The sequence below is a fragment of the Lynx rufus genome, unplaced genomic scaffold (genome assembly GCF_022079265.1).
Source record: "Lynx rufus isolate CCGP_SWC_20201006 ecotype Redwood Valley unplaced genomic scaffold, mLynRuf1.p SCAF_9, whole genome shotgun sequence".
Lineage (NCBI taxonomy): Eukaryota > Metazoa > Chordata > Mammalia > Carnivora > Felidae > Lynx > Lynx rufus.
This window is the reverse complement of record NW_025814897.1, coordinates 79,253,797-79,325,885: the sequence shown is the minus strand read 5'-3', so window position 1 is coordinate 79,325,885 and position 72,089 is coordinate 79,253,797. Positions and strand designations below refer to the sequence as shown.

General features: G+C 35.0%; 1 pseudogene; it reads right to left on the bottom strand.

Annotated features, from left to right (window-relative positions):
• Positions 1-16,680: 16,680 nt before the first annotated feature.
• On the bottom strand, positions 16,681-62,112 carry LOC124505999 (40S ribosomal protein SA-like; annotated as a pseudogene).
• Between the last annotated feature and the right edge of the window lie 9,977 nt (positions 62,113-72,089).

Genomic DNA, 72,089 nt, shown 5'->3' with positions numbered 1-72,089 from the left:
AAGTTCTTAGGCTGGTGTTTCCATCATTTAACACCAATACATTTGTAGTTCTACAATTGTTTTGATCGAATAGACTAGCCTTTCCCAAGAAAGTCATGTTTTGCCAGCAGGGATGTAAAAGCTATAATTTAATGTGAGAGATTCCACATAATCTGCTACTTTCTTTTTGTGCCCCAAATTGGGGTCTGATATTCCAATTTTGAGAACTTTAATAGTGGGATGTAAGCCTTGAAAGCAAATCTAATATTATACCAGTAAATAATATTAGACAATACTTATATTTTGCAACTTAATGAAGTAGGCACTCTTTGTGCAAAAAAAAAAAAAAAACCCAAAAAACTTTAAATGTAAAATTAGAGGGGTTAGGGGACTTTGTTTTTAGATGAAAATACTTATTTTCTTTTTAGATTTGATGGGCATGCCAAATATGGCAGATTTACTAGCCAAATGGAGCCACAGTAACACCTCCCATCTTGTCACTCCCCATTAAGAGGTGGTTACTTACTTTTTCTCCCTTTGAATCTGGCAATTTTGTGATTTGTTTGTAACCAACAGAGTATAGTAGAAGTCATGATGTGTGATTTCTGAGCTAGCTAGGAAAAAAACTAAGACCACTTCTAACTCATTTACCACAATAGTTATTCTAGAAGCCCTCAGCCTTAAGTATGCATTTCAGATGCCTTGAGACTCCCAGGGTCTGAGAAGATCTAGTCCTGTCCGTGTGAAGAGGCTAGAAGGAGAAGCCCTAGAAATATATGAGGCCACATCCCCTGGCCTGACTCATGCTACCACGTGAGGGACCCCAAAGGCAGAATAACCCAGCCAGCCATTCCTGTTCCTGAATTCCTGATTTAGAAAAATCAGCGGAGTTGAAATAATTGTTGTTGCTTTACGTTACTAAGTGGTGGTGTAAATATTTATGCAACACAGATGACTGGGATGAAATTTGGTACTGGGAGTGGGTAACAGAACTCGGGACACATGTCTCATTGACTTTGGGATGGAACAGTAGATAGAAGCAGGAAGGATGTTGAAAAGACTATCCCTAAAACATGATAGGCCTGGAGATGACTGACAATCAAGTTTAATGAAGAGTCTGAAAAATGTTGCTGGAAGCTGGAGGGAAGGAAACACTTGTGACATAGTGGCAAAAGTTCAATGAAAGTACCACTTGTGGTAACCCTGAAAATAGAAAATGTATCTAAGAAACTATGACCTCAATTAAAGATTGACATTTTTTTTCTTTTCTGTAAAGGATGAGATAGTAAATATTTAAGGTTTTGAGTGCCGTATCTTCTCTGCCACGTCTACTTAAATATTGTATTATAAAATAAATCATAGACAATATAAAAATAAATAGACATGGCCAAATCTGGCTAACAGTGGACGGGATTCAGCCTAAAAATCATAACTTGATGCCACTTGACTTATATAAGATTTCCATGCAAATGTGTAGGTATTGCCTGGCTACCTCTTACACAATGATAGAGGAGGGAGATAAACAAAATAATAAAATACCTGGTTTTTTAATGGGCCTGAAGAATATGTACAAGGCACACCATCTTTTCAGCTAGAAAAGCACTTTTGAAATAAGAAAGTATCTGAGATTTAAGAACCAGTCCAGGGTTGGACTATAGTATCCTTTATTAAGAATTCAGAATATCTAAGGCAATGACACATAAAACATTTCAGAGAGGCAAGTGGCCTTCTAAGAATATTAAAGTTGTGCCTTATAGATCTTGTCTGTTAAACAGTAAGGATTCTAATATATTTAAGGAAACCATCCCACAACAACTTTATTAGGACCCTAGGGTAATGGATTTCTCTCAAATACATTTGTAGGCACAGCTTTTGTCTAATGGAATAAATTATACCTGACACAAAAAATAGTTGGAAAGAAATCATAACAGCTTGAACTGAATGAGACAGAGGGTCAAATGAAATGGGCCCTTTGAACTCCAAATATTTTATGAGTGGAAGTTGGCAGAAGTTTTTCCAGAGAAGCTGCTTCTTTTTATTTTTTACAAATTATATTTGTTTATTTTTTGAAGCCACTTCTTTTTTTTTAATTTTTTTAAATTTATTTATTTTGAGAGAGAGAGAGAGAGCAGGGGAAGGACAGAGAGAGAGGGAGAGAGAGAATCCCAAGCAGGCTCTGTGCTGTCTGCACAGAGCTCAGTGCAAGGCTCCATCTCACAAACTGTGAGATCTTGACCTGAGCTGAAATCAGAGTTGGATTCTTAACAGACCCACCCACCCATGGGCCCCAAATTCACTCCTTAAATGAAGGATGGCCTGTAGGGAAACCAACTAGAGTCTACAAGGTGAGGCCAAGAGCTATAGAAAACAATTCATTGGGAGTTGGAATGGTCTATAATTGGAACTGGCAATATATGTAGATTTGGGATATAGAAATGGTATGCATCAGTTTATGATATGCCTTCTTATTTTTCTCTTCTTTGGAATTACCTATTGAAATCTTCTTATGTCTGTCCCACTGCCATGTGCTTTGCGAGGTGATGAGTATATTTTGCATATGGAATGGACAAAATTTGTTGAGGCCAGAGGATGTGCTGTGATAGCTTACAAGTTCCAACAATATCATCTGCCTCATGTGGTTTTATAGAACTTTGCTACTAAGTTGAGAACTGAGATCTCTGCTATGCATCTGGGTGACTTTATGGCTTGTTTGAATCCAATAGATATGACCTTCTGTGACTTCTGAGGCTAGGTCAGAAAAAGAGAGTCAGATGTGTATACTGGTGCCCAGCCTAAGCATATTATTAAATTAAGGTAATTTCCCAAGAATATCTGCCTTCCAGAATCAGAAATAAATCATCTCTAAAGGAAGAGCGTCATCGAAAGTTCCATTTTATCTTTCCTTATCATATAAATGATATGTTACCCAATATAAATAGCAAATACACAAATAGGTAAGGGAAGACAACAACCTGAAAAAAAAAAAAAAAGAAATACAGACAATAAAACCATAAATACAAAAGATCTAGGTAATGCAATTTATTAGACATCAAAATATATCTGATAGATGACTAATATTTAGGATATATATAGGGAACCCTGGCTCAAAAATTAACAAAAGGCCAATAACCAGTTAAAAACATGTACAGAGTACATGAATAATCATTTTACTAGATAAAATAATGCCCATGGCCAAAAAGTGCATAAAAATTTACTTAAGTTAATCAATAAAATGCAAATTTTATTTGTATCACAATAGAAATCACAATAGAATATCATTTCACATGCTCTAGAATAGTTAAATTTTGAAAGATAAAGAACAACAAATTTTGGCATACATAAAAAGCAACTGAAGGCTCTCATAATGTGTTGCTGGATATGTAAAATGAAATAGTTACATGGAAAACCACTTGAAAGTCTCTTATAAAGTTAAATATACACCTATCTTCTACCCATGCTTGGATATTTACTGAAATTAAAAGTTAATATATCTAGGGGCGCCTGGGTGGCTCAGTTGTTTGAGCATCTGTCTTGGGCTCAGGTCATGACCTCGCAGTTCATGAGTTCAAGCCCTACGTCGAGCTCTGTGCTGACAGCTTAGAGCCTGGAGCCTGCTTCAGAATCTGTGATTCTCAGTCTCTCTCTCTCTGTCCCCTCCCCCGCTCATGTTCTGTCTCTGTCTCTCAAAAAATAAACATTAAAAAAAAATTAGAATAAAGGACCAAAAATGCAAAGCTTTAAATACGTTATGTGCCTGATTCCTTTGAATGGAGAAATAGAAATTACATGACAGGCACAAAATTGGAGTTTTTCAAGTCCCAAGATAACTCTAAAACTTTATTTGGGGTTTATAACCAGACTGTGTGTTGTCTGTGCAATATCACATAACAAATTCTGGCATTAAAAATGTATATCCTTGGGGTGCTTGGGTGGCTCAGTGGGTTAAGTGTCCCACTTCGGCTCAGGTCATGATCTTGGAGTTCATGGGTTCGAGCCCAATGTCCAGCTCTGTGCTGACAGTTCAGAGCCTGGAGCCTGCTTCTGATTCTGTCTCCTTCTTTCCCTGCCCCTCACACACCATATATATATATATATATATATATATATATATATATATATATGTATCCTTTTTACAGTAAAAAGTCTTTTGATATATTCACGTAAATAAGGGTGAAATTATTAAAACTATGTTGTGCCATCTTATTCAATAAAATGGTTAGCTAGAAGTTTAGCAGGTTTTTTACTTATATAACCTTACTTAATGCTCACAAGAGCCTCAGATAGGTATTAGGTGGAGAAACTAAAGCTCATAGACACTAGGTAATATTACCAAGATCATATGGATAGGACTAAGATTTAAATCCAGAATAATCTATCTGCAAATCTCTGCTATTTACTATCAGTTTCTTTGGGCAGTATTTTTGGGAAATGTACATATAAACAACAGATCATCTCTTCTAGATTAGAAACACATTTTAAGAAATTAGAAGCACATTTCAAGAAATTAAAAGTTTAGAAATAAAAAATGACTAGCAGGGCGCCTGGGTGGCTCAGTCAGTTGAGCCTCCGACTTCGGCTCAGGTCATGATCTCAAGGTTTGTGAGTTTGAGCGCCCCCCCCCCCCCATCAGGCTCTGTGCTGACAGCTCAGAGCCTGGAGCCTGCTTCGGATTCTGCATCTCCCTCTCTCTCTGCCCCTTCCCCACTCTCTCTCTCTCTCTCTCTCTCTCTCTCTCTCTCTCTCTCTTTCTCCCTCCCTCTCTCTCTCTCTTTCTCTCTCTCTCCTCTGTCTCAGAAATAAACATTAAAAGAAATTTTAAAAATGACTGGCAATAAACCAGTAGTCTGTCTCACAGAAGGACCAAGTGTTTCTGTTTTTCATTTTTGTTTTTCATTTGTTTTAGTAAAAGAATGCTGTGGTTGTAATTTATCATGGTTACAACTGTGCTTTTTCCAACCACCAATAACATGAGGAGACTCACTTTGGCTGACATGTAATTCTGGAAGCAATTTCAAAAAGGAGTCTTACATAGGAAACAGACATTCTCTTGGGTTATCTTTACACTGAGAGTGTTAAACTTTTCAGATCTCAGATTCCCTGGTCACTTCAGTTTTCTTACGTTTTATCAAAACCTTAATATTGACATTTTAGTCATGTATTTCTGCTACCATTATTAAAGCTCAATTTTGAGATGATAAAAAATCTGGGTACATCAGTTAAGTTGATTGGAGAAATGTCTAGAGCTCCAAAATTAGGGAATGAACCAACCATTGATATGGATTTATATTATAATATTTTTTTATAAAATAGTAAAAAGGATCTCTGCAAGATATGCCTTTCAGGAAGCATTTAAAGATAAAAAAATTTATATCAAAATACAATGTAAAATTTTATTATCTTCAGCACATTTGAATACATGTAAGGAATACATTCCTTACTGAAGGAAACTAGCTTAGTTGTTCAAATCCCATTATTAGGGAGTTAACTAAATATTTTGTAATAAGTGTCATGATCAATATATGAATGTTAACAAAAGAAGATATCCTTATCCTCAAGGATCTCAGATACTCAGTGAGGAAATGAGGTTGAATGACATGAACAATATTGAATGCAAAATAGCCAAATAGCATCTGTGAAAGAACTAAGCACTCAGACATGGACACTAGGAATGTAGGCTAGAGAGCTCTTAGGTTTGCTTCTCTAGAGAAGCAAATCTTGAGCTGGTGTGTGAGTTTCCTTTTAAAAGTTCACTGGAGGGGCGCCTGGGTGGCGCAGTCGGTTAAGCGTCCGACTTCAGCCAGGTCACGATCTCGCGGTCCGTGAGTTCGAGCCCCGCGACGGGCTCTGGGCTGATGGCTCGGAGCCTGGAGCCTGTTTCCGATTCTGTGTCTCCCTCTCTCTCTGCCCCTCCCCCGTTCATGCTCTGTCTCTGTCTGTCCCAAAAATAAATAAATGTTGAAAAAAAAAAAATTAAAAAAAAAAAAAGTTCACTGGAGTTGTAATGAAATACTTATTGACACAATTTCATGACTTAATCCAGGCTTCAAGTTGAGATAATATTTTCTGTTACTGTGGTTCCTACTCTCCAGCCAATCTGACTTTCTTCAGTGTTATTCGTCCAGTCTGGTTATTCCTACCTGTGTGCCTTAATGCATGTTTTTTTTTTTTTTTTACTCTCCAGAATGTCTTTCCCTCTATTTCAATGTCTTTCTTCAAAGACTCACCAGTTTTTTTCGAACATCACTGAATCCTTCTATGATCCCAACCCTAGTGGAAGTGACCTTCCTTTTGTGATATTATCATTACCATTTTAATATTTAGAGTTTTAATATTTTTAATATTACCACTTGGTTTTTTAATATTTTTTAATATTATCGTTTTAATATTTTGATGTTTATTTCCATTTTTGCACTTTTTTGTCAGCTATTAACTCTGTGAAGTTAGGCTGTACAATTCTTATTTCTAGCATCTAAATAACATAGTTCTTGGCACCTAGTAATGTTGAATAATCAAACAAAATCTTTGGAGAGTTGATTTAATTTATAAATTATTCTTCAGATTGTCAAAGGCACGTGTGCTGCCTATTTTCTCTGATGTATTCTCAACCTTTGCAATCTTCCAGGAAGTCTTGTCTTTACCCCTAGTCCCAGCTGCTTAACTAGGCTATGTTAAAACACCAAGAAGCCATAACACAGAAGGATTATTCTATGTTTTTCCATCTGTGTTAAAAAACTCCTTGATTTCAAAATGAAAGAAGGAAAAGTGCCAGGTGATATTTGAAAAATAAAATAAAATAAATTGCAAACTTAGTCTTGACCAGCTGAGGCTGAAATAGGACAATGCTGCATAAGAAAGCCAAGTGAGGCCTGGTTATGCCAGAATGTTCCACAATCCTCTAACTTCCAGGTAAAAAGTCTTACAGCCCAGCCAAAATCAGCTTCAACATGCATAGAAAATTGAGTCTAAGTCCCTGTATTTCTCCCAGCAATTATCCTATACTGTGTGAGCAAGTTTTCTCATTAAGTTATGTATTAAAACTAATAGTTGTAAACTCACAAACTGGGCCATCATATTCCCCCATATACAGTACTTTATTGCTATATTCTGTGCTCGTGGGATTTTCTGTAGACTTCTAAGGAAATTTCTAACCTCCCTGAGAAATAGAAATTCTTATTCCTTGATGCTTCAAAGGATTTAGCAATAGAATATGTGAATCAAGAAAATGAGATTCTACTGAGTTCCTATGGAAATTTTTCTTCGTGCATTTGATTGCATTTCTATGTATTTTAGTTTGCCTGTTTATTATTCTCCTTCTGTGTCTCTCTTTCTTAACCCTGATGTTTTTCTTAACTTTATCTGCACTTCTTTCAGTTCCTGTGAGAATGTTCTATAACAAAATTTTAGAGAGTGAATGTATCTTTCTGATAAAAACAAATATGTAAAAAAAAAAAAACCACCAAAAAACAAAAAAAAACCCAAAACTTTTAAAGATAAGAAACTTGGGGTTTGTTTCAAACTATGTTTTATTTCCATCATCATGTTTATTTTTATGAAATGTGCTTTGTGTAATTATGCAGAAATTTTAAGAAATGCTTCTCATATTACTCCATATCCCCCTTGTTCAGAGATAAATCAGGACTGTTTAATCTCCCATTCAAGATTTTCTATACCCCAAGCACTATATACATGTTAGTCTCTGCTTCTATTATTTTCTTTTATTTATTGAGGTTACAGTCAAGCATATCTTTAAACTCTTACCAGGATGTACATTTGGCTTGTTTTAAGTCGCAGAATGGAATTCTAGTAACTCACTGTTGGAGTGAGTTAATCCAGTACCAGATTTCCTATTTCAACTCCCTGTTCTTTTCATTTTTAAAAATGTTTTCTTATATTTGAGAGAGCACAAGCAGGGAAGGGGCAGAAAGAGGGGGAGACAGATGATCCAAAGCGGGCTCTGTGCTGACAGCAGTGAGCCTGATGCAGGTCTTGAACTCATGAACCATGAGATCATGACCTGAGCCGAAGTCAGATGCTCAACCAACTGAGCCACCCAGGTGCCCCTATTCTTTCCATTATCAAAAAATTCTGACCACTAGAAAACCTTTTTTATTAACTTTATGCTAATTATTTGTTTTGTTTTTAAGATTTTACTTCCTAATCATTTCATTATATCAGAAAGTCAACACATAAGGAGGCTGAGTCATTTTCCAAAGTTTGCATATGTTATTTGGTCTTCCTGAGTTTTGTCTTCTCTGATTAAAACACACCCCCCCACACACACACATACACACACCTTGTTCTTACACACACACACACACACACACACACACACACACATATATATATGAACCATCCAAGGATGGTTCAATCAGTAAAGAACTGAAGTTAATTATAGACCAGGGATTATCAAATAGGGGAGAATAAATCCTTTTTCTGGTATCCTATCAAAATGACTGTTGGCATTTTATTTTTAAAATTGTACAATATCCATCTTAGCACCATATCTGTCCTAAGACCTCTAAACAGAGTTGAAAAATCATCATTTGAGTGGACTACTTTTATTGATAGATAGAAGTGTGTTTATAATTATAAACAGAAATTAGAGTCATTAACTTAGTTCACGTGCCTGGGTAGCTAACGTTGGTTAAACATCTAACTTCAGCTCAGGTCATGATTTCGCTGTTCATGAGTTCGAGCCCTGCATCGGGCTCTGTGCTGACAACTCAGAGCCTGGAGCATGTTTCAAGATTCTGTGTCTCCCTCTCTCTCTGTCCCTCCCCTGCTTGTGCTCTGTCTCTTTCTCAAAAATAATAATTAAACATTTAAATTAAAAAAAAAAAGAATCATTAACTTAGATAATATCCTTCTATCAAACCCCACACAAAGAACAAAACAAAATTAAACTTTATGCAAATCTACATTAGTTAAAGCAACTTATGAGTTTTGTCATTGATTATATGACCTGAAAACAGAACCTTTAGTTAAATACTTTTTAAAATTAAAATAGAATTTTTGAGAAGGGTGGTAGCATAAGAATGAGCTTACAAACTCTTCTCAGAAAGAAATAGAAATGACCAAAACAGCACATTTTAAATCAGGGAATTGTCTTAGTTTCCTAGGGATGTCAGGCAACTTATCACAAGCTTGTTGACTGAAAACAACAGGCATTTATGCTCTCATAGCTCTGAGGTCAGAAGTCCAAAATCAAGGCATCAGTAGAGTCACACTCCCTCAGAAGACTGTAAGAGAGAATCCTTCCTTGCCTCTTTAAGCTTCTGATAGTTCAAGGTGTTTCTTGCCTTAGACTCCAATCTTTGCCTAAGTCTTCATAGAGATGTTCACATTGCTTTCTCCCCTATTTCTCTGTGCGTCCTTTTCTATATCTTATCAAGACATGCTCACTGGGTTTAAAGTCCATCCTAATTCAGTATAATCTCACATAGACCTTTATCTTAATTACATCTACAAAGACACTATTTCCAAAGAAGGTCACATTCTGAGGTTCTAGATAGATGTTATTTTTGGGAAGTGATGGGACACTGTTTAACCTACTGGTAGTCATGGTGACGATTATATCACATAAGCTCCAAGTGATACCTGAGGGATATAGTCCAGTTGGGGAGCACCAAAAATTTACTTACATATTTTCTTTTATTTAGAATAATGGTTAGCAGGTGGGAAGACATTTTGAAAATCCTAGTATTCTATTTTTGGGAAACAAAGGCTAGAGACGTTGGCACTTCATGTGGTTGATGTGGATCACTATATGTAGAACACTTTTCTCTCTTTCAAATAAAGAAGCCTTGACTTCCTGGGTAAGAAAGAAAATTACATTATAATTCAATATCATTTTTAAATCCCACTTTACAATTGTTATGACGTCATTCTTATATAGAAGTACTTTCCCTAATTGGGACTAGTAAATTTTGGAGGGTAGGGAAGCTAGTACACAAGTTGAGAGCTCAATTCCTGATCTTATTCAAAACATCATGAAAAACTTGAAAGAAATTGCATTTGGCTTGACAAATTAAAAAAACAAAAAACAAAAAACAAAAACCTTTTATGTGGTCTATGGGTCTTTAACTTAATTTATTTCCATTAGGTATGTCTTATTATTAATCTGTTAAGCAGTTTAGAATGGGTAAACCCCAATTAGCTCAGTTCACTCTTTGAATTCCGCAGAGCTAGATGGACTTCAGATTACTGTTATAAGACAGTTAAACAAAGAGGACAAGAGAGACAAAACAAACATATTAGAAGCCAAGTTTTCTGACTACAAATGCTAAGAACCCCAACAATCCCACTTATATCTCATAAGACTGCCACTGTTTAAAAAAAAGAAAAAAGAAAAGGATGGATATCCATTTATCAATCACTGTCTCAATTTAAATTCCAACAAGGGAATTTTGCGTGCATGAATAGGTAAAATGCTCATGTAATTTTTTTCACACCCACAAAGCCTTGGGTAGATATACCACCTATAAGATTGTGAAATCATGAAGACAAATATTAAGAAAACAAATTCAGAAACAAAAATAATGTAAATATTAAAAACAAAGCTTTGTATGTGAAAATTTTATATATGTGTCCTCCTAAGGGAACATAAGTTGTTTTGATATTCTCAAATTATTTAAGTGTTTGACCATGTGCATTATGAAACAAAAGATGATTGATAAAATTATAATCTGAGGGCAAAGGAAATTGAAAGATATATGGTAGAAAAAAATTGTATCATCACAGAGCTTAAAATGACATTAGAAGCCAAAAAGTACAGTAAAAACTAAAGAAAATGAAACTAATGATGTTGACAGCAGGTTAGAGAAATCATCCAAAATTCAAAAAGAGTCCAAATATAATATTTTTAGAGAAGGACATATATTGATATATATGGTTAGAAATAGAGAACCAAAACATAGACAAAAAAGAGACAAAAGCAATACTCTTAGATATACCAGAAGAAAATTGTACTGATATATGTATTAGTCTACAGGTTGACAGAGCTAATCCAATGATAAGTGAAACAAAGATAAACATTGTGAAAGTATCAAATTAAAATTTAAAAAAATACAATAAACATTGATAGAAGTGGGCAAGCCACTATTTCTCCTTCAAAGGAGAAAATACATTTATATATATAATATATATAATATATATAATATATATTTATATAATAATATATACTTATATAATGTATAAATATATATAAATATATAAATATAATATATATTTATATAATATATATTTGTCTTCATGTTTTCACAATCTTATAGGTGGTATATCTACCCAAAGCTTTTGTGGGTGTGAAAAAAATTACATGAGCATTTTACCATTCATATATATATATATATATATATATATATATATATATGTATATATATCACTCATATATATAAAATGTTGAGGGGGGGGAAAGAGTTTGTGACACTAGAGTTCTAAATATAACTTCCAAGATATTATCTACATTTAAAGCCACAAAAATTTTTTTAATTGTGGTATAATTCATATAACACAAATTTTAGAATCTTAATCATTTTGAAGCGTACAGTTCTGTAATGTTACATATATTCATAGTTATGCAACAAATACAAAAATAATTTTTTAATATCCAAAGTCTCATGAATTTCACTATCCAACTAATTTTTCCTGAAAAATATTATTTTAATAAAAGATAAATTAGAATAAAATATTAAGTGTGAGGAAACATTATTAAAAAGAAAACTTAGTTGGGGCACCTGGGTGGCTCAGTTGGGTAAACATTAGACTTCAGCTCAGGTCATGATCTCACGTTTCATGGGTTCGAACCCCACATTGGACTCTGTGTTGACAGCTCAGAGCCTGGAGCCTGCTTCGGATTCTGTGTCTCCCCCTTTCTCTGTCCCTCTCCTGTTTGCATTCTGTCTCTCTATCTCTCTCAAAAATAAATAATAAGCATTAAAAAAAGTAAAAAAAAAAAAAAGAAAACCTAGTCAATTCTATTTAAATAATCAAGTAATCTAAATAAAAAATTATACGTAAGTAAAAGATAAAAATTTAACTTTAACCCACTAGAATTAAAAATTTTATTGCATATCAGTTAAAACTGAAGTGGAGGTGGGTAATGAGGTGGAGAAAATGAAAAATATTATTTATTTTCCATCTTGAATAAGAAAAGATATATTATTTCTGAATGTTCTGAATTAAAGTCAGAGGTTATACTTATTTAAATATATACCATTACATGCACTTAAAATAGTTTAAGGTATTGATCATATAGATCAAAGAACTAAAGAAAATTATACATGTATAATAGCGTATATATACATATAAACATACATAGAAAATGCAGTAGTAAAAACTATAAAATGTAGAATAAAACAACATCAACCAATCTGTTATGACATGAAGTAAAATGGGATAAATCTACAATTTAAAAATATGCACTTTATGAGAGATATGCCAGATCTAACAGCACTGAAATAAAAAGATTGAGAGGCTTCTACTTTAGGATAAAAGGCTTAACCTCACGCATAAGAACATTGGAAATGACGATAAAGGGAAATGACTACCAAGGGGAATAGATTGATGAATGATTGAGAAAGTGTTCAATGATTCTTAAAGATAGAACCAATTGTATTCATCCTCATGGATAAATAAGGGCTGAGTGATCTAGAGCTTAGGCTACCCCCAAGAAGAGAAGGCAGAAGACAGAGGGGCAATATTGTCACAACTGGTTACCAATGAAATGGAGGGTACAATATACAAGAGTGATAAACTCTTATAATATATTTTACTGAAAATAATTTTAAGGCTGGAAAAAATATACAAGATAAGTGTAAATTCAAACCAAAAGAAAGCAAATGTAAATATTAATGCCTGACAAAGAAGATTTCAAATAAATTTAATTAAATGAAAGAATTGTGTGACTTTTATTGATTAAGTTTTCTATCTGGTCCTTACAGGATTAGCCCCAAATCATTAAATAATAAATAGTAATCATTTTGTAGATGTGTGTGTGTATGTATAAGTAAAGAGGATAGATAGATAGATAGAAAGAGGATACATGATAGATAGATAGATAGATAGATGATAGATAATAGAAATAATTGAAAGAATATATTAATGATTTCCCTTATGAGTGTTTGCAACATATCTAATATATATTTACATAGTCATTTATCTATCTTGCATAGGGTTTTTAGAAAATGTTTTCTAGATGCTATGTTTATAAGAAAAATACAGAAAGAAGCCATATTCCTCTGTTCACAGTTAAGGTATAGCATTAATGCAGCTGAAGTTATGCACAGCAGTGAGTTCCAGTGCAAATATAAGTCTAATTTAAACTCAAACTTTTCTTGCTGAGTAAGTGGCTCATTAATGGTAAGTGGCTCATTTAAAAAATTGTCCTGGAAAAAAAAAACATAAAATTACCCTCCATTTCATTAGTGCTAGATGTTTCCTTTTGCATATTTCCCTGAGCTGATAGTGCCTGGTGTTAATCACTATGTCACGTTCAGATTGTACCTGCAATACTAGATGGAAAGCCAGTCGAGTATTCACTCTCATTCCACATCACCCCCTTGACGGTCTCACTCTTTCCTTGATAGTCAATTATTTTGGGAAATTATTTCTGCTCTGAGTTTTTTCTTTCCACTAGGATTAATTTAATCATGGACTTGTTTTCCCTACTCATGATAAATCATGGAAATTGGAGCATCTCTCACTGGAGTGTTGTAAGGCTTCTGGCTCCACCTTTAAAGACATTTCCTCAGGATGGAAAACATGACATTTGGAAACTCAAAGACAAAATTAAATTTGTGTTTCCCCTATCTTTGTGTGTACACTCAATAGATTTTTATATAAAATATCTGGAAATTATTTGTTTTGTTTTTAAATATAGGTGCAGAAAGAGGTTAAAGAAATCTTCCAAGCTCCTTTACAATACTTGGCTTTCCATTTCAACAGCAGCTCTATGAGACAGGTAGTAACATTCTGACTTTTCAAATGAAAAAACACAGGATCTATGATATCAAATTATAGCAAATTATATAATTTGTGTAAACCTGAATCTAGTGACCAGCAAACTTGAATTTTAAACCCAAACTTCCTTGAAACCTATTTTCTTTCTTTTTTTTTAAGTTTTATTTACTTATTTTGAGAGAGCTTGCATGCAAGCAGGGTGAGGGGCAGAGAGAGAGGGAAAGAGAGAGAGAGAATCCCAAGCAGGCTCCACGATATCAGCATGGAGCCCCATGTGGGGCTCAATATCATGAACCCTGAGATCATGACTTGAGCTGAAATTGAGTTGGATGCTTAGCCAACTGGTGAAGCTACCCAGGTGCCTGGAAAACTATTTTATTTCTAACTACATCATATTAGGTTTTCATCTTAAATACACATTGCAACAAGAATGAAAATTAAAGAGCAGTTCCTCTTCCAAACTCTGTAGTTCATGGCAGATTGTGCTGAGGAAAACTTTCATAAATGCTAATCTTTACCATCAGAAGTGGATACTACCTGTCAGGAAAATGCAAGAGCTCTGAGTAAGCCAGGGTATTTTTTGTTTTGTTTTTGTTTTTTAATTTTATTCTTATGGACTAAAAAACTTTGCAGTTAGAACATTTAGCCACCAACCATCATGACTCTCTGGATTTGATGAAGTAATATTGCTTGCTTCTCTCTCCATGCCCAGAGAAGGGACTTAATTTTTCCCCTTATTTTTTCCCGTTTAGGAAGCAGTGACTTACCTACCCCCTGATTGGTGAATTCGCAGTTCGAAAGTCTTCTTTTCTCTTCCTCCTGCTGAGTTCTACCTGACTGCAGGTAAAATGCATTTTATTTGGCTCTTTGCCATGCGGTAACAGAGGCCTGCACCAACTATGGGCTGGTTAGTACGAATTTAGCACTAAGGTGAAGTTATCAAGCCCTTTTTGCTACAAGGCTTAGTATTTCTACTAATCTACCATTTACTAGTGCAAATATCCCCCATCTGTATGACTCCTGTGTCCACTGCTGCTTTTATTTTTCCTTTTAATTGGCTAGGGAAATTATTCACTGAATCCTTTCATACCATCCTGATCCATGCTACCTCCTAGATCTACTTTTTTACGCATCTTACCTCCATCACTGGTCCTGCCGTTCCTGTTTCCTGTTCTTCCCAGAAGAAAATCTCTTCCTCAGAATTTGATACTTGATACCCCCTTGGTCTCCTTCCTTTACATGGTTATCCAGCTTAACTCAGATCCCTCCTCAAATGTCACTGACACATTCCAGGTCTGATTTTTTAAATATAAAACTAGAAAATCTGCTGTAATTATTACTATGCTTTATTATCTTTCATGCTTGGCACAATTGAAATTGCATTATATATTTATTTGTTTACTTGTTTCTCTCCCCCACTAGAGTATAAATTTAATGAGGCAAAAACTTGGCCTTTTTTTCTTCTTTGCTAGATCTATCTATCTATCTATCTATCATCTATCTATCCTAGGATATATACACAGTATAGCTGAAACATCTCTTTCTCTCTTGTTTCAGTCCAGTTCAGACCTGATTCATTCAATTTTAGGTATTCTTTTGCTATTTATTTTGCCAGTAATTAACTTTATTTTGCATCCTTTGACAATAGGTGCCATTTTGTCGACATCCGTAAATTCCTAACATGCTAAAGAATGCTAGGCCTACATAAAACAGATACCCTGTTACTTTAGATGAGTATATCATGATTAACTTAAATATTTCTCCAATACTAGTTGGGGGTACATATGTATATATGTATGTATTTTTCAGTTTAAAATATGCTGCAGTAAGTATCCATATGAATTTATATTTGCCAGTATATCTATTTTTTTTTTTGAGGAATTGCTGAATAAAAAACAGCAACATCTGACAGTTCTTTAACTGTCAACTTGATTTCTTTGGGATTGTAGCAATTTATATATCTACTGACAGGAATATGCCTCGGTGTGCACATCTTACAATTTTATATTGCCATTCATTTAGTCTGTTATCTCCATAGATGAAAAAATAATATCTCAATATAATGTAATTACTGAACAGGTTAAAGTGTGTGTGTGTGTGTGTGTGTGTGTGTGTGCGCGCGCGTGCATTGGTCACTTCCATTTGTTCCTTGGAAAATTGCCTGTCCATGTCCATTTAAAAACAATCAATATACCAGACAGGTAAGTGAGTAGGTATGTGTGATTATGGATAAAAGCTCTTCCAGTTACTGAAATATTTAACTCTTTTGTGCCTCAGGCACTATGACTGCTTTTGAAAACAGCTCTACATTTAGATTTTTATAAATAGAGTTCAGACTCATGCCTCCCTAGCAAAAAATTCTTCCTGCCAATCATTCTCTTCCTGATGATATTTTATTCATTTGTATTCTTTGGAATATGAGATAAAAGTCTACACTTTTCTTTGTTCTGTTGCAATATACTCTTGAATGTATTTTCACAGTCTGTTCAAGTCCTTAGAGAATACTGTGTCCTCCTTATAATCTCTCTATATCAGTGACCCATCTAAATTTATATGCCTAAAAATAAAAGCAAAAACCAAAATAATTAAAAACATAACTATATCTTATTCTAAATTGTTAAAACTAGTTATGCTCATTGATATTTCTTCATTTATGAAAAGAATATAAGGTGATTAAAGTTATATTCTTGGAAAATTAGGATTTCTTTCATCATGTGATCTTATGTTTTTGTTTTATTTTTATGGTCAATTTTTTTTGGTAAGATACCATTTGTTTCCCATCAAACTTATTTCCATTTTGTTTGCCTTTGTGGAAGAGGAGCTTAAGGTTGTTTCTACCCATTCAGTGACCTGAGCAGTGGGAACCGTGGACCAGTCTTCAGTGACAGGCTGAGCACTTCAGTCTTTAGTAGGGAACTCCTGAATAGGCACAGAGGGCACCCGCATGCGTTCAGACCAGTCTGAGACTTCAGGTTGAGTAGCAGTGAACTCAGGAGCTGGAGCAGTCCATTCACTCTGAAGTTCCTCCCTGGTCACAGCCTTTCACCTGCCCTTCCTTTTTGGTCTCTTCAGGATCTCTATAGAAGTACAGATCAGTCATGACCTCCCATGGGTGTTCACGGGAAATGGTGCCATGCTGCTCAGAAATTCTGGGCCAGCAATCACCACATCAGATACACTGTGTGAGCTCCCTTGTTGTTGCAAGGTTTAGCAATGTCCATATAATGCAGAGGAGAGTTTGTGTTACACAGAATGATGGTAGGCAGGTTAACATAAGATACCTCTGTGAGAGGCTGGTAGTCAGCCTTGGGATCAGTAACCACCAGAAGTCTTGGCTCCTGGAAGGCTGCCTGAATCTGATTAGTGAAGGTTCCAGGAATCAAACAGCCAACAATAGGAGTGGCTCCAATAGCAACAGCAAACTTCATCACAGCTCGCTGGTCAGTACTCCTGGATGATATGATGCTGATATCATCTGGGTTTTATATGGCAACAATAGCATGAGCTGCCAAAAGATTCTCCCAGGTTCTCTTCAGATTTATGATGTAATACCAGCACTTATCCTTTTGTAGATATACTGTTCCATTTGAAAGTCAGGTTGGTGCAACGTGAGTGAGTTCCTGCTGTAAGGAATTTGAGCACATCTTCCTCCTTCATTTGCAAGATATCAAGGGCTTTGGACACTGTGAAAGTTTCCCTTCAGTTTATGATGAGAATACAGAAGAATGCCCTATGGACTCTCCCCGGGTAGCTCAGAAAATCTTTACTCTCAACTTTAAATCAGGCTTGTGGCTACTCCAGTCTTGACCTTCTTATTCCAGGTCTCAGACTGAGGTTTCCTTTTTATCACCTTGTGTCTGAGATACATCTTATCAAACATGGTCTAGTACTTGGTTTTCTGGAACTAGTAATGTTTTCCAGTCCTGCCAATACCACGTCCCTTATATTTTCCCCTGAGATTTTATTTCTGTCTCATATTTCCAGATTACTGTCTTCTTATGTACTGACTGCTGACAATTATCTATGATTTCACTCTCTGTTCTTTTTTCAGGATTAAGCTGGTTTCGGTCTGCCTTATGTCTAGTCTTTTATCTCCCATGCTGTCAAAAGTTTCTTTCAGTACTCCAACTGGGTGTGGTCCTCTAGGGCCTGCTCCACCCTACAGTGGGGTTCCAGTACAAATTATGGCCTTGCAATTCATCCCCATTCTACCATAGCTATGTAATATTTTTTAATGCATTTATTTAAATTCCATTTAGTTAACATACAGTGTAGTATTGGTTCCAGAGTGTACACACACACACACACACACACACACACACACACACTCTTTATGCATTTATCAGTTGATGGACATTTGGGCTCTATCCATAATTTGGCAATGTTGATAGTGCCGCTATAAACATTGGGGATCATGTGCCTCTTTGAATCAGCATTTTTGTATCTTTTGGATAAATACCTAGTTGTGCAATTGCTGGGTAGTAGGGTAGTTCTATTTTTAATTTTTTGAGGAACCTCCATACTGTTCTCCAGAGTGGCTGCACCAGTTTGCAGTCTCACCAATAGTGGGACTCTATTTCTCCTCATCCCCATCAACATCTGTTGTTTCTTGAGTTGTTAAATTTTGCCATTCTGACAGGTGTGAGATGTTATCTATTGTGGTTTTGATTTGCATCTCTCTTATGATGAGTAACGCTGAGCATCTTTCCATGTGTCTGTTAGCCATCTGGATGTCTTCTTTGGAAAAGTGTCTATTCATGTCTTATGTAACATTTTTGAGGAGTAAAGAAGCATGCTGACACCGCCAGCGCTAAATTGTTTTTATCAGCTATATACTTATTTCTCTTTTAAGTGACTTTTGTTATATGTGTTACATTTTTAAAGTCACCTCTCTCTTGTCATTGACAAATCAAAGATTATCAAAAACTGTTCATCCTTTACTAATTGATAAATACACTTTGATGCCAAAATTGCATGGTCATTGAAATGAAATGCATGGCAACCCTGCAGAGTCGACGGCCCACTAAGTAGTGATAATTATTTGTCCATAAGACTCAGCTTGATCCAAAGTCATTTGGAATACCTTTTTCTTCTGTGTTCTGTGGTTTAGAAATAAGAAATAAGAAATAAGAAAATAAGATTCTCTTATAAAGTCAGTCACAAATAACCTGGAAATTCAGGCTTATTTCGCTACCATTAATGTAAGGAAATTATGCTTGATTTAGAAGGAAATTAGTTATGCACATGACTCGAAAAATCCCCTCTTGTTTTGTGAAGGCACAGAGTGCCAATTAATTATATCTATAGCAACCACGAAAGTTTCCAGAAAATTACTAGGTTAAAGAGGACTTTTGACAACTGATTTTAATTTATTTTTATGTCCTATATAAGTATTATATATTTCTTGTACTTACTGGATTGTTTTAAAAATGCATAGAGCACTACAAAATTCTATTTCTAACTCTTTAAGAGTTCTGTTGCACAGGGATGATGACTGAGTTTGATGTGAATCGAGGAGAATTTTAAGTGGATTATGACATTTCAATTTGAGGACTAACATGCATCAATAACATCAGAGATCTGTTGAAATGTGTGAAGGCTGAGATTAGGGGTGAGGAAAAAGAAGGTTAATGAGAAGGGTCAGAACTCCTCCTTGTGGGGTAAATTTTGAAGTGATTTCTTTCTCATGAATAATGGAGCTAGGCTTCAAAATAAATTTCATTATATATATATACTATATATATATATATATATATATATATATATATATATATATATATATATATATATTAAAATCCACCATGCTCAGAATGCAGTGTTTTTCTTTTCAAGTAAATCAATTTCTTTTTGGTTTTATGTCTTTTAATTTTTTTTTCCTATTTGGGTCAAAGAAATCGTATAGTCATTTTCACAGGCCCCTAGAAGTCCCATTAATCAAATGAATTATAAATTTATTTCATTACCCTAAAATGTAACAATTCTATAAATTAATAATTATAAATATCTGACATTATCTGTGAATAAAAGTTTAGTATGTTGCTTTATTGATTAAAAATATAATTTCATGTTATGTTAAGTCGAGCAGCACCTATTTTTTCCCATAGGTTATTCTGAATAATTGAAGAGAATTATAAATGTGTTCTCTTTTATTTGCAGAGAATAGGTTAACAGCATAGCTATACTAAGGGGAATTTTAGAAGTTTATTAAGGAAACAAAAGAGATTAAAAGAAGGAATGGGGAAAAAGAAAAAACTAAATATGTAGAGTAGGCCAAAAATACATGGTGACTATACTTATAACATCTTGTGTGGTTAAAAGTAGAAATAGAATTAAAATACATGATAATTAATTTGGAAGCAGCACCATAATTTGTTGTGGACCAATCCATTCACTGAGATCAACTAGCCAAGCTGGGGTAAAAAAAAGACAAAAATTATATTTGAGAGCATACCACAGCAAAGACTTATTAAATTATAATTCTGAGAGAGAAAATAAACTAAGCAAAATGAACCAGACATTTGGAGACACTTTTCCTTTTGAAGTAGTTTTCCAATTTGCCAGGGGGAGGAGTAGGGGGATTGTTGGAGGTGGGGATGGGTATTGAGCTGAGAAGTTAAGCAGAAATCTGAGGCTGAACATGAGAGTCTAAACTGTACCCTCATCATATCAGGAGATTGGTAGAATAAAAATTAGAGTTGAGCTCCTGTCATATTAGAGGCTCTGTAAACACCCAGAATTTTCCACTAGAATCCAAAAGACTCTATCTAAGGAGATAAACTAGACTGGAGATAAACCAGTTGTCACTGAAAATAAATTTGAAGCACCTAATTTCTGAGAAGATTAAGGTAATCTACTCCTAACCAGGCTGCCTGCCGGAAGAAAATTAAACCCTATCTAGAAGTTATGTACACAGATACCAAATAAACTATGTAGTTTTTATCTACAATTTGCTCAAACAACTCCACAGAAACATTTCCAGGTAAGATGCAGCAGTTTGCAGCAGAGTAATGCTCCTGTCACATCTAGCCAAATAAATAACAAAACCATACTTTTAAAGGCATTGGGGGACTTTGAGGCAATAAGGCCTGCATGAGCTAAAATTCACAGAAAAAAAACTGTGTTGGGGGGTGCCTGGGTGGCTCAGTTGGTTAAGTGACCCACTCTTGCTTTTGGCTCAGGTCATGATCTCACAATTTGTGAGATCGAGCCCTCTGTCCAGCTCTGTGCTGACAACATGGACCCTGCTTGGGATTCCCTCTTTCTCCCAATCTTTCTTCTTCTCTGCTCATGCAAAATAAATAAGTAAACATTAAAAAAAAAAGAATTGTGATGAGTTGAGGATGACCAGCTACTTTTGCTCTACTTGTGACATTGTCTGCTTCTGCCTGTCAGTTGAAATCAAGCTTGTTCCAGACAAGATACTTTCCAAAGACAGAAAGATAATCCAGTAATGCATTTTGCAGAAACTCAGGGCTAGAGTAACACATGAACCTTTCAGTGGTCTCAAATTTGAAGCTAATTCTTAGCTCTGGGATTGGACACAGGGCTGGAAAACTAAGCCAAAAACATATATATATAAGAGTTCACTATCTTCAATGTTTAGGGGGAAAAAGATATTCATGGGGTGAGGTCCTGCTTTAAGATAAATATAGTCTCTCCTAAAGATATTTATAAAATTTAAAATTGCATGGGCTGGGAAGCTGAAGAGCTAACTTGGGAACCCAAGAATAGCTGAGATTTGGGAACCCAAGAATATACGACTGAGAGACAAGAAACCTTAGCCTTGAAAGAATCATCAGGTAAAATAGGGATAAACTGGCTGCTGACTGAATCTTTCTAAACATTAATAGATAATTTTTATGATTTAGATAAATCATATGATTGAGATAATAAAATATGACTAACTGTAAAAGGGAAATAAAGCAATAAAGACAAACCTACCAATGAGCTGGATATAGAAATACAGATATAAACACTCAACTTGGAACATAAAAAGAAAATTACAAAATTTTAAAAGTATGAGAGACATATGCAACACAGTCAAATGTGTTAGCATACAGGCAATTCAAGTTCCATGGAGAAAAGAGAGAGAAAATGGAAGAAAAGCAGTACATGAAAATACAACGAGCGGTTTTCAAAAATGAGTGTAAGACGTGAATACGCAGACTCAAAGGGGCAGCAAACCAGAGCAGTATAACTTTACACACAGACAGGCACAGACACACACACATAACCAACTCTCTTCTATACATAATAGTAAAACTGCTAAAAAGTGACACAAAGTGAAAATCTTGAAAATATACAGGGAAGAAAAAAAATACATTACTATCAAAGAAAGAAATATTTGTTGACCTCTTAATAGAAACAATGGAAACTAGTGGCAATGGTATGGCATTAGTGTACTAAGAACAAATAGCAACCAACCTAGTAATATATACTCAGAAAGAAAATCCTTAAAAATAAAGACAAGAAATAGAAGATGGAAATTGGAGGCAAGCAGGCTGACATGTAAAGAAAGGAATATTGCAGATTATAGTCAAGAGATAGCAATGGAAACATGGATGTGTAGGAGAAAATGAAGCAGACTAAAAAGAGCAAATAAGTGGGCAAATATAAATAAGTGTTGATTAAAAATGAATAACTTAAGGACACCTGGGTGGCTCAGTTGGTTAAGCATTTCACTTTGGCTCAGGTCATAATCTCATTGTTCGTAGATTCAAGACCCACCTTGGGCTCTGTGCTGAGCTCTGAGCCTGGAGCCTGCTTTGGATTCTGTGTCTCCCTCTATCTCTGCCCCTCCCCTGCTTGCGCTCGCTCTCTCTCTCCCTCTCAAAAATAAATAAACATTACAAAAAATGAATAACTTAAATAAATAAAAATGAACAATATTTATACTGGTCTAATGAGGTTAACCCTATGTAGAACTGAAATCATGGAAATAAAAGATACATATTGTGGATATAATTTAATAGATTTAGGGCTCTAGTAGAATTGGGAAAAATGTAAATATTGTTTTTATTGGACTGTAATAAGATAATGGTTGATGTTACAACCCTCTGAGTAATAATTTAAAGAAGAATTAAACAATGTGTAAATGATAATTTAATAGAGTTTACAAAGATATAAATGCATGATTAATTCAAAAGAGAAGGGGAAAAATGGAACATAAAACTGAATCACACATACGGGAATGAATAACAGGAAGGTAAAAGAAAACAGAAGCATATCAATGATGATAATGAATGTAAATATATATTATACTCCAAGTAAATGACTCAATTTGGGGACTGAATAAAAGTACAAATTCCTCTTATATACTGCCTAAACGAGTTACACTTTAAATCCGAGGATGAGAACTTTAAAAAAAAAATGCTGTATAGAAAATCAAAAGCAATTTGGTACAACTCATTAATATCACATAAAGTAGATTTTAATGCAGAAAACGTCCTTAGAGATAAAAGGGATTTCATAATTATTAAGGAATTTAATTTAAGAAAAAGATGTCATAATTCTAAGTCTATACTCTAAATAACACATATAAAGAAAAAATTAAGTGCAGAAAAAGGAAAATAGGCTCATAATAATGTTGACATATTTTTAGCAAACATCTAATAAACTAGGAGAAAAAACAAACAAAATTTCTATAAGGTTAAAAAGCTTAAAAAATCTAACAGATTTAACCTAATTATCATATGAAAATAGTGTAAACAGTAAATGACAAATAACCATAGTATGAAGTTTATATTGAATATTCACCAAATTGGCCAGACACATACCATAAAGAAAAGTTCAATAAATTTTAACACTTGGGAATATTCTTGGTAAATCTCTAACTACAATGGATCTAAGCTAAATAAAAATCAATAAAAATAATAAATAGAAAAATATCAACTAAACGGGAATTAAGCTACATATTTATAAATAACATGTGTCAAAGAAGATATTAGCAAATATTTTAAATGAATGTAATTAAGTACAGATAAAGATGTGTGACTCAGGTAATGTATAGACTTAATTCATAGACTTAGGGATACAGTATAAAGGGAAAAAGAGTGTATGTAAGTGACAAAGCACTAAATTCTACACTTGAAACTAATATTACACTGTATGTTGACTAACTGGAATATAAATAAAAACTTAAAAAAAGAAAAGAAATTACTTAAATCTTTATATCCAAGGCTAGGAAAATCAGCAAGTAAAAATGAAATAAATTAGAAGGAACAACAAAAAAAATCAATAAGATGTTAAAGAAACAGAAAATCAGCAAAAATTAATGGGTTCTTTGAAAAAAATATAAAAATCAAGTACTTGAAAGAGCAATTAACAGTAATAAAAGAAAAAAATATCAGTAGCAAAAATTAAAATTATAGAATCATTAAAAAATATGTAAATGGTCCTTGACTTACAGTGGCTCAACTTATAATATTTCAACTTGATGATAGTTTAAAAGTGATACTCATTTGGTATAAATCATATTTTGAATTTTGAATTTTGATCTTTTCCCAAGCTGAAGATATGATAAGATCCTCTGTCTTGATTCTGGGCAGAGGCAGTGACCACAGCTCCCAGTCAGCCCCACCATCACAAGGATAACAACTGATATAACTGTTCCATACTCATACAAACATTCTCTTGATATATTCAACACTTTATTACAAAATAGATTTTGTGTTAGATGGTTTTGCCCAGGTGTAAGATAATGTAAGTGTTCTGAGAATGTTAAAGTTAGGCTAGGCTAAACTTAAGATATTCAGTAGGTTAGATGTGTTAAATGCATTTCTGACTTAATTATATTTTCAACTTACATCAATTTATTGGGATGTAACTCCATCATAAGTGGAAGAAAATATGTATAGAAGTAAAGTTAAATAGGTACTATGAACATTTTATTTCATCATGCATTATTTGACAATTTGGAGAAAGCAAATTGATTTCTTGATAAATGCTTTACAAAGATGACAGCAGAAAAAAAATCTGAAGTATCTGGTGTTAATTCAGTAAATTAAATCATCATTGAAAAACTTTCCCATAAAGACAGATCAGATGGTTTTACCAGTTATTTTTTCCAAATATTTTAACAGAGGAATGCAACTCTTTAATAAACCATTCTAGAACATGCAAAAGAGGCAGAAATTCCTAACTCTTTTTTATAAGACCAATAAAAACTTGCTTCTAAAGCTTTGAAAAGATATAACAAGTAAAGAAAATCTGAGACAAAATAAAATTTTCTCTTGAATGTAGATGAAAAATTCCTTAATAAAACAATAGCAAATCTAATATAATGATAGAAATGAACATTATTAACAAACAAGATTTATTTTAGGTAAGCAAGGACAATTTATAATTAAAAAATAAAACAATATAATTCACCACAATTGAAAAAAAATTGTATGATTATTGCAATAAATATGGACCAAGCATGCGAAAAAAATTCTTATGATAAAATTCAGCAAAATTGGAATTAAGGCAAACATCTTTCTTTTACACACACACACAAATTCACACACAAAACTAAATAAAAACTCAGTGAAATAAATGGAAGTATTCAATATACTCTCTAAAACTGGAAGCAAAACACAAATGCCCTCTAGCTCCTGCTCTGTTAAGTCAGTGTTAAAACAGGGAGAAAAAAATACAAAGAATAAGAACTGGAATAAGAATAATAAAAGAAATTCCCATATAATAAAGTTACAAATGTTGGAGATTATTCTGAAAAGAAATATTTAAATGAATAAGTTTACTTATCAAGCTCATTTGTTACAAGTTCTCTTTTTTTTTCTTAATTTTTTTTAACGTTTATTTATTATTGAGAGACAGAGAGACACAGAGGGTGAACAGGGGAGAGGGCAGAGAGAGGCAGAGACACAGAATCCAAAGCAGGCTCCAGGCTCTGAGCTGTCAGCACAGAGCCCCATGCGGGGCTCGAACTCATGGGCAGCAAGATCATGACCTGAGCCAAAGTCAGCCACTCAACCAACTGAGCCACCCAGGTGCCCCTCAAGTTCTCTTTTTTTTTTTTTTTTAATTTTTTTTTTTTAACGTTTATTTATTTTTGGGACAGAGAGAGACAGAGCATGAACGGGGGAGGGGCAGAGAGAGAGGGAGACACAGAATCGGAAACAGGCTCCAGGCTCTGAGCCATCAGCCCAGAGCCCGACGCGGGGCTCGAACCCACGGACCACGAGATCGTGACCTGGCTGAAGTCGGACGCCCAACCGACTGCGCCACCCAGGCGCCCCGTCAAGTTCTCTTTTTAATAACTAATTTTATTTTTACGTGAGGAAAAAGAATAGGCCGAAAAAAATGTAAAAATTATCATATGGTAACAGTAACTTCAGCAATTAACCGAAAACTAATTTAACAAAAAATGAACAAGGCATTAATACTGAAAAGTCCAAAAAATGAGAAAAATTAAAGGAAGATTTAATAGATGAAGCAATATACCACTGTGAGTTGAAAGACTTAATTTTTAAAATGATAGCAATACCCTTTAAGTTGATCTAGAGATTGCAAGCAATCTCAATTAAAATCCCAACAGATTTGTTTGTTAGTTTTTGTGGCAATTAACAAATTGACTTCAGGAATTTATATGTAAATGCAAAGGGCAATGTTCAGACAACATTCTGAGTTAAACAAAATTTGTTAGCTCTACACTCCAGATATAAGACGCATTATAAATATGCAATAATAAAGATGGTGTAGAATAGGTATCTGGTGGAAGCATTTAGAATCACTGAAGACGTTTCCATTCACATATGCTCACCTGTTTGATGTCTAGGTGATAGTGCAGTGAGGAAAGGATGATTTTTGCATAAATGGAAGGATTGGACATTCACAGAGGAAAAAAATATATGTGCACTACTATTTTACACAATTCACAAAACTACTCCCAGAATTGTTTATCAAAACGTAATACAGCAAAGTTTAGAAAATTGCCTAATAGAATATCCTTGGAGTGGATATTTTTTTTTGAAAGAAGCTTCTAATAGAACTAACCATGAATGAAAAAAAAATAACTTGTACAGTTTTAAGATAAAAAACTTCAGAACATCAAATGGCATCATTAAGTGAGTTATAATCAAGTTGCATAATAGCATAAAATATTTCCAATGCACATACTGAACAAGGGATTTATATTCAAATCCATTAAAAATTCCTACAAAAAAAAAAAGAAAATAGCAAAAACTAAAAGGAAAAGGTACAAGAAACATGAATTAGCATTTCACAAAATAGGGTATATGAAAGTGTAATAAAAATAGAAAATGCTGCTCAAGCACATTAGCCTTTGGAATATGCAATTTAAAGTTACAATTGAATATCACTATACACTTACTAAAATGGTAACATCGAAAAATTTAAAAATGCTACCAAATTTCGATAAGGATATAGAATAACTGGAACTCTCCTAAATTAATTGTAGAACTATAAATTGGTACAGATATTTGGAAAAGTTGTTTCTTAGTATCTATGAACTCTGAATGTATGATCCACTTCTACATATATTCACTAAATGTATGTCTACATATGGTCTTAAATGTGCACACACACACACAGATGCTCTCAGAAGAATTGTTTGTAATAGTCCAAACTGGAAATACTCAAATGCTTATCTAGAAAAGAATGAATGAAAAACTGTGGCATATTCATGCAATGATATACTACACATCAGCAAGAATGAATGAACTTCAAATACATAGAACAAAATGGAGGACTCACAACTATAATATTAAGCAAAAGTAGGCAGACATGAACAAGTCATGCTGTATTACTCTATTTGTAAAAAAATTTCATTAGGCAAAACTAATACAAGTACTTAAAAATTATGACAGCATTGCCCTTGGGGTGAGCAAATGTTACTAAAAGAAGCACAGAGACTTCTGGTGTCCTATTTATAATGTTTCCTCCTATTGGTGCTGTCTACATGGATGTGTTCACTATGATAAAGATATTTGACCCTAACATGATGATTTCTGAACTTTTTTGGTATATAAGCTTAAGTAAAATGTACAAAACAAAGCAAACAAACAATTATATAATGCAGCTGTCACCATCCTTTACTAAAATTCATATGGCTATAAATGCCTCCTTTATAAAAGAAGACTAAAAATCAATGATCTAAGTAGCCATCTAAAAAGCGAGAAAAGGCAACAGCAAACTCAACATATAAGAATGAAAGAAATAATGAAAATAAGAACAGAAAATAATTACATAAACATCGAACAGAGAAGATGTGCAATGTAATTTGTTTTAGAATTTTGCCTTGGGGCGCCTGGATGGCGCAGTCGGTTAAGCGTCCGACTTCAGCCAGGTCACGATCTCGCGGTCTGTGAGTTCGAGCCCCGCGTCAGGCTCTGGGCTGATGGCTCGGAGCCTGGAGCCTGCTTCCGATTCTGTGTCTCCTTCTCTCTCTGCCCCTCCCCCGTTCATGCTCTGTCTCTCTCTGTCCCAAAAATAAATAAACGTTGAAAAAAAAAAATTTAAAAAAAAAAAAGAATTTTGCCTTAAAAATGTATGTTTCATAGAAAATAACATGGGCTTATTTTGTAATAATTTCAGATCCACCCTTAATCTAATTAATTTAATAGATAAAGACCTCTTCTACCTGAATTCTCTCAATTCCACTCCAAGAAGTGACTGTTAAATGCTCCTGTGTTTCCTTGTAGATAAGAGTATATACAGGTGAATATGTGATATGATATTATGGCATATTATTTTCAAGAATGTATTATTTTATATTTATCACCCAACTTACTTTCTATTTATTATAGATAATATGCATTCCTTGTCAGCATAAATTACCTATTTACATGTCTATACCTATATAAAAATGTACTGATACCTAAAATGACATATTACCTTTAAAATTTATTTTTTAATTTCTTTTTATTTTACTTATTTTTTTAAATGTTTATTTATTTTTGTTTGAGGTAGAGACAGAGTGCAAGCGGGGGAAGGGCAAAGAGAGAGGGAGACACAGAATCTGAATGAGGCTCTGGGTTCCCAGTGTTAGCACAGAACTCGACACAGGGCTCGATACCACAAACTGTGAGATCATGACCTGAACCGAAGTCGGACATTCAACTGACTGAGCTACCCAGGTGCCTCTAAAAATTTTATACCCTGGGTACACAAAAATTTACCTATCATAAATGTACAGATCAATGTTATCACAAAATAACTGAACCTTTGGAATTAACTCCAGTTCAAAAACCTAAAACAGAAGTCATGACAAGCACATATAAAATGTCTTTGTTGTTGTCATCTTGTAAAGAGAAGAACAAGCTTTCAGGGAAATATAATAATGTAATAAAAAATAATATATTTACTCCTATCTTTAAGTTTCCTTAAGCATTTTCTCAGGGATCCAATATTGTCGTGCCTCTTTTCACCATATTGTAAGCATTCTGACAGAGAACTCCAGTTCAGTTCTACATGAGGAGATCTGAACTGTTATTTATATTGGAAGTATTAGAATTGAAATTCCTACGAAGTATAGGTTCAAATCTTGTCACCTTGGCTACCTGAATTGTTTATTAATTCAAGAGAAATTGAAAGCACCTTGCAGTTGGTGAAAAGGTCACTGATTTCAGAGTAAATTTTAAATGATTCAAAGTCTTAGTATCTCATTTTCTGGAGCAAGGGGAGTAGTCTGGGAAGGAGCCACATGTGTCACACATTGAGTCAGCACAGGTTGAGTCAGCTAGAGCTGAGGATTGGCCTCATCTTTTGGGGCAGAGTCAGGATAGTCTTCTGATTACAAAGACCCTGAGGATTCAAAACTAGAAGAGAGAAGTATTTGGCCTTGGGGACTTTGTCAGTTCATCTTTGTTGGGAGATCCAGCCCTCTCATCCCTCCAATGGAATTTGTCAGTCCCTTTTTACTTTCCCTGGTCTCTGTTGCCATGGTAACTGTTCAGAGCCCCTACTGTTTAGTTCATCACTGAAACGGCAACATTTCAACATTTTCTGACACAAATTGGCAAGATATGTAGCTGCTGGCAGTACTATCTCAGCAGGACTCCTGGTAATGTAGTAGGAAATGTGTGGTAAGGCAATTAGAAAACACCAGTAGATAACTGAACATTCCATGTATAAGAAAATGCCTTTGGGAGATTTGCTACAGTACTTCCAGTGTTTGGAATGCACTGCATTTAGTAGCAATCTTCAATTCAATGAACACATTTTGTGTGCATACAGACCTTACACTGACTGCAAATCACATACAAACAAATGGATGTGATCTCTCACCTCAAGCAACTTGCACTCTATTGGTACAAATAACATATATTCAATCACAGTTAAACCAAGTCTCATTGTGTGTGGGATCTGAGTGAACAATTCTAGGAAGGCTTCAAATAGGAAATGAAATTCTAGGCGACCTCTTTTGTGCCTCTTATGGTAAGGTTATGGGGGAGGGCACTAGACACAGAGAAAACTACAAGAGTGAAATAAACCATGGGCGTGCTTTAGCCAGATTTGCTAAAGAAAGACAGAAAGTCTCCTATGAATTCAGAGTAGGTGTGAACAGAGTGGCAGGAGATACAACTGGAAAGGTAGATAAATATTCACTTTCGCGTATTTTACACCAGTGTTTCAAATCATTCTATACGAAAGTTAAGCTAATTTTTTCCTAATAAATAATCACAGGGTGCACAAAGAGAAATAGATTTTCCTTTATTCAAGATGAAGTAAAAATAGCAAATACTATTAATAATAGTAGCTTGATGCTATAATAAGGTGTTATATTAGTTTAAACCATTTAAAATGACCAGTTTGGGAAGTATAAAACAGTTCAATGTCAAAGTTTTACATCAACTTCATAGGTAAATTTCCATTCCATATGCTTAGACATTGATTAATTCACTAATTTATAATGTTGCAGAGATTTTTAACATTCAAAAATACTTACAAAATTGCTTTTTCCTCTAAATTAAGTGGGTCCTAGAACTACATACATGTGCATTTACATATACATTTTATATGTGACAGCTGCACTAATTGTGTATGAGGAAGTAACTCTCAAATAACACTGGGATATTTAATGTGCATAGTTCCTGTATATGAAGGGATCTATCTTTGGAGAGTACGAATATCAGTTCATGCTCATCCAGGTGCCACAACACGTTCAAATGATGGAAATAATGGACTTGAAGACCTCATGAGTCTGATGGTTTCTAACTCAATAAAATGAAAAGTTCTAGTATAAGGCATTGTTTTTGGAAACATTTCCAAGGACATGTTTCTTGCCATATTACTAGGACTTTAAATTAACCTGAAGAGTGCTGTTGGTTTTGTTTTGTTTTGTTTTGTTTTGTTTGTTTTCTGAAAATATGTGCAGCTGATTGTTTTCTACTTTGAAGCCCAAGAGCAACTCATATTACTGATTGGTGCCTGGGATGAAACTAGAAAATAACATTTAATTCATGAAAAGGGACCTCTCTCTCTCTCTCTCTCTCTCTCACTTGGCCCTTATTTAGAAAACAGATTATTTCCCTTAGACTAATTTCCTTATAGAATTTTAGAAATGTTGAGTTATTTAAAATACCAGAATTTTGTCATGGTTGGAGTTAAGTATGTGTATTTTTTTTTCTTTTTCACCCTTCAAGTTGCATCCTGTTTTGCAACAAAAATTGACCTTTACAGAGAAGAGGTGTATGTATGTTCAAGGGATCTTTGGAATTTTCATGTTAACGTACAGTGATTACAGTTACTTTTCTTCTATTCTGTTTGTGCTTTTTTTCATTTGTTTTTATGGCTGAAAAGAACTACAACCAATGACAAGCTTAGTGAAATACTATTTGAAAGCAATGTAACTTTAGCCATATCAATAAGAAACTCCCCCAAATTGTCTTCACTACTAATGTATAAAAGCATTCCAAGAGCTAACTGCTGATGAAATTTTCAGCTAGAGACCAGAGAGACAGCAGAGCCTAGAAACATGGTTCTGGAATAGGGATGGTAAGTATAATATACTACATTCCCAATGGAGGATCATTTGCAGAATATCACTCTAGGAGACAACTGGGACCCTTGCTTCTTAGCTTTCTGATCCTTGTGCCACCAAAGGAAACATCCTGACAGATTTATAAACCTCAGCATAGCAATGATAGGAAAGATAGTGTATGACTTTAACGCCAAAAGGATTTGAGTGGTGTGCTAGGCAGAATACTAAGCTGACTCCCAATAACCCATGGCCCTCTGTAATCCCCTTCCCTTGAGTAACTGTGAACATGATGGGATATTAGTCCTTTGATTATGTTACATTATACAGCAAATGTGAAGTGCTATGGCCATACTGATACTTTATTTCCTCATTAATAATATAAGATACAAAGAAATAATGTGTGAAATGTTCCTTGCACGGTGCCTATGACAAATAGTACTGGATGACAGTTATTATCATTAATATTAATATAAAAAACACTCTATCATTCTAGGACTCTTTGTTAAACCCCTGCATGTAAATATTACCAAGCTACCTTCTGTAAGAAGGCTCCCTTGATCTCTAAGACATGTATAATTTTGAGAGGTTCTTTATGTGCCTTCAATGCAATATTTGCCATATACATATGTATATGTAATATGTACATAATGCATAATACTATGTATATTATGTGTGTGTAATATGTATATATTACATACATATGTGTGTATATATATATATACATATATATATATATATATATATATATGAAATGTGTGGTGGGGAGAGGGGAAAATGGGTGATAGGCATTGAGGAGGGTACATATTGGGATGAGCACTGGGTGTTGTATGTAAGCCAATTTGGCAATAAATTATATTCATAAAAAAAGTATTATAGAATTTGTTAATGTTTATTTTATTTTTGAGAGACAGAGAAAAAGAGAGTGTGTGAGTGGGGGAGGGACAGAGAGAGAGGGAGACACAGAATCTGAAGCAGGCTCCAGGCTCTGAGCTGTCAGCACAGAGCCCGATGCGGGGCTCAAACTCACGGACTGTGAGATCATGACCTGAGCCGAAGTTGGATGCTTAACCGACTGAGCCACCCAGGCGCCCCACTGGATGTATTAATTTAAACTCCCACTTGCTGAACATTCTTGCCAACACTTGGTGTTATCAGTTTCCTTTTTCTTTTTTTAATTTTTAGCCATTCTTCAGGAATTACGATGGTAGCTCACTGGAATTTTAAATAATATTTCCTTGATGAGTTAGTATACTGAACATCTTTTCATATCAGATGCTTTCTTATTCTGATGTTTTTATCCATTAGAAGAGACTTATGCTTTCATTTTTCTCAGTATTTTATTATGAATATTTTCAAACACAGATGAATGTTGACAGATTTCATGGTGAAAATAAGTATAACCACTACCTAGATAACCATTAATGTTTTACTATATTGGCTGTATCACATTATCTTGCTGTTCATTTAACTCCAACACAGTCATTAATGTATCCTATTTATTTTGATGTTTTTCAAAGGAAATTAAATTTCAAAGTGAATTAAAGAGATCAGTATCATTTCTATTTTGAAGGTTAGTTTTGAAGATTATAAGATTTTATATTAGAAGTTTGTGCTTTTATCATTTGAAAATGCCTTCTGTTTTCCATCATTCATCAGTCACTTATCAATCTTCTGTTGCTCTTTGAAGGTAATGTGTCTTTTTTTTAACTGCATTGAAAATTTTGTCTTTATGGTTTTATCTTTAGCAGAGTTATTATAATGGATCTGAGTATTTATTTAGTATATTTTACATTGTTTGAGCTTGTTGTAGCTTTATAAATACCTAGCTTAAATTATTACATATTCTTGGGAAGACTGTTCAATATCTTTTCAAATGTTGCTTCTTCAATTTTCCATTCCTCTATGGCACTATAATTCCACTTGGTCAAACCTTTTGCCACAAGATCATAGACCTGTTTGAATTTTTCCCATTTCTCATTTTGTGTATTTGCCTGGCCATGGTTTTCTGATCCTTTCCTCTGCTGCATCTAGTTTATGTTAAACTCACCCATTTTAAGTCTTTTATTTCAACTATGATATTCAGTTTTTAAAAATTTCAATTATTCAAAACCATAACTGCTCTTCTTTGGAAATATCCTCATCTGTGTCATCTATTTTCTTGCAACATGTAACGATAGATGTTTTAATGTTTATTTTTGAAAACTGATAGCTACTTCATCTGGGTGTGTATTGTTTTTGTTTTTCTCTCTTGGTTCAACTTGTTATGCATGGAAAATGTTCATAAAAATTGTGGTGGTCTGTATGATACTTTATTCTTTCAGGTATATTCTGTTCTCTGGTCATCTACACAAGTGAAGTCAAGTCACTTTACTCCAATTAAGAAACAAAACCAAAAACAAGCTGTTTTTGGCCACAGTTATTATAAGGTCAGTGATTGTCTCCTTTTGCCCTCTCCAGCTTATAACTCATTTTATTTACTAGGGACTTTCTTTCTTGATGGATACTCCATCTCACTTCTTCCATCTCTAATATTAAAGTTTCCTCTGGTTTTTAGTGGCCTTTTGTAGAATGTCTTGGCCTCTTGCCCAGATGCAGCGTAACACATCAGCAAATGCCTCAAATGGAAGACAATACAGTGTTCAGCCTATTTACTTGCACTACTCTCTTGGGAATCTTGGCCCTTCAGATTTGCTCTCTTGATAGCTTCACACTCTAATTTGTCCTTTTCAGCCTGTGAGACAGCCCAAAGCTGTGCTAACTTCTCTGCTTCTTAGCTGAAATCCGCCCACTGAAATTTTATTATCTCTCCTCTTCCTAAGAACAGCCAAATCCTGAACTTTCAGAATGTCATTATCCATTCTCCCAGTTTCCTTTTCTCCATAATCTCTATGATCTTCTATGCTCAAGTTCTGATGGTCTCAAAAGTCCCTGTTTCCTTTAAAGAGTCCCTGCTGCCACAATACTATTGTATTGCTTTCTTTTGCATTCAGCATTTTTTTTTCTTCTCAGAAAATATTGATTTTATGCAAGGATATCTAACATAATTAGAAATGGGAGACTCAAGGATTTAATGTACATGAAAAATATTGGTTCAAAAATGAATTGAGTTTTTCTTGATTTTGGGGGTTGAATTTTGAGCTGTGTTAGAATGGGCTGAACAACATAGTATCTGAGTTAGATAGGTCCTCCTCTTTCTGGCTCCAAAAACTCCCAACCTAACCATGGACAGATATAGATCAAGGCCAAAAGTTGAATGAGATATTTTCACTCATTTTGACAACTGGCAATGTTCAGAAGTTAGGAAACAGAAGTTTTGTAGTATCTATATGGCCCTGGGATGATGAGGTCTCAGTAGAAGACAACTTCACTTTTACTACTTGAGTCTTGTTTGTTCGTTTGTTTGTTTTAGTTTAGGTAGTCCTGGGAACCAACATACTTAGCAATGGCATCAGGGTTGTCCTGCAGTGTCTCAGCAGCTATGGTAGCAACATAACTCAGAATTCCAGTGGCTTTTTGGACAGAAGGCACCCAAGAGGATGCTGAGAACAAATGTATGATAAGAATGTTGATTAGTACCTGAAAGATGCAATCTGGGATGCCAGCAGTCTAGTAGGAAATGAAATAGCATGAAAGGTAGAATGGTTTAGTGAAATTCAGTGAAATGAAGAGGTATTCTGTTTATATATTTTTAATTTTAATTTTTGAAATTCCAACTCAAAATCTGTCTCATTTATGCTGTATGTTACAAAAGACCTTGCTGACCTCTGATCACACACATTCTTTTCTTTTTCCCTTTACATTAAAATTAATTTTATACATTATTTTAGGTTGTGATTTCTATCTATATGATTAAATATAAACATAGGTGATAATACAACATGTATTATCATCCTATTGTTGCTGTAGCAAATTACCACAAACTTATCAGCTTGAAACAATGAAAATTTATTATCTTTCAGTTATAAAACTGTCCAAGTGTCACTGGGTTAAGGTCAAGGTGTCAGCAGGACTTTATTCCTTCTGGATGCTCTAAATGGAAATGTCTTTACTTGTCTTTTCCACCTTCTAGAGGCCAACTTCATTCCGTGGCTCATGACTCTCTATATCACTCTGTCCTCTGTTTCCATTGTCATGTCTTTCTCTGATTCTGACTTACATGACTTCCCCATTATAAGGATCCTTATGATTGCACTGAGCTCACTCAGATAAGAATTATCTTCCCATTTCAAGATCCTTAATTACATCTGGAAAATTCCTTTTTCTATTTACAGTACTGTATTCACATGTTCAGGAGATTAGGATATGGACATACTTGAAGGCCATTGCTCTACCTACCACACTAAGTATACAATTTCTTTTATACTCCTCCTAAGTCAATTAATAAATGCTTCTAAAAGAAAATAAGGTGCTCAGAATATATTTGTTGGCTCATTGGGATCATCTTTAAAGTCTAGTGGGTACTTGGAAACTACTTAGAAAATATTCACTCAAATGGACTGATGTTTGACAAATCTTAAGTACCAAATCCTTGAATCAAACGAGTAGGCATCAATGACCTATTCAATATGAGAATATTTTGATCCTTTTTGACATACTGAGAAGTGATATCTCTTGAAGGGTCTGTAAAAATGAGCATATAAAATATTTTCAAAGAATAAAGATTTCTAATTGGACATAGTAAGATTTTTTTGCTTGTCCATATAGATCTATACTCTGGGAAAAATTGGTCCTAGTTTTAGACTTGGGAAACAGGCAGATCTATATAGTTTGGATGATTCCTATTATATTTCCTTATTGATTCCTTCCAATGAATTGTTCACTTAAAAATACTGTAAAAGCTCCTTATTGTGCAATCATATGTACGTTGGGGTCACACACATTGGATCCAATTCTATGTTTAAATTATACTTTTATAATTCAATTACTTTTCCCACTTACCAGCTGGCTTCTTGAAAGAGGTTACTTACAGCAAAAAGCTAGTACTAACTATTCTTAAAAAAGAGAACATATTTTACTCATCTAGTTACCTCATAAGATGGGGACCATTAATTTAACATCACATTTTCATGAATTGTTTTTTGTTTAATGAATTTGACTATTAACTTTGGAACTATGAACCTTGCAAGCAGCAGATGGTGATATAGAAACTTCTAGTTTTCCTTAACATTTTTATGATTTGATATTCTATGTTTCCCAGTGCTAAAAAATATAATTATAGGGAAAATAGCAATGATGTATTAAAACATAAAATTATTCATTAGAATGAAAAAGCATATTTAAATGCGAGAAGTATGTTTATAATGTCAGATTTTAATGTTATTGAAGCAGTTCAAAAGTTTTTTCAGAACGGAACCTCAACTGTGTCAGCAATTAACTAGCAAGAAGATAATAGCTGTGTTGCTTTTAATGCCAAAACACTAGGTTGAAATTTTTTTTAATTTTGTTTAAAAATACCTGTAGTGTTACATTTCAGAGTGATAGGTCGATGTTGTATGGAGCAAATACAAGTGTACTCTGTAATAAAAACAATGACAGTAATAAAATAGCAACTGCTATGTTGAGTAACAATCTTCTAGGCAATGCATTATGTGTTTTACCTACAGTGTTTCCTTAAACCTTCACAATTAATCCAGTTCATCAGGTAGTAAAATCTCCATTTCAGAGATGAGAGTGCTGAGGTAAGTAAGGTTAAGTAATTTTCCCAAGATGATCCTGTTGTTGGTGTATTTATAATTCAATTTACAAGTTAAATGTTGAAAAAGAGTGCCTTTATATTTCCCTCAGCATGATGAAACTTTGGGCAGGCTTCTTCCTGTCTCTAGGCCTCTAATTTCCCTTTTCTTGAAGCATTTACTTCAGAAAAACCTTTCATTGTAAATTCTTTCTTTGCGCCTTTGATATATAAATTTTTGTTTTATGGTCTTTTGTCATTTACAACCCAGGTCTATTTTTCTCAAGGCCCTGGAAGTTATCACAATGAAATGTAATCATCCAGGAAGATAGTGTTTCTCCCTATCTCCCAGTCTCTATGGAAGGGTAGGAGCCCAATTTGGGTGGGTGCCTTGCTCCAAGTTGTGAGACTATACCACCTGTCATGAAGATACTAGAAAGTTTAATTTTCGTTTGGTTAAAGCCAATTTGTGAACATACATGGCCTGCAATGCTCATACCCCAACTCTTAGAAATACTTCTACTCTTTGTTTCAGGGAAGATGAGGTCAGCATGTCTGGTCTGTCTCCTCCAATGTAACACCCTTGAACAGAGACTTCCTTACCCATTCACATTTGTCTAGTGAATTCTTGCCTCAGTTTTTGAATCATGAAGCCCACACTTTCTTCCCAGTATGATTATATTACAGGAACAATGATCTTGCTTCCTGGAAAAAAAAATGTATATATATCTCATTGTTTTAAAGATAAACATCCAAAAATGTTTTAGAATAAGTTGTGGAGTTATATTTTCCTCTTTTTTTTTATCCAAAGCCATACACGATATTGTGCATATGTATATATGTGTTTTCAGATCCCTAAACATGCTGTAAATTTCTGTTGATTTGCACAAGTGACATCTTTGCTTCCATTCACAACTTAACACCTTCCTTTTTGTGTGTCTGTGCATACACAGTCACACATGGAACAATTAAAAGAAGATAGGTTTTGCCTCCATACTAAAAATAGAACAGCAGGGATAAAACAAAAAATATATATATTCACACGATGTGACAAGCAATTTTAAGCACTTTTTGGATGTTTTTTTCATTTATTTTGCCAAACAAACCTATCCGTAGTCTACAATGTGAACGTTAGCCACATTGTGCATTGTGGATGAGCAAACTGGGACACAGTGAGATTTCTAAACCATTTCAAAGGTAAAGATACCAAGGCACAGTGAGGTTAGTAAATTCCCCAAGGCCAGAAAGTTAATAACTGACACAACTAGAATTTGAAATCCCGGTCGGTTTACCTCCAGACTCTGAGCACTTAATCTTTCTGTCACACTGCCTCTCTTTGCTCCAAATAACAAGCACCATGCAGAGACCACAAAACCTACCAAGAAGTCATCCATCTGATTCTTGAATTCGTATGATCATGCAACTCTAATTGTCCATAGTTATCTTAGAAGCCTAAATAAGTCAAGATAAATTGCAGAACCCCTGAAAAATAGACTCTGAACTGAATTTCCTCTGCAGAGAAATTAAACCTCTAGACATAAGGGAAGAACATGGTGATCACAGTGACCAGGAACAAGGATCTGAAAGATTTCACCAGTGTTAGATTTCCATTAAAGAGCAGAGCCTGAGAATACGGCCACTGCTAGACTAAGCTTTTTCAAGGAATTATTCCAAAATTGGTCATTGTAGTACTCTAACCCAGAGATCACAAGGACTACAACTCAAATAGCATAAAAATACTCCTTAATTAGAATTGTCTCAGTGGATTACATTTGGATGGCCTCTTAAGACCAAAGGTAATTAACACAGCTCAAAAGACACTATGGGTAATTTTCAGAATAGTCAGAAATATAATTTCTCTTATCACATTATGGTTAAGTCAACTGGATGGGGAAAGACAAGGTCCCTCACTCAATCTAAGTGCCATGTATCAATAGGATGCAGAAGACAGGGCTCACATAATTCACAGTAGGAATCATGTTCAGGGGTTTCAACTGGCTATAAATGCAATATATGTCAATGATACAGTGTGCCAATCTTGCTCACTCACCCTAACCAGGCCAGCATAAATAGTGGGAGTGTTACATAAAAATAGGTACCACTCAGGGTGAGGGGTGGGGGTAGTGCCTGGCTGTCTCAGTTGGTAGAGCATGCTACTCTTGATCTCAGGGTCATGAGTTCAAGCCCCATGTTGGGCATAGAGCTTATTTCATTAACAATTTTTTAAAAAATAGATACCACTCTTCTTTGTACCTGTTATCAGAATATCTTTGAGATAATACAATCATTAGAGAACTGCTCTTTATAAGAACCATATAGATGAAATGAAATGTATTCAAAAGAAATCGGCTAGTCTGGAGACGTGTCAAAACTATTTAAGGAACAAATTAAGAAACTAGCGTAAAGTTCAGCCTGGGGAAGTATATTTGCAGAAAAACATTTAAGATTCTGTATAACTTATGCCATGACCTGGTAGCAGGTGTTGGAAGCTTTAGATATACACATTTTTACAGCCAGAGGTTTTGATGCAATAGGTTAGCCCAGTGTCTCAGTAACCAGTGCCTCAAGATCCAGGCCTCACTTTACAATTTAAAGAAATTTATACAAGATTAAATATTCAGGGAGAAGGTTAAATTAGGTAACTATATTGTCCCATTTGACTCTTGGTTCTATGATTCTGTTCAGTGAACTGTTTAACTTTTGTTAAAGTTTATTTATTTATTCATTCTGGGAGAGAGAAAGAGGGAGAGTGAGGGGAGGGGCAGAGAGAGAGAGGAAAGAGGGAATCCCAAGCAGGCTCTGTGCCCTTAGTGCAGAGCCCCATGAACCGTGAGATCATGACCACAGCAGAAATCAGGAGTCAGGACACTCAACTGACTGAGCCACCCAGGCGCCCAATGGTTCTGTTAAGTGAATTTATTGAATGATGTGGCAATTTGTAACATGTTAGATATAATCTCTCAGATCATGAGGGGAATGAGGTAAATTATACTTTGAAACACAGTTAGAAGGTAAATTTCAGCCCATTAGTAATATCACATGATTACCATGGATTTTAGGAGGGAAGATCATTGTAATCACTGCGTGTAGATAGTTACTGATTTTTGTAACTTGAAAGAAAAAGAGGCAAATATGCAGGATGCAATCACATACATTTTTAGGATGAAAAGCAAAGAAACAACTGATGTTGGTAAAGCAGGACAGCAGTGGTTAAGTTAGAGGAGGTGTTTGGACCCACAAAATGTCAGCCCAAGGAGTCCTCATACTGGACTTTAATTTGAAGGACTTAGCAAGGCTCTGATGATCTTTATTCTTGTATTGGAGAAAGACGACAAGGCTCCTCTCCACCCACACACTCACATACATGGACTTTCATTTTATTGGAGCCTTTGGGAAGCCAAAATAGCAAGATATAGCTGTGTTGAGTAAATGATTAGAAAAGATTTAGGGATCAGGGATAGTCTAAACTTAATTTTCTAAGTTGGTCACTTCCTTCTTCTGAGACTATGTTTTTTTTTTTTTTTAATTAATTTATTTATTTGAGAGAGAGAGAGAGAACACACAAGCAGGGGAGGGGTGGAGAGAGAGGGAAAGACACTCCCAAGCAGGCTCTGCATACTCAGCACAGAATCCGATGTGGGCTGGAACTCATTAACTATGACATCATGACCTGAGCTGAAATCAAGAGTCAGATGCTTAACTGACTGAGCCACCCAGGTGCCCCGATACTGTGTTTCCTTCAATTTCCCGTCCAATTCCTACAATCTGGACAGTAGTTCCAGTGGTTTTAGCAAACTGTCTATCTTATCCCATTGTCTGCAGATTTGATCAGCTTAAATCTCAGAGGTCAACTCTATTTTTTTTTAATTTATTTATTTAGTGGAACATCTCACTACTTCTTACAAACTGTTTACAAAAAACAACACAAAATACGGAGCCAAATACCAGAAATCCATTGGAAGGACTATACTAAGCCAAATGATTGCTTCCATCACTTTTCTCCTGAAGGAAATACCTCAATCTGTCCAATAAACATTTATTATATATCAAATGAAGAAAATGAAACATTTTTTTCACTCGGCTCTCTAGTATATTTTTAATGAAGCTACAGTAAGAATCTCAAGTGGATTGTAGACCCTCAGGCACCTCTGCTAAGATAAGTTAACCAAGGTGACTGAGTTGCAGTCTTGGTCTAATATTTTTAAAGAAATGAAAACCTTTTCATTTTAGACCAGGAATTGCTTCAGTGGATGAACCCATGTCCAGATCTCCCTGCTAAATCCCTGCATGTTTGCTTTAGGAAAGATAAGACAAAATCTCTTCTGTAGTGCTTCATCAAGGATTTATTTTTCCTAATTTGTTTTAAAATTTGTATTATGTTTTGTATTAGGTAATTTGATCAGCAATGGAAAATAATTCAGACTAAGTTTATGAGATCAAAATATCTTTAATATTTCCTTTTCAGTTAACATTATCTGCTAACTTACAGAGGGCCTAAATGCTAGGTACACAGGGTTAGCATAGGGGCAAAGCATGCTTAAATATAACATTTGTATGACCATTACATTAGTATTCTATAAACACACAGAGGAGAACATAACCCTATCAAGGTGAGTAGGGGCATGCCAAGGAAAGCTTCAAGAAAGAAGAAACATTTTTTTGAGCTGAGGCTTGAGCTAAAGGGAGAGAATCAGAGATAAGGGGTTCTTGACAGGTAGATTATAAAATGTGAAGGCTCAGTGAAGATGAATTGCATGCTTCGAAAATAATTGGAATTGAAAACTTTCTTAAATATGAGATTTTGTATTTCAAAGTGGAGTCAGTTTGTTCATTTATACAGGCTATCTAATACGCATTTTTCAGCCGACAAGGAATGGGGGAACATAGGGCAGGAAATGATTTGGAGGTGGTTTCATGCACTTTTCCAAAGCCATAGGTTGAGATTAATGTCCAAGGTCAAAGGTCAGGGCAAGCACTTCTAGACCAGGGTTTTGATCTGTTCTTTTACCTCCTGCTTCAGTGTAACTGAATCAGAAATCCCTTCCCCAGGAGCAAACCTCAGGTGCTTTAATTTGTCTGCTATGGTAACTAAATATTCATGCTAAGTTAGCTTTATTATGTTGTGGTATGGATCAAGAATTAGGTTTTTACAGTTTGTTTATATTATTCTCTATTCATGCTCAGATCTCAGAATTTCCAAGGGGTTTTAGCCTCACTAAACATTAGCTTCCCATCAATAAAACAGGAATATAATATTTTATTTATTTTGAAATAACTTTGATTATAAAAGGTACTTCATTCTTTGATATACCTTTAAGAAAAAAAAAAGATCTGTCGATTCAACTTAATTTTCAGTAATTTTTATTTTATACTGATTAGAATAATTCTTTTAATCTTTATTAGATAGAGGTTTTATTAATATAACACTATTGTATGTAATAAGGAAAACATAAGAAAAATATTAAGACTTTTCTAAATATTTTCACATTCAGACTTTAATGATCCCAATTCAATTTTCAGCTCGGAGTGATTAATCTCCTTGTTTTTCCATACAGTGCCATCTTTTGTGCCATAAATAGCATTGGTGATATAGCATCTCAAGATAATTGATAAAATATTTTTTAAAAAAATGGTATTGAGCTCTTAAACTGACTTTGAAATTAGGTAAACCCAGCCTATTTTTTGCTTCAGTTTTAGCAATGTTTATAAACATGTTTGGTACACTACCTCCCCTTTCCACAATGGTTTGGTCCCTCAAGGTTAAAATAATGGTTCAGTAGTGGCTCTTGGATATTCTTCCAAACTCTTGACATCCTATCTACAAATTTTGATATTGCTACTCTTGATGGTTATTAATGCTTAGGTATCAACAACCATATCACAGCTAACCCCCAGCCAACATCAATTTCAAGCTATCATTGCTTGTAAGATATCATTACTTGTGAGATAAATCCTGATTTTAGAGATATTAAAATATGAAAGATATGATCTTTGATATCTATGAAACACATTGATAATACCTATCTCCCGTATGAATGATAACTGAAATAATTTAACAAGCAAGAATTTATCAAGCACTTAGAAAACTGTTTAGTACAGAATAAGTACTTCTTATTGAGTAGCTTGAAAGCTGGTCAGCACTTTTCTTAGGAATACTAGATTTCTTCAGAAATCAAGATAATCATGTTACCTCAAAGACAGTAAACAATAAAACCATTATTTTCCCATTTAATATTGAGTCTAAGTCAGCAAATAAATATCAGATTTGGTGGCAATGTTGTTATCAAATTGAGTTTAATGTCTATATTTGTATAATATAAAAATATGGCATAAAATGATTTTTATTTTTAAAACAATATTCTCAGCAATATAGTAAGTCTTACGATTGGAAAATAAATTATGCAAATAGAACTTCCATATTGATTTTCAGTATGAGTGTGTGGGTTTTTCAGTAAGTTACATTTATATCTGAATTTTGTTCCCTTTTTACTCTACCAAAACTAATTGTATCATATTAATAACTGCTTGTGGTCTATGTGTCTGAAAAATGTTTATATTTCCTCTTTTCTATTTGTATATAATTTTTAAATTTCAGATATCGTAGGCTTGTTTTTTTATATAATGGATACTCTGTGTATAATATATAACCCAAGTTGAGAGAGTAAATTTGGATTAAAAATATCATATATAAATATTTTTTAAAATATATAAAATCTATTCATATTTCTCATGGATATGAGCATACATATATGAACAGCTCATGGATAAGAAGTAGTCAAGAAGTTGACTGGCAGAAGGGGAGTCATTTGAGTTTAGGACAATATAATACCATGTATCATTTTACTTTCTGTAAAATAAGAGGATCCATTGAAAGGAAATGGGTAGAGGAAGGATAGAAAAATGCATTTTTTCGATTTCAAAACTTTGTAATTAGAAAAGGGCATAACACATAAGTTTATTTCAATTTTTCTTGAGCATTCATGTGAGATCCTAAGAATTTCCCGGGAATGGTTTTGACTCAGTGAAATTAAATATAGTGTGTGTGTTTGTGTGTGTGTGTGTGTGTGTGTGTGTGTGTGTGTGTGTGTATAATGGAAATTACTCATCCATAAAAAGAATGAAATCTTGCCATTTGTAATGATGTGCATGGAGCTAGAGAATCTTATGCTAAGCAAAATAAGTCAGAGAAAGACAAATATCATATGACTTTCACTCACAAGTACAATTTAAGAAACAAAACATGAAGATAGCAGAAAGGGAAAAAAAGAGGGAGGCAAATCATAAAAGACTCAACTACAGAGGACAAACTGAGGGTTAATGGAGAGAGATAGATGGGAAATGGTTTAGATGGGTGATGGGTATTAAGGAGGGCACTTGTGATGAGCACTAGCTGTTGTTATGTAAGTGATGAATCATTAAATTCTACATTTGAAACTAATATTACACTGTATACTAACTGGAATTTAAGTAGAAACTTGAGAAACAATAAAAACATAACAAATTATTCCATTTATAAATTCTCTTGAGGAACCTATAATAAGCCTGAATATGTCACCATCTTTGGACTAGAAGAAGACTAAATAAATATGGATGTTGAGTCAGAATATAACATAGAAAATAAAAATAGATTTGAAAAGAAACAAGGCTCAGAGTTTTAAAAATCATGTCAAAAATAAAAAGCATTTTACTGTTTAACAAAAAATAGTGTTTTTACTATTACTAATCTGAAAATGTCTATATGAGTATGATACAAGAAACCCATCAATGAGACTAACAGAAGTAAGGATGTTAATGATGACTTCATTCTTGATCTGAATAGGAGGAAGTAGAAATAATATTCAAAATAAGAAAAAATAAAAGCCAGATTCAGAGGCAATGAATGATATGAGAATAATATATACATCTTTGTGCAAATACATACAAAAATCTTAATCAGAATTTTCTGGAAAAAAAAATCACCAAAGGAAGAAGAAATAAAATGCTTTGCAGGAAAAGCAATGTGGAATTGTTTGAAAACTTTATCAAAGTATTATCTCCAATAATGATCAATTATAAACCCAGGAGATGTTAATTCTGTTTTCTGTCAAACTTTTAAAGTGAATATAATTCACATGCTGTATATAAACTATTCAAAAGCTAAGCAAAAATCACAGCAATATGCTATAGTGGTACAATTCTATCTCTAAGATATCGAATTTTATTTTTAAAATATGCTGTCAAATACAACTATTTCAATGAGAAAAGAGAGGGCTCTGGGCTTTAAAATTCAGATATTTTTCTAGAGGAGCAATATTTTTCCTACATGAACTTTACTAATAAGTTGGCTTTTGTAATAGTTTTCTGTACATAGCAATAAAATTAAAGCATCGTTCGGTATATCTACATCTGATTTCTTCACATTTAGTCAAGAATATGGGACTTTCGTTTTCTACTGCAACATGTATTATGTTGAGTAAAGCCCTTTTTAAACATTGCCCACATTTTTATCAATTTTACAACTGTATTGCTGATTGCTATGGTAAACAAAATTTAAAGCTCATCAAACAAAGCAGTAGAAATGGAATTAGTACAACTCTAATTCCCTTATGTCTGCTCTTTGAATTCTCTCTTTTTAACACCTTTATTGAGGAGTCCTTGACACAAAAAAAAACACTACAAGTATTTAAAGTACACAATCTGATACATTTTGACATATGTATTTACCAGTGAACCCATTAAGCCAAACAAGATAATGAACATAATCCAGATTCCCAAGTTTCCTCAAATACCTTTTAGTGTGTGTGTGCGTGTGTGTGTGTGTGTGTGTGTGTGTCTATATACATCTATTTATTTATTTATTTATTCATTCATTCATTCATTCATTCAGAAAGAGAAAATGAACAGGGGATGGGCAGAGATAATGGGAGAGAGAATCCCAAGAGGGTCCCGCACTGTCAGCTCAGAGCCTGGCACAGGGCTTGAAATCACGAACCCAGACATCGTGACCTGAGCTGAAATCAAGAGTGGATGCTTAAGGACTGAACCACCCAGGCACCCCTTCTCAAATACCTTTATAATCTCTACTCCCTATCCCTCTCTACCTCCTCACCTTTGTCCTAGGCAACAACTGATCTCCTTTCTGTCACTATAGATTAGTTTGTATTTTCTAAAATTTATTACTCTTTGAATTCTCAAAGGTTGTACCTTTCGGTTCCATCATGGTAAGGCATAATTGCCTATGTAATGAATAAAGAAAATTGTTTCCTAAAGTTTCAGTTAAATTTTAGCCTAGGCAAGTTATGAAAACTGATGTAAATTTATTGAGAGACACAAATACTGGCATGAAATCTGACAACAAAATCACAAAATAAGAACTCTGTCATTAAGAATTTAGAAGTGCAAATCCTAAGTAAAATGCTAACAATGCAAGCAGTCCAAAATCATTTCCCTGCCGGGGCACTTGGGTGACTCAGTTGGTTAAGCGTCCGACTTCGGCTCAGGTCATGGTCTCTAGGTTTGTGAGTTCATGTCGCGTGGGACTCTGTGAAGACAGCTCAGAGACTGGAGCCTGCTTTGGATTCTGTGTCTCCCCCTCTCTCTGTCCCTCCTGCACTCACACTCTGTCTCTTTCTCTCTCTCAAAAATAAATAAACATTGAAAAATTTAAAAAAATCATTTCCTAGTAAGATAAACATGAAAATTTTACTAAGTTCTATTTATTTCGAAAAAAGTTTCAGCTTGAAAATTATTAAAATTAAAATTAACACCTACATTACAGAATTGAGATTTAAATAAAATTTTAGACATAAATTACCTTGTAGATTGTCATTCATATATACTGTAATGCTCAAAATTCTTAGTTCCTTTCCCCCTTCCAAAAACCTGGCACAAAATTGAGATTCTACCAATATATATTTGTTTTGATTAAACATTATCCTCTTAAAAAATTTGAGCACACAATATGGGTATTTCAGGACGTTGCTAAAACTCTTGTAAGTTAATAAAAAATACATTAAATGCGTTTGGTTCATTGCTATATCATATAGGATGAATTTAAGGACGATATTCGAGCCCAGGGTAGCTGGGGAGCTAGAAAGGATAATAAAATGGTCTTTGAAATTTGGGATAGATGGAACAGAGATGTTGAAAATAAACCTCCCTAGCTTGATAATCTAATTTCTTCTCTCTCTTCTGTTATTGTTTTATACTCACTTAAATAATCACCTATTTACTTACTAATATATTTCATGTCAATAGCATATTTTGTTTAAGTTATTAAGATATCCATTAAGTCACCCATTACACATTGAGCTATAACTTGCAGGTTCAATATTTGGATCTAATCATGAAAGCTAATTGAATCGATTCTCCAAAAATGTAAAGCAAATAAAAGGCATCTTACAATTGATATTCTATTTCATGGATGTCACATTTTTATGAGCCATATAAAATTACAGATATGATTATAAGAATCATAAATGACACCTTTTTTGCAATGACATACTAATAATTATAATGAAACATGATTATTTCTTCACAGAGAGAAGGTTTAAAATGTGAATTTTTATTAATACTGATTTTTATTTTATTTGGATCTATATCTATTCCATGCCTCTCTGATCATATAGTGTTGAATTATTTTTTAGATTCATATTTCTTGCCACTGAATTAATATTTCATGTTTTAAGATAGCCTGAGATTTAAGACTCGATTTTGTAAGAATACTGAAAAATTCCAATGGCTCTGTACCAGAGACAACTGTTCTAGTCTTTTTTGTTTGCTGTTACTCATTAGATATGAAACTTTATGTTAAGTCCCTTCTTTTTGCCCCTCAGTTTCTACATTTGAATTATAAAGGTCCATGTATCTCTGCCATTCTCTGTTGAGTGCCTTTAATACAACATAATAAAGGATTGTCCTAACTACAGAAGATGATTGTTATTCTTTGTTTCCTTTCTTTTCTTTCTTTTTTTTTCCAATTCAAGACCAGGTCTATGTAGAGATATGAAGATCTAGATACTTGTATGCCAACAGTTTCTAAGCTGTACATACCTTTTCTTTGATTGAAAGAAGCTTGAAATCCATTTTCAAAGTTAGGAGTCACATGCCTTTAGCTTGAGGCTTTAAATCTGCTTACATGCACACAAAACTAAATCAGTCATTGACAGGTAGGTAAAAAAATTTCCAAATCAGCTTATGTTATAGAGAGGTGTTAAAAAAGGTAAGGGTCATCAATGGTAGGAAAAACCATGGGACATTTATATAAGAAAAAAAACCTCTCATTTGCTCTATGTATATGATTTATGTTGGTGTATTATGTTAGTTCTTATATGGTAATCGTATCAACTAAACTCTACAGTGATAACGGACATTTGTGAAAGGATAGACATAACTAATTTCAACGTAGGGGGAAATGTTAAAAACAGAATTATAAGTAAAATCAGTAAGTAAATAGAAGAGAAGCCTCAATTAGTTTTCCCTTTAGACAAAATTTGTCTTCAAAGTAGAGTGTAGGATCACAATATCATCCCATCTATTTATATTCATTTTTATATAATAACATATAAAAGGCAGATTTACACTAAAGATGTCACTTCTCCTATATGGCAGTTTCCCATGGCACTGACATAACCAAAGTTTCTTCGAAGGAAGCTAGTCATTCATCCCACAAATGCCATTTAAGAACCACTGTGTACAGGCCTCGTCCTAGTGGCTAAGGATGCTGCAGTGAATGAACAGAGGAAGCCCTTCCTCCCAGGGGACTAATATTCCAGGTCACCCATGCCATTATATGGTCAGGTTGAAGTTAAATCTGGAAATATGCAGCATGAAGCTCTGAGCAAAAGTTCACCTGGTACCACATGGGCTTCAATATCGTAAAGATGTTCACCAAGACAGCATGTTTGGTGGCATTGAGAGTAACCACCAAACACAGTTTCCCAGTTTACTGTGGAGGTGACCATCATGGCATGTAATCAGTGCTGGTGATGCACCTGCACTGATTGTCACCTTTCTCACACTGCTTGCAAGTTTACAAGCTGAGTAAGAAAATTAATCATCATTCTAGTAAAAATATAGGAAGATGGCCTCAAATTCCTGAAATCTAATGAAGATCCATTGTTTATATAGTTCTTATAAAGTTGGCAATGTTTTTCACATCTTCCTTCCTTGGATTATTTTGCTGTTTGTAATATAAAGCAGATTTTGCTGTGAGTAAAATTAAGACAGTTTATAAAAGCATTACTGAAGCTGTCAAAGTCACAATGTGTCCAGGAGACTCAAAGAGCTATATTGATATTCTGTACTTCTTTGCAAGACCAGCTACCAGAGTCTCAATCAGTGGCTGGAGAATGATTCTAGAATCATTGTCTCCACTGACACACCCTAATCTTCTCTTTGTCAACTGTCTTGGTTGCATCCACAGGTGTTTTGCTCATTACACCTATAAGGGAATTGAATATTCAGATCCTCTGCCAGGCATGATTTCCTTTTCTCTTCTTCAACTGTTAGTAATCAATACCTTCATATTTCAGCTCAACTATTACATTCCTTCTATTTCCCTTTCTCTATTTCTTTAAAGAAATCAAATTTCCCTACTATAATATAGAGCTATGCATTTTACCTTTTTCAAATACAGTTCTAATTTTACAATTCAAGGGTGGTTATTTCTTTAAAGTTTCTGGGGCACCTGGGTGGCTCAGTTAGTTAAGCATCTGACTTCAGCTCAGGTCTTGATCTCACAGCTTGACCGTGTTGGGCTCTGTGCTGACAGCTCAGAACCTGGAGCCTGCTTTGGGTTCTGTGTGTCTCTCTCTGCCCCACCCCTCCACTCGTGCTCTGTCTCTCTAAAATGAATAAATGTTCAAAAAAAATTTTTAAGTTTAGCTCTGTTTTTGGATTATAAAGTCCACACATACAGGAGAATATCTGTTCGTTCTTCCTACAGTGGTGCATGATTGAAATATAACCACCCAATTTTCCTTTCTTTTTTAAATACATGAGTGAATCATCAGTAGAGGTTGCATAGTAGCAGATCTGAGTGTTCTAAATGTAGCAAATTCACATAATGGTGAGATAATCTGTTTTTATTCTCAGGATAAGATTTATTCTTATTTCTTTGTGTATATATTTTATCCCATATTGTTTTCATTGACTACTTACATATCTTTTTCAATAAAAATAAACAGAATCTCTAAATAAATGGAGTGGGAGACCACTTGTATATTCATTATGGTCCTTCTCCTTGTAATATTTGGATATTATCTGGCTACAATCTATTACAACTGCAAAATTCTGCAGAATCATGTTTATTAGGAATGGTCTAAACAGTTGTGTCTGTCTAGACCCCAAGGACACTTTATATTTTCCTTTATTGCAAACCCCAAATTATTTAAAAAAAACCCTCAAACCTATTAAGGGATAAAATTTACTTATCTTTTTTTCAATAATCTCTCTAAATTCCATTTTCCCTGAGGGATATTTTTGCTCAAAATAAATGTGCAGAAGGCATGAGCAGGAATTGAATACTGTGTGATAGATGAGCTAAGACGTAGGGAGTAACTAGTCTACAGGGAAAGCAGGAGCTTGTGGGTAATGTAAATGTTCATGAACTGCGTCTCCAACCTGTTGTCAGGATTAGAGCACATTAGCATTTAGCTCTCAGCCACTCAGGCTGGGCCTCACCCTTCCCACCGTACCAAAATCCTTAGTCTTTTTTGGTTATGCCAGGGAGATCTATGAAGTCAGAATCATGCAGGCCAAGAAAAATAATCAGCTCACATTTCCCCACTGGTGTCCACTCATCAGCCATGCCAAAGACTGCTGTCTCTGCTCTAAGTTGTCAGGTAGAAATGTAACTCTGTAGGGTAAAGCCATTTGGAATTGGTAGCATAACTTGTAGTGAGTCTCAAAAACCTTTTTATTCATTCAGGTTTGTTAGCCTTTCCAGTCATGACCTTCCTTTTCAGTGTGTTTTGGAGCTGGTCCCTTAGGCTAAGTCTGGGAATGTGTAACCTCATCATTTGCCTCCTTCATTCTTTCTTCTTCTTATGTTGATGGAAAAGTTACCAACTTCTCCCTTCATCCTCCAAATCCCAAATGTATCATGATATCTATGAATTTTTCAAGTGGAATTATAGTAGGTACAGCCATGCAAACAGAATTTGAATTGGTTTTGGATACAGAGGAAGTCTTATGAGTTCATAAGCATGAATTCATAAGCCCAGTTACTGGGCTTCAAATAATTACCTGATTTTAGAGACTGGGAAACAAAGTAGAGGCCTTGTTAAAGGTGTGACTAATTACTTCTGGTAATTTTGAGTAGGAGAGAGTTAACCAGCATAGGCATCATCAGTATCATTGTCTGATTTTCTGAGATCTGGTGGCCAGACTTTTTTATTTCAGACTTCTCATTTGTACTTTAAATATATTTTTGAATATTTATGTTTTGAGATACTGGAGGCCGGTAGCCACGATGTATGCATTTAACTCGAATAAATTTTATTGAATTTAATTACGTATAACAACAACAAATAAAAGCTATTGTATCAGATACTAAATGTCACGCCTCAAGTTTAGATACCAAAGACAAAAGTAAAAGGCAGGTTATTTTTAGATTTGGACATGAACCATAGGTAAATTCCATAACTAGCAAAGTGTATTACATCTAGTTGGTAAATAATGAGAAATGAATACTTGAATTTCTGAATAAGTATCAGCCCATTTGTTTTACCTTCACAGATTTATATCACAGCTGTCTTTTTTTTTTTTTAAAGTTTATTTGTTTTTTCAGAGAGAGACAGAGTGCAAGACAGGGAGGGGTAGAGAGAGAGGGAGACACAGAATCTGAACGAGGCTCCAGGCTCTGAGCTGTCAGCACAAAGCCTGACGCGGGGCTCCAACTTATATACCAGAAGATCATGACCTGAGGCGAAATCAGCCACTTACCTGACTGAGCCACCCAGGTGCCCCATACCAAAGCTATCTTAATATTCAGCTGTGACACCTCCATCCTACTTTATATTACTTTTTCTAGGATATCATTTATACCTGACTAGAAAGGGGATGCAAGTTCGTAAGTAAATTAAGAGATATTTCAAGGAAAAATTTAGCATTCTATCTGTGACATAAGTAAAATATCATGATTTTCTAAGTGCAAGATGACTGTACTCAAACACTTTTTTAAGTTACTCTACTATATTCTGTGGCTTGAAGCTAGGAGTGAACCTCCAGAAATAAAGGGAATTTTTTGTCAGATCCTATATTTCTTACCCTGAGTTCTAATAAGCTGATAATTATAAAGTGAAATTATCATTTAAAACACAGTTTAAAGAATGTTCCTACCCTTACTTAAATATGTTCTCTATTAATTCATATAATTCTTGAGGATGCTACTCTCACCATGAGCAGAGAGATGATGATTGATCTCAAGAATTGTTATCTTCACTAAACGTCTTATCTTTGGTGTCAAAGAGCGCTGAACCTAGATTTTGAACACTACCATTCAAAATAGCAGGATAGGGGCGCCTGGGTGGCTCAGTCGGTTGAGCGTCCGACTTTGGCTCAGGTCATGATCTCACGGTCAGTGAGTTCAAGCCCCGCGTCGGGCTCTGTGCTGACAGCTCAGAGCCTGGAGCCTGTTTCAGATTCTGTGTCTCCCTCTCTCTGACACTCCCCCGTTCATGCTCTGTCTCTCTCTGTCTCAAAAATAAATAAACGTTAAAAAATTTTTTTTTCAAAAGAGCAGGATATTTTGGCCAGCGAAAAATATGCCTGAGATTTACATAACATTCCCCACTTGGACTTCAAGAGCTTGCTGCTGGGTTGTTTGAATTTGACTTATATTAAACAAGAGTACAAGTAAATCTCTATGTTTAAGTCATCACTGTGAAAGCATGGAGCACTGTTTTCTTTTAAAACTGTGTATTTATTATAAAATAATACATTTCCACTGTAAACAGTCAAACAACACAAAAGTGTGCCATTGAAATTCTGTAGCTTACTTCCCTGAGGTAACCACTGTTAACATTGTAATAAATGTTCTATCAGACATTTTTCTAGACACACTCACACATACATGCACACCCTTCCATTTGCGATTTTTATTTTTTTAAAGATCATATTATACATATTGCTCTGCAAAATGCATTTTGACTTGATATGCTGGAGACAGTTTTCCATGTTAGAATATGTAAATTCACTGTATTTATTTTAATTGGAGCTGGATTGTTTCAGAAAATCCATCTATGTTTTTCCTTTCTATGACTTCCTGGTTGAGAAGAAAATGTAAGAGGGCCAGATTTGGGATCCACACCACTACTTAACCTGTCTAGGAGAGCCCTGCTTAGAGCTGTTTTTTACACTGGAGACTCTCATATAGTTTTATTTCAATAGAGTTTTATTTCTAAAAACCAATGTAAATCTAGAGTACTAAAGCAATATTACTTTCAGAATGATGATATGTAGAGAAATACAGTGATTTAAGATTTCTTGGTATGAATGTTCGAATTAAAGCCTCTCTCATAATTTTTACAAGTTTTTTCAAGTCTTGAAATTCACTTCATGGAAAGTGAGAGGAAATGTTCTCTGGAGATCCAATTCATTTGTTTTCCTTTGTGAAGAGGCTGATGCTAAAATTAACCCTCTGCCGTAATTTTGATATTGCTGTGCTTTCTGAGAACGATGTATGAAAATGCACACACATATTGGATTTTTGATAAAGCTAAGATTTCTTCATTTTATTTCCTTAAAAATGAATTTTTTAAAAAATAATTTTCATTTGATTTCTATTTTAGTACAGTCATTTTCTGTGTTTCAGCATAATAAATTATTTAATCAGTATAGTGTGGTTAGCTGGATCCTTTGGGTATTGTTGAGAAATTTTTGAAACTTCTGGGGTTTCTTTGGGTTTTTTTTTTCTTGTTTTCTTTTTTTGCTGTTGGCAAAGTTTGGATTTTGAAAACTTTGCCCAGATTTCTACAGTGACTCTTCTCTTTTTTAAAATGTTTTTTTTTAACATTTATTTATTTGAGAGAGAGAGAGAGAGTGAGAGAGAGAGAGAGAGAGAGAGAGATTGAGAGAGGGAGAGAGAGAGAGAGAGAGAGCATGAGCTGGGGAGGGGCAGAGAGAAAGGGAGACACAGAATCTGAAGCAGGCTTCAGGCTCCAGCTGTCAGCACAGGGCTGGAACTCACAAACCGTGAGCTCATGACCTGAGTCAAAGTTAGATGCTTAACTGACTGAGACACCTAGGCTCCCCAGTGACTCTTCTCTTTAGAAACTGTTTCAAATCCCTTTTTTCCTCAGGTGTCATCATACTCAAGTTTCTTTAGTGATAATTGTTAGAATTTTTTCTTTAAGTTTCTGCTCAACGCGGTTTCTATGAAGCCAACTCACCATCATGGAGAGTAAACAGGCCATTTGCATGTGAAATCCAACTCCATTATTTGCTCTCTCATTTTGGCTACTCCGACTGTCCTGTACCTTCTATCTGTCACTGGTAAAATAGAAAAGACAGTAGCAGTTACTACAGAGGCGTTGTATGGATTAAATGAATTAAAAAACATAAAGGACTTAGAATGATACCTGAGATCTAGAAGACACTCATTATATACTAGATATAATTATTACTCTGATATTTCACGCTTTCCCCAAGTCAATTAACCCCTTCCCCTGCCATTGTGACTGTTGTTTCTAATCATCATCATCAGTTGTCATCCTTAACATTTATCCAGGATTTGCCATGTCACAAACATTCTGCTGATTGCTGTGAGTGTACTCATTGAATCTGCACAGCTGTATTTGCAACCTATGTTATTAATATGCTGGTTTAGTTTAATACATGAGATTTTGAGATTTGAGAGGTTAAACAATGTAAGATGGGTGATCCTACAGTGGAAAAATAAGAATTTGAATCCAGATTATATCCATACTTTTAACCCGTTACAGGGCTTTCTACCATGGGATCTATATTTACCCTGTGCTCTAATCTATTTATAGCTGTTATGTTTATGAAGTTGTTATGTCTGTTAATTGTTGAAGCTAAGCATGTACCACCTTGTTGATTGTCTGGTGCTTTGGTCAGCTCTCAGTCTCCTGAGAAGTCCTTACCCAACATCTTCCCAGATAGCTTTCCTATTTCTGCTTCTGTTTTCCAGCCTTACCACCCTCACTGATGTTTCTCCCATGGTCCTCTAGTATTTCCAGGTCAATTGGCCACTTTGACCTAGTCATTGGTAAATTATTTCCATGATCCTGAATATTGACTAGGCTCCTTTTGTATTCAATTCCACTGAGACAATTTTGCAAACATTCCCAGGGGCCAGAACGAGGGGATTTATGGGTGATGGAACTCTCATTCACCTAAAAGGAATGTTCCTCCTGACCATGGACTTTCCAATCTGTGCCTTACACACAGGTATTTGTTTGGCTTCCTCCTCTGTCTGGATAGGTTATTAGCCTTCTGTGTCTAGGCCACTCTGTCTCCTTCATCCAGCTGTAATCTCAGGGCAGTCTTTGTCTGCCATCTTGGCTCAGGAAAGGTCAACCCCAGGCTTTCAGTTACCCCAGCCCTCAGCCCCTACATAGTCCTCACTACTTCACCAGAGGGTTTAGGAAGCAGTGTAGTAAGTGGGAAGAATAAGAAGTAGGGCTTAAGTCTAGCACTTTTTCCATCTTCATAAAATACTTTTGGAGATATTAGATATATTGTATACAGTAATATTTTAAAAATATGATAATCTAGAAAAATGACAAAACAGAACCAGAGTAATAATGTCTATATTGTAATTTATACACATAAAAGCATGTAAAAACTTTCACTCAATAAGAGTCCTACTTTATGTATATACACATGTGACATGTGTGATATAAATGTATATGATACATGAAGCTATAATCTATTTATTATTCATTTGTTTGTTTATTTATTTATTTATTTATTTTTACTTTTATTTTTTAGAGAAAGAGAGTGCACGAGTACGCACAAGCAGGGGAGGGACAGAGAGAGAGGGAGAGAGAAAATCCCAAATAGGTTCTATGCTCAGCACAGAGGACAACATGGGACTCAATCTCAGGAACAGTGAGAGCATTACCTGAGTTGAAATCAAGAGCTGGTGACTTAAGTGACTGAGCCACCCAGGTGTCCCTGAGCCTATACTTTATGTTTTAGATAATGAGACAGAACTGGATCCATATATATATATATATATATATATATATATATATATATATATATCCTACAGAGAGATCATGGAATAAGAGCTTTTTCCTCAGTTGATGTGTGGAAAATACACATCCTAAAAATAGCATACAAATTAATTACATTTGAAAAACATGGTTTAGAGGTGAAGTCCAAGCCTAGTGGCACAGGTTGTAAGGCCATTCATAACCTTGTCTCATAACTTGACTACTTTGCCTGTTTCGGTTCCTATCATTTTTCATCTTGCCGTTTACACTCCCCCTTTATTATTCCCAGCCTATCTATGTGCATGTGCTTTATACACACTATCATAATGCATTGCATTTGGACTATATTTCTCTCACCTGCTAGGAGAGACTATGATTTATCTAATGGCTAGGACTTTATCTTATTCATCTTCGTTCTCTCAAGGTTAGCAAATAGTAAGATCTCGGTAACATTTTTAAATTCGAGCATACTAGTATGATTTACTCGGTTGTAATAATACATTATCTGGAAATGTACCCTACAGTATGTATCCCTTAAAGTTGGCACCTCCTCTTCTAATAGTTTTTAATAATATTGTAACAGTCTTAAAAAGAAGTAAGATAAATGCTGAAGTAGGGTCATGCTAACTCATGCTTAAAATGCCTAAATTGTAGTACTCTATAAATTGCTGAGGATAAGTTTGAATTTGATTCGTATTTCGACTGGGAATACAGATTTAATGTTGAGTGAGTACACACAGAAAATAAAAAGGTATATACAACATTGTGTTCCCCATCATGCTTTTCAAGGTGATTACGCTTAAAGACCATAATCAATTTCTCAATGAGAACTTGCCTGCAATGCCATGAGCAAAAGCTACACACAGTCATAGCACGTTCTATCGTTTCATTTCCCCTTATATAGGGGTGTTATAATTTTATATCATTGTCATTGCCTGGGAAATAGTTCAGCTAGGAGTGTTGTCTTAGTTTTTTATTGCTTCTGTAACAAATTACCACAAACTTAGAGGTTTAAAATAACACATTTTTATTATCTTACAGTTCTGTGTATCAGAGTCTGGCATGATTCCCACTGGATAAAATCCATATGCCAGCAGGGCTGAGTTCCTTTTTGTGTGCTCAAGGAAAGAGTCCATTTACCCAACTTTACCATCTTCCAAAAGATGCCCACATCCCATGGCTAGTCACCTTTTGTCTTTATCTCAAAGACAGGAATATTACATCTGTCTTACTAGGACCAAGTGAGGTTTATCTCAAGGATGTTTGAGATCTGAAAACCCGTTAATATTATATACAATATGAATAGAATAAGGGAGAGATTTCGCATAATACTTTCAATCAACACAGGGGGGAAATATCTTAATATTTTCAAGAGAGATTTTAAGCAACTCTCTCATAAATGATATGCTCTAGTCTAGGAATTTTTATTGTGCATTGAGGTGGCTCTCACTTTTTAAATGAGCCCAAAGTATCAAGATGAGACATATGTTTATCAAAAGAAAAATTGGGGGAAAAAGAAGCAAATCATTAACCCCCACGATAGTTATCCCATGAAAATGATGTTTCCAAACCTCAAAACACACTGTAACTTAGAATCACATTATTGTTTTTGATGGGCAATTAGTGTGTGTGTGTGTGTGTGTGTGTGTGTGTGTGTGTGTATATATACACACGTTATTGTTTTTGATGGGCAATTAGTGTGTGTGTGTGTGTGTGTGTGTATATATACATATATATAGATATATATGTATATATATGTGTGTGTATATATATATGTATACATATGTGTATACATATATACACACACACACACACACACTAATTGCCCATCAAAAACAATAATGTGATTCTAAGTTACAGTGTGTTTTGAGGTTTGGAAACATCATTTTCATGGGATAACTATCGTGGGGGTTAATGATTTGCTTCTTTTTCCCCCAATCAGGCATAATGTATCAGACAGTAACAAGTATTCAAAAAAATCATCAGAACAAATATAAAAGTTATTGGGTCAGCCCAGCTAAGATATGAGACAATTAGTCTTTGATAGATTTAAAATTTCAACCTTTTGGAATTTCAACTTCTAAAATTAAAATTGAAAGAAAACTTTCAACTAGAGACTAATTTTTATACCGTATGTTTACAGAGTTTAGGTAAACAACGTAGTGTCTCCTCTCTCGTAGAATAGCATTTGCAATAATCTTATTTTTCTAAAATTTTAGAATTTGCTGTGCTAGAAGTTACACTAACTGGTAAAGTTAACATTTACTTTTATAGTATTTTAAGCATAGTTTAATGGATATTAAAGATTCAAATATGCAAAAAAGTTTATGAAAATTCCTGCCCAACATCTTACTACCCCATTCCATTTGTATTTCCTAAAACAGCCACCTTTTTGCAGTTCTTAACTATTTCCTCTGGTAGATCTATGATAACAATGTTATTTCTGAAATGATTAACTTTGGACATTTAAATATTTGTTGACTACCTGCCATGATGTACGAGAATTGATCTCTCTTGTACCAATGGCCAACCTACTCTGATGAAAAGAGCCAGGTGGTACATCACAATTATTTTATTTTTTTTACTGAGATTTTTATTTTGCTGGAGATTTCTAATATCTTTACATCTTAATTGTAGAATCATGTGCATCCCCCAAAAAAGTACATAAAACATTTTTAAAGTGTTTAAAAAGCCTGTGCCCTTCAACAAGCTTCATGAATTGAACACCATCATACTTTTTGTTTTTTAATGTTTACTTATTTGAGAGAGAGACAGAGACAGAGAGACAGAGAGAGAGAGATACAGAGTGTGAGTAGGGGTGGGGGGCAGCAGAGAGGGAGAGAGGAAGATACAGAATCCAAAGCAGGCTCCAGGCTCCAAGCTGTCAGCACAGAGCCCAATGCGAGGCTTTCTCTTTGTGTTGTTTTGTCATTGCAATCTCGGATACACATACTATTTCAGACAGGCTAGGTCTGGAATCATTTGAAGGTTCATTGGATTACATATCTAATGCCTTAGAAGGGAACACTTAAAGAGCTTGTTGCTGAAGGAACTCTATTTTGATCTCTATGTGATGACTCCACGTGTCCTCCCTATCATGTCAACATCAAGGGATCCAGATTTCCTTCATGATGTCTTAGGCTCCAAAGACATCTTTCCCTGAAGAGAGAACGTCAGGCCAAACCATACTATCTTTTATAATGTAGTGTTGGAAATCAAGCAATGTCAACTCTGCTACATTGTATTCGTTCAGGCAGTCACAAAGCTCCATTCAACTTCAAGAGAAGAAGTAGGTTCTTCATATTGATGGTGAGTAGATAGGAAGACCACATGAGACTGAATATATTGCCATAGCTAATTTTGGAAAATGTAATACACTGCAATTCATCTTCTGGTTAAAACAATTTGCATCCCTCTCACAAGCACGATGAAATCAGCCTTTCCCTATGATATCTCATCTCTTAACTACATCAGATTTAGGCTTGAGGTCCAGGATCTCATAATATATGTAAAGTTTATAAGTAGATGAGACTCTTCTGTTGCAATAACTTTAAGTCAGCTATTGACATAAAGACCTGTGTAAACTAAAGAAATAATTAATCTGCACTGCCCCACCCCCACATACACAACCAACATACAATAGTGGGACAGTCATGATAGGAATTATAGACCATTCCACTCAAAATAGTGAAAACTACAAGGTACCAGAAGTCATTGATCCATAGTAGTTCCAAAATGCATCATTTTGGAATTTCTTTCATTAGGAGTAAGTCTGACTATTTGGGAACTATTTGCAATGACTTTTAACTTCAACCTCTGGGTTCTTAGTTCTTCTAAGTCATCCTTTGTTTGCCATGGTAAATAACAATATTTAAAACTGAGTCAGTTTTGTCAATGATAATTCTAGGATCCAAAGACCTTTGCAGATTTTGTACAGTCTCTATCCATTTTAGATCTAGTTGATGGTGTTCTGCCAACATAATTCTTTTTAAAGCATTGGTAGTTCCTATAATTCTTATTATGGTTCATTTTAATAGACAAAAGCTGTTGTCATTTTAATAGACAAAATCTCTTCAAAATATGCCTTTTCTGTCTTGGACTTCCTACAAGGTTGTTAAGTGACAACAATCTTAAGACTTCTAGAAATTCTATTGCTTAGGGGTACCTGTATGGCTCAGTTGATTAAGCTTCCAACTCTTAATTTTGGCTCAGGTCCTGATCTCATAGTCCGTAGTCATGAGATTGAGCCCAGAGTCAGGCTCCACACTAGGCCTGGGCCCCATATGAGATTTTCTCTCTCTCTCTCTCTCTCTCTCTCTCTCTCTCTCTCTCTCTCTCTTTTCTCTGCTCCTTCCCCCACTCATGCTCTCTCTTCAGAAAGAAAGAAAGAAAGAAAGAAAGAAAGAAAGAAAGAAATTCTATTGCTTAACAGAAAATATTTGTAAGACATGCTGTTAAGATCCTTGAATGGAATTCTGTTTATGCCACCTCCTTAAATCTTTCTGAGGTGTCAACAAAAGCATGTAAATCATATCTTGTCACATACCCTTTTTTTAAATGTAAGTATAGTTTGACACACAATGTTACATTAGTTTCAGGTATGCAATTTAGTGATTTCACAACTCTATACATTATGCTATGCTCACCACAAGTGTAGCTGTCATCACTCACCATGTAATGCTATTACAATATCATTGACTGTGTTCCTTACGCTGTGCCTTTTATTACTGTAACTTACTCATTCCATAACTGGAATTCTGTATTTAAACCATTCTCCTTGACAGCACCCTGGATTTTATGTCTTCCCAGAAGCGATTTCTCAATTTTAACATTGAGAATATGATAATCAGAGTAAGAATCGGTTTTCATAAGAGACTCTTGACTATAGCGAACAAACTGAGGGTTGCTGCTGGAGGGGTGGGGGGTGGGGGATGCGTAAATGGGTGATGGGCATTAAGGAGGGCACTTGTGTTGAGCATTGGGTGTTACATGTAAGTGATGAATCACTAAATTCTACTCCTGAAACCAATACTACACTACAGGTAAACTAATTTGAATTTAAATAAAAACTTGGAAGAAAAAAAAAGGAATAAGAATCAGTTTTATTTTAGGTCCATGCAGATCCTGGTGCCTTTCTATCTACCAGTTATCTCACTGGTTATCCCTCTTCTCATATTTTAATAGTCAATCAGAAGACAATCAGCACCTTCAGCACTGTGCTTAGAAACCTCTTTCTCTAGATCCTCTGGTTTAATTGGTACTTTTCTATTTTCCATGTCACTGCAGTTGATAGTATTGTTAAACTTTCTGTCACCACAGGACAAGTGCCCATTTCCCACAGGTCCTGAGATCACTGTCCTCACTTTTAGGTTCTTATTGACAGCCTCCTCGAGACCCATCAGGCTTTTGCTAAGTTTCTCTAAGGCAGTTTTATTTTTTTCTCCCAATACCTGGCTTGAAAGCCAATTCCATATGTTTTAGCATCACTCCTCTTTCAGGTGCTGAAACAGCTTCCAGTTATTATTGTGGCGTGGTGTACCAGCACAAATCTTAGTGACTCCAAATAACCACCTATTTAGTGATTATCTGTCATGATTTAGGGGATTGGCTGGGTTAGGTGGGTGGTTCTTACTCAGATTCTTTGGGGAAGTTGTAGTCAGATAGTGGCTGGGGCTGGCATCTTCTGAAATCTCTGTTACACATTAATAGCCTTACTAGGAAACTCAAAACAGTTGAGGACAGGAATAATTGGGACTGCTTGCGCATGTCTTCCTTTTTGCCATCTTTCCATATGGTCTCTGCAGAGCTAAATAGAAACCACATCAACCTTTACAACCTAGTTATCAAAAGACATTAAAAATAACCTTTACCACATTCTATTTATTGAAGCAATCACAAGGCTTGCCCAAGTTAAAAAGGAGGAGGAAAAAGTATCATCTCAAAATTTTAGAAGAACATAGGAAATCATAATTATTCTGGGCCTTTAAAAAAAAAAAATGGAAGCACCTGGGTGGCTCAGTCAGTTACCTGTCCACCTTGGGCTCAGGTTATGATCTCGCAATTCATGAGTTCAAGCCCCAGATCAGGCTCTCTGCTGTTGGCATGGAGCCTGCTTCAGATCCTCTGTCTCCCTTTCTCTCTGCCCCTCCCCTGCTCTCTCTTTCTCTTTCTCAAAAATAAAATAAACATAAAAAAATACAATATGTCACAGATCCAATCTGCTTCCCAAGTAAATATTATTGTCAAGATTTCACCTAAAACCTTTCTTCCTGGGTCATTTTCTTCCTTCTAAATACTATCCTTAGAAGTATTTTTATTTTATTTTATTTTTTTTTTAATATTTTTTTCAACGTTTTATTTATTTTGGGGACAGAGAGAGACAGAGCATGAACGCGGGAGGGGCAGAGAGAGAGGGAGACACAGAATCTGAAACAGGCTCCAGGCTCTGAGCCATCAGCCCAGAGCCTGACGCGGGGCTCGAACTCACGGACCGCGAGATCGTGACCTGGCTGAAGTCGGACGCTTAACCGACTGCGCCACCCAGGCGCCCCTAGAAGTATTTTTAGTAAAGAATAGCTTGTTGACAGTGGGCTCTCTGATTTTCTTTGGTTGAAAATGCTTATGTAATTCTTGTACTTTAGAGAAAATATAGACATGAAATTCCTGAATGACAGCTGTTTTTCCTCAAGGCTTTGCATATATGATTCTACTGTATATTGGTATTCTATTACTGATTTCTATTATTGTGTTCTATTGCTGACCTTGAATAGCTCTCCCCAGTACCTTTGACTGCTCCTAGTAATTCTCTGCTTATACATCTCTCTCTTTAACTTTGCTGTTCTTTAATTATGTTGTGAAGTCTCTAAATGTCAATATATTTTCTCTTTTTTAAATTCTGCTTGGAATTTATTGGCTTCCTAAATGTAATAACTGGTAGATTTCACTAACTCTAGGAAATCTTCAGCCATTTTCTCTCTTTGTATATCCCTTTTTATGTTTTCTTTCATTTCTACTTTTAATTCTTTCATTAGATTCATTTTGAATTTTCTCACTTTATACTCCGTATTGTTCATTCCTCATTTCAAATATTTTCTTATTTTTGTGTCTGTGAAATTTATTCTGAGTTATTTCTTGTGATATGTTAGGTATTTCACTTGATAGTCTATATGTCTCCTCCTTATGTTCAGCTAATTGAATCTTTTTATTAAATTTCAGTACTAATGTTTAGAGTCCTAATTAATAATATGCTTTATTAATTTATACTGTTTGTTCTTTTTCCATTATGTCATCTTAATTTCAGTGGCCTCAGATTATTTTATAATACCTCTGTCTATTTACTTCTTAGCTCTATTAAATTTATTTAACTTTTATATATGAGAGGGGAGAGGTCATCCATTTTGCGGGTCTGATTGTATGTATTTTTTTTTTAATTTTTTTTCAACGTTTTTATTTATTTTTGGGACAGAGAGAGACAGAGCATGAACGGGGGAGGGGCAGAGAGAGAGGGAGACACAGAATCGGAAACAGGCTCCAGGCTCCGAGCCATCCGCCCAGAGCCCGACGCGGGGCTCGAACTCACGGACCGCGAGATCGTGACCTGGCTGAAGTCAGACGCTTAACCGACTGCGCCACCCAGGCGCCCCTGATTGTATGTATTTTTAAAAAGTTTTGCTAACCATCTCCCTTGGCTTGTTTTTTTTTTTTTTTTTTTTAGGGGTGTAATGATACTTTTCTGTAATCTCATTTCCCTGGAATTATTTGAGTCCAGTGTCTTAAAGAGAAATTACATTTGTATCTATTAAGCTTCTGCAACTTTAACTATCAAAGAAAAGTTAATTAATTTTTCTGGTTTTGTTTTTGTTTTTGTTTTTGTTTTTGTTTTTGAAAGAGAGTATCCATGTGCATAAATTCTAGACCCAAATCTATATGTGGGGTAGCCTGAGTTTAAGAGTCTTCGGTAGCATCTCCTTCTCGAGATGCCATTATACCCCCAAAGGTGTCACCTATTAGGTGTCTCTGCTTTATACAGTTTCCTCTGATCTGACCACCATCCTGTTAGCCTCTGCTTTGGTATCTTTTTATCCAATTGCACAGGCTGTCCTCCTTGCACCATAAATGCTCTGGGTTGGGTGACCCACCCTCAGTTGGTGCCCATCACCACGTGCTGAAGTGTCTGTAGTGAAGATTCAGGCTCTGGGATCAGCCGAGTCCTCGAAGTTAAAATCTGGAACCAGTTATAACTGAAACCCCTGGATTAAATTTGTTTTGTAATGTTTGCCCTTCATGAAAGACCACCTCAAGCATACATTTAAAAAGCAATGTTTTCTACTGGATATGGCATTTCAAGAATGCCATATTAGAAGTGATTTATCTGAACCTATAAATTGCTACAAGATTAGAGCACTGCTTTGGCTATTTTAACTGTGTCTCTGGTAATCAATTTAATCATGAATTAAATGAGGGCTCTCTCTAATAACTTCAACTCCACCTGATTATGTTGATATATTAATACATATATTTGGAAAGGAAATTTTTTGAAATTCATTTCTTAGCTTTGCATTCACCACATTCTTAGCCTTTCACCTTTGTTTTTACATTATCATATTATATGTAATTAATATATGTTATTATACCATAAGACTTTTAGCCCTATGTACTATCATTGTCTTTTGGGGGTGAACTTTGAAGCCTATAAATTCCTCTTCCACATCCTGTATGTTCTTTTATAAAGGAATTATCTGAAATAGGTTCTTACATTTTAGCTGCACAAGGTCATCAAAAGTATATTGCTTTATACCGTGAATTTTCCTGCAGCTATGGTCCTCATTTTTCACTTCTCTCTGTGTTGCACCCCCACATCTAGTCATCTTTCCTAAGTCTGCAACATTTTAGACTATTTTATATGTTGCCTTTCTTTGCTGTTTTTGTGCCGTGTTATCACTGTTGATTAGATCAGAGTAGTGTACCATTGTTTATTTTACATTTTGTTTGTTTGCCTTAAGGCCAAGCTATTTGTTCTGATTATGTATTTCTCTATATTTGGATTTATGGATATCCTCTAAAGCGAGAAAAATGAAGTAAATGAGGGTTCATATGTTCCAACCCATTTGGCTCACCTCCACATCCCTAAGCAGATAATTCCACTCAGGAAGTGCCTCCATCCATATTCCCATTCCTCCCCAAGACATTCTTCCATATGGTTTATCTTTTCTGAAGAGATTCAATCTGATACAATGTGCTGGGGATGGTCGTCATGCAATTGTCACACCAGCAGAAACAACTATGACCTTGAATCTCATCTGATAAAGGTTGATATGTGTCATCTAATCATCCCCTTCAAATTTCTCATGGTTGTATGTGACGATAGATTATTTCTGTTCCAGACTTCTCAATTATTCTTATTAACTCCTTAGTTACAGCTTTAAGAGCCAAACTTTCAATATCTTCTTGCTTCTGATTTTATCTCAGGAGGAAAGTAATCTGTTTTTTAAAGTCTCACTTATTTTCTTCCATATAATCACTTAGGCTTCCACTAACCCTCGTGAAAATTGAATTAGATTCCATATTCTTAGTTCCATCTTGAATCGTGGTTAGTTTTGAATATATCTCATTCTCCTCTTTATTTTTGACTCCTTTAACCTCCTAGATGTTTGCATTTTACTTATTTTGATGAAAACTAGGTAATATATGGAATTGTTGAATCAATATGTTGTATGCCTGAAACTAATATAACACTATATATTAATGACAGTGGAATTAAAATGAAAAAAATAATAAAATAAATAAAACAAAATGGAAAAAGTGTTTATTGGTTCTCTAGATCAATTGCCTTCATTCTTTCTTCCTTTCTCTCTGCACACTCCTTCCACCTTTGTTTACCTTCTTTTCCTTTTACAGTATTCATTCTCTATTCTCTGACTTTTGATTCTGAGACTAAAAACCTTTTTTTCAGACTAATCTAGTTTGTTACTCTTTGAATTCATGAGGAAATCTGATTCCTCGAGAGAGAGTATCACAGACAAAAATTTAAATTCTCTTTTGTTAGAGTTTGTGTTTATAATTTTTGTCAGTTTTTTTTCTCCTCAAAGAAAATTAATCGTATTCTGTAAAATTCTCTTTACTGACACAGTTGATCACTTTTATGTCATTAAAATCACAGTCAAAGTTCTACAGCCTTGGTCAGGGCTTAGGGCATCTGATTCTTTCTTCTTGTATCTGTACCTTGGTTGAAACGAAAAATTGAAACTTGTGTTCTTTAGGAAGTATGAAGAAGAAAGCCTCTAACACTTTACGTATTTATCTCCCATTCATATTTATCTGACTGTTAAATCTGAGGAGAAAACGGTCACTATATGTACAAGGGAGGTGTACCTCTCTGTTTTTTCAACATGAGCTCATTCTCCAGCAATCCATGGACTAAGCCCACGGGGGCTTCCCTGCAGCAGATGCCAGCAACCCTTCCTCTGGTTCTGTGTATGTATGTGCATATAATTCTCATTTAATAGAGAAGCTACCAAAAGTCCATTTGCCCTGAGTCATATTGTGTTTTCTGGGGACATTTGCCCCTGAACTGTATTCTGTTCTCTAACAACAAAAATATCGATCCCTGTGTCCTTTCCTCTGTTTCTCAACTTGGTTGCCCTAAGAACTCTCATGGAACTCTTTTAGGAATAATAATACACTTCATATGATTAAATGTCTACAGGTTACTTTTTTAAAGTTTAATTTATTTATTTTGAGAGAGAAAATGAGAGAGAGCAGAGGGAGGGGCAGAGAGAAAGGAGAGACAGAAGCCCAAACAGGCTCCCTGCAGTCAGCACAGAGCCTGAGGCGGGGATCCATCTCATGACCGTGAGATCATGACCTGAGCCAAAACCAAGAGTCAGAAGCTTAACTGACTGAGCCACTCTGGCGCCCCTACAGGTTACTTTTAAAGTCTATTGTCTTCGTATATTTTTGATTGTAAATAAATGTCAAAGGCATTGTATTAAAGAAAAGGGAACTGAGACTCAAAAGATGAAATTGCCCACTAAAGTTTATATGGATGCTCAATGGCAGACCTGAGGCAAGAATTAAAATCTGCCAATATAAAACTATACTCCAAGAACATTGCATACCCTTAAAATGCATTTACGTGATTGAGCTGAAGAGCATGGCACATTAGCCCTGGAAATCTGAACAATCACAGTCAAATCCTCAGGTGGTAGATGTCAGATGTTTGACATTTCTGCCATTACGGAGCTCTCTTGCCCCTAGCAATCCCAAGGCTCTGTGTCTCTCCAGACCCAGGACACTCATGCAAATGATCCACTTAATGTAAGGAAGGAAACTTTTGACTGTTGCATTGATAGGAAATGTGAAGAAGTTTAAGTAGAGAAGTGTGAGCTAATCATCGCAAAGCTGTCTGAGCAGCTAAGAGTCTTTCACGGTATTAATGAGGCTTTAACACTGTTCCTTCTTTGTTATTTGTCTTGCTCGTTCTACATTAGTAACTCTTTTTTACCACATTAGAGAGGCTTGGAAATTGCTTGATGAAACACCTATCTACTCTGGCAAGAGTGCTTTCATGATTAGATTTCTGGCTGTGTAATTTTGCTTTCATGGTACTCTATCCAGCTCAATAATCGGAAAGGTCACAAGTGTAGTTCTTTCTAGGCCAGGCAGTGTTACACAGCTGACACAAAGCTGGAAATGGATGTCACCATGTGTCACTGATGTGAAAGGCTCAGCAATGCTAATCGTTTTAGTAAAGATGATTGGTAGAAGTTTATTCCAAAGAAGTACATATGATAATTAATATCCAGGAACTGGCCAGAAATGTACAGAGAGATGAAAGTTGATTATGATCAATCAATTGACTGAAGCTACATTTGTAACACTTTGCTTAGCAATTTTGTTTATTTTCTCAAAATTACATGACCATTATGGCAATTTATGTGTGTGGGTCTATTTCTGGACTTTCTCTTCTGTTTCATTGTTCTCTATGGCTATGTTTGCATGATGCCCACACTGTCTTGATTACTGTAGCTCTATAGCAAGACTTGGAAACAAATAGTACAAATCCTCTAACGTTATTTTTCTTTTCAAAGTTATTTTGACTATTCTAGTTCCTTTATCTTGTAATGAGTTTTAAAATTAACTTGTTGACTTACAAAAAATTCTGAAAGAATTTTATGGTGAATTTATGGATCAATTTGGGAAGATTTGATGTCTTAATATTGATACTTGCAATGCATAAATAAACATGGTCTATCTCTCCATTTTTAACATCTTAATTCATCTGTAAGTATTGTTTAGTTTTTACCATAAAAATCCTTTAGATATTTAATTAGATTTCTATCCAATCATTTGGGATTTTTTGGTACTATTATTAATAGTACTGTTTTATTTTTTTGTTTTAATTATCAGTTGAAACATAATTCAAATACCAGTGATGAGTTAGTATATAGAAAGAAAATTGACTTTAGTATAAAATCTTTTATCTCATAATCTTATAAAACCATTACTAGTTCTAAGAGCTTTTTATAGATTTCTTGGGATATTTTATATAGACAATCATGACATTTACAAAAAAACCACAGTTTTACTTCTTCCTTTCTAATATGCATGCCTCTGATTTTCTTTCTTCTCTCATTTCACTACCTAATTATTCTAATACAAGGTTGAATTTGAATGGTAAGAGAAGAATGTGTTTCTGGGACATCTTTTTGTTATTCATTAATCTTTTAAAGGAAATGATATTTTTCTTAAGGAGAATTTAAATGATGCTGTTTCCTTGTTACTTGTTTCCAAATTGGTCTTTCTTATATTATTTGTCCCCATGCATATGGAAGGTGGGTTACGAAACTCTCAGGGGGGTGAAGAGCTAAGGGAACAATGCAGGAAGGTTATACAGATGTATGCAAAAGACAAAGGGAACAACACAGAAATAAACTGGCCTCATCAATCTCAAGCATTAACAGATATTTTAGAGCAGTGATGGGAAATAACAAGCTAGCAGGTCCATTCTTCTCCCTAATGTCCACGCAGAGATTTCTCTTTTTAAGGTTGTTTGTTTGTTTGTTTATTTTGAGAGGCAGAGAGAGAGAGAGAGAGAGAGATGAGAGAGAGAGAGAGAGAGAGCGAGAGCAGAGCAAAGGCAGAGAGAGAAACGGAGAGAGAGGAAGAGAATCCCAAGTAGGCTCGGCACTGTGAGTGTGAAGCCTGATGTGGGGCTTGATGCCACAAACTGTAAGATCACAACCTGAGCTGAAATCAAGTGGCCGTGGCTTAACCGACTGAGGCACCCAGACACCCCCCAAGGCAGGTATTTCTAATAAAGCCCACAGACATGCCTCCCTCCCCTGTTCAGTAAACTTCCCTTAGTAGCTGTCAGCCACCAGGCTCTCTGTGTGGGACAAGACTTTTTTTTCTATTTCTTTTTGAATACCTGCATTCTGTGTTGCTAGAGAGAGTCTTAGTTTGCAATCTCTCTGAAATGTTCGGGAAGATAAATAACAACACTATTCCAATGAGCCATTGAGCCAATTTTTGGTTTGGCTTTAAAATTTCTTAGGGCCCATAGTCTGAGTTATTACCCAGTATCCTGTCAGTCTATTAGAACTGACTGAACTTGGGGCCCCTGGGTGGCGCAGTCGGTTAAGCCTCCGACTTCAGCCAGGTCACGATCTTGTGGTCCGTGAGTTCGAGCCCCGCGTCGGGCTCTGGGCTGATGGCTCAGAGCCTGGAGCCTGTTTCTGATTCTGTGTCGCCCTCTTTCTGCCCCTCCCCCGTTCATGCTCTGTCTCTCTCTGTCCCAAAAATAAATAAACGTTGAAAAAAAATTAAAAAAAAAAAAAAGAACTGACTGAACTCGAGTATATGCTCATGAGGGCAGAGGATTTTGTCTTATTCAGCATGTAACCTTAGTACCTTAAGGCAAACTTCCCAAATACTTAATGCTTAATCAAAATATGAAACAATTGTGGGAAGCAGGCACAGCACAAGCCCCATTTTGTTGATGAGAAAACAAAATCAGAAGGGTCTTTTGACTTGTTTAAAACACACACACACACACGGGGGTGTCTCAGCGACACACTGTTGATCTCAGCTCAGGTCTTGATCTTAGGTGTGTGAGTTCAAGCCCTGCTATGGGATCTTCACTGAACATGAATCTACTAAAAAAACCAACACACACACACACACACACCTTCACCTTTGCCCCCTCCTTTTTGAGTGACTCCAAAGCTAAAGGTTATTTAGTACTTGTTGATAGCTGGTTTTCACTCAAATGAGGTTGTTAAGGAGAGAAAATCAGAGAAAACCCAATGAACCTTAGCAACCAGAAAATACCGTTTGATATACAGAGACATATGAAAAGAATTCAGAATCATTAGCTTTTAAAAAGATACCAGGACTTTTGTGGCTATCCATTACATGAGGGTACAAGAACCTACATGATTCAACGAAGCTGCTCTCTAGAAAGCTCAACAGGTCAGGAAACTATCATAACAAACATTTCAGAGGCTTTCTTTTGTGCCTGATCACTTGTCACTCAACACTCCTAAATTATTTCAATTTATCTTTTATTTGTAAAATTTTTTTAAAAACTTATTTAAAATCCAATTAATTGACATTATCCTTAATAAATGTTTAAGAGAAGCAGCTAAAATATATTTTCTCACTTTCTATTACCTTCTTTTGTCCCTGCAAATTTATCCCAAGCTTTTCTGCTTAAAATAATAATTATTATTATTTAAAGAAATCCAAGAGTTCAATATGCATGTTCTGTAAAATAATAAAATGATAAAAGAGGACTCTCACAAATACTTAGGATCCGTTTAGAATTGCACCTGCCTCATTTTACAAATATGTGAGTGCTGGACATGAGTTTTTGAATTTCTGGCTTTATCAAAACTCTTAAAGATTCAGTTAGTTAATGGTAGGCACCTGAAATTTTATTTATTATTTATTTATTCATTTATTTATTAAGTTTATTTTTTTTTTATTTTGAGAGAGAGTGACAGAGCACATGAGCTGATGAGGGGCAGAGAGAGGGAGAGAGAGAATCCCAACCAGCCTCTGTAATGTCAGCACAGAACCTGATGAGGGGCTCGACCTCACAAACCATGAGATCATGACCTGAGCCGAAAGCAAAAGTCTGAAGCTTAACACACTGAGCCACCCAGGTGCCCCGACACCTAAAGTTTTAATATCTACCATTTTAAATACAACAACCTTAAGATAAACTAAAAGCAGCACATAAAAAGCAGTTCACCACCTAACAGATATCTCCTCTGACCTAACTCAGCCACAAATCTTTCTTTCTCTAAACCTATCCAAAACACAAAGCTAATACAATATGGGCTGAAACTCATTGCAATGATACCCAGATTGT